Below are 72,089 nucleotides of genomic sequence, written 5' to 3' on the forward strand. Positions count from 1 at the left end.
TTAATCATTTAGTCGGTTGACCAACTTCTATTTTAGTATTGAATAAAAAAATTTCCATGGAATTGGAATTGAAATTGAGAGCTTGAGACACACATGCAATGTTAGATTCATTACTCACTTGAATGCATGATATATACACCAATATAACAATATCATATCTTGATGCACACCAATATGAGTGATACTTGATCTTCTATTCTATATGTGTTTTCCAACTTGTTTTATTGGTAAGATGCAGATTTTGCTAGTATCCTATCTAGCTATCTCATGAGCTAGCTAAAGGCCGATGAAAGATCTTGACCAAACCTTAACCCTTATGATTTTTAGTCCACTACTTGCAGCAGGCTAGTTAGACATGCACTACTTAGGAGTAGGGGGCGGGCGGGGGGAGGTGGAGAAAGGTAAGTCAGCCCAAGCAATCTCACTTGTCAAGATTTCAACTGAACTTATAGAATTTAAGGTAATAAGTCTTACCAAGCGAGTCAAGCCTTACTTGATTTTGACAGTATAACATGCGTCGAGTCAACACGTTTGTTTGTTGACATTAATAATTAATCAATGTATAAATTTAGAAGAAATGTAATTTTAAGTACATGCTCATAGTAATAATAAATTTCTCCAACGCTAGATAATTTAAATTTCGACCAACACAAATATAACACTTTAGGTATTTGGTTATTATTGACGTAAGACTTTGTATACATTTTAGTTGCATTAGTATATATTGACGTAAGACTTAGCATATTATATACTTGATGAATACTTGAGGAGTTGAGGATAAGTTGTATTAATATATAATTTTCCGTACTAACGTATAATAATAAGCAAAGAACTCGATCAATTATTTAATACATGCATTATGCTTGTAAAGTTATAACGTGCAATGTTAATGAAGCAACATCTAAGAGTATCATGACTAATGAAAGAAACAAGATACATGTAAATTAAAAAAACAAATCTCATCACTTTGATGGTTCATTAAAACAACATGGAAATTTACATTTTCTTGTTCTATATAATGATGAAGAAACCCTTAGAACCTGCATAATGTATATATAGCGTAGCTAGCTAGTAAAATAAAGACTAATTAATAGCTTGGATGTCTAGCAATATTTTATTTTCATTCGAAATTTACTCTGCTTTTTGGGTTCGAATTTTACAAAGTGAGTTGAGACTTGAGAGTTCTTGTTCTATATAATGATGAAGAAACCCTTAGAACCTGCATAATGTATATATAGCGTAGCTAGCTAGTAAAATAAAGACTAATTAATAGCTTGGATGTCTAGCAATATTTTATTTTCATTCGAAATTTACTCTGCTTTTTGGGTTCGAATTTTACAAAGTGAGTTGAGACTTGAGAGTGATTAGCTTGGAGATGAGTCCCTTTAAATATAATGATAAAACAAAGCTTAGTGTAGTTGGTGAGAATTCACCATGTAACCTTGAGGTCACAAGTAAAAAATTATGTAAACTTAGGGCCTGTTCACTTCAGCTTAATTTCAGTCCAGTTCAGTTCCAATCAGTTCAGTTCCTAATTTTCCTCTCTCGTAAAGTATTCATTTCAGTTCAGTTCAGCTCCAATTAGTTCAGTTCAGTTCAGCTTCAATCAGTTCAGTTCAGTTCAATTCAGTTCAGTAAATGAGAATAGACCCTTAATGCAAATAAACTTTGTTTTAATTTATATGAAGCATAAACATAAGAAAACTTATTTGAGTTAATTAATTGATAACATTGAAAAAAAAATAATAAGTTCATGTTTGTCAATTATGATCAAAACAATCCAACTATTGTGTTATCTCGAAATAAGCCCGCCTCCCCACTGTATTTGCTTAGAACAATTCCATTTATCCACAACTAATTTAATAGGCTAATTTTTGTGTAATTTGTAAATCACACAAGTAAGAAACAACTCACATATTAGCTCTCTTCATTTATCTATGTATAGAACAACGATCAGTTACAATTGTTACAATTTTAATGAAACGAAGTATATGATGAACTCTCATCTTACTATGTTAGGACAATATAATGAATAAAGTGGATTTTAGGGATATAGTAGAGTGAAAGGGTTGATGCATTGCTTTTGAAAAATGATTAAGTAAACAATAATATCCTGTTCAATGGAAACCAGCTAACCATGCCACAGCCTGAGAAGTGAGAAGAATGTCAAGTCAAGCCATAATAGCTAAAAACGGTCTAAACCAGAATAACTGAACCTCTTTACTTTCACACGGCCAAACTGCACGTGCATGCCACTGCGTCTGCGGCGCCCTTTTTTTGTAACTAACTACTCATCTATTTCACACTTCACTAACGGCTACTACAGTCTACACACTCACTTGCTGTGTTCAGTCCTGTTCTGACTAGCTATAATTACCACCGGTTCTTTTCGATTTATTTGGACTGAATTAAAAAGAATTGTATTGAACTGAACTAAAATATAAAGCCTATGTTTGGTAATTAACTGGTACGGAGTAGATGATTGATATAACTTATTGTATTAGCTGATTTGACTAGCTAGTTAAAATTAATTGATTGTGTAAAAGTGTTTGGTAAATAATAGTTAATTTTTTTGCTGTTTTAGTGTATTTAAGAGCAAAAAAACTAATTGTACAATAAGCTAATTTTAAAAATCTCTTCTAATGGTCGTGGTTTGGGGAAAAGCTGAAAGCTAAAACTGATTGTGTTAGCTGATTTTAATTAGCTAATTGTATTAATCGATTTGACTAACTTATTTTATTAGCTTATTGTAGAAAAATGTTTGATAAACAGCTGATTGTTTAAAGCTGGTTGATTATGTGAAATGGACAATAAGCTAATTGTGGGGTAGGTACTTCATATAGGATTTTTGAAGTGTCATTTCGCCATAAGAATTGAATAAGCTAATTGTAAAACCTCCTAAAAGAAGCTTTTTGCAAAAGAGCTTGTTTAGTGGAATAAGCTCTATAAATAAGCTTCCCACCAAACACCTTGAATTAACTTATTTAATAGTCAATAAGTTAATGGTGGTCAAATAAGCTAATTTTACTCAAATAAGCTAGTTACCAAACACAACCAATGAAATTTTTCTAAAAGAGCTTTTTGAGCGCTCTTTTATGAACCTATTTACCAAACACTCACATTAACTTTTTTGATTGGTTAAACCTTAAATTGGGTAAAATAAGCTATAAGCACTTTACCAAATAAGGTCAAACTTCAAAATAAGATTCTAAATAAAGGTGAACTAAAGTAAATTGAACTGAATCGAATTTAATTGAACTGACAAACTTCAAAACAACGGATTAATGTAAGTAGTAAATTAGACTACACAATTGATTTTGTGGGTTATAAAAAGCTAATAGTAAATTTTATACTTTGTACAATTTATTTTAAATCAGAATTATTAGTGATATTCTAATTAAGATGATTTTATAGTATATGTAATTGTGAGGTGTAATACTATACTTTGTAAATAACTTCACATGTGTAATGTTAGTTTCTATTAGAGGTTAGAGCATATATAAGAACATTCTCCATATATATAGCTGATTTTAGTAGGTCTGCAACTTCTCCTGTAAGTTGTGAGTTTGTGACAATTGGTGTTGTTATTGCAAGGAAATTATAGGGCGAGTCACTCTTTTAATCTTGATAATTTGTCTTCCCTTGACTATTTTGTTGCTTTATTTAATGATATTCTTTTTGTTCCATACCAAGACTCCCATATTATCAAACTAAAGAGGTGATTATGGTCCATTATGTTTAAGTCATTTTCTCACTTATTTTTACATATAGTGAGTTTTTTCCCTAGTTTATTATTAGAAATTACATTGAAAAGAGTGTGACATGTTTAACAAAAGACAATTTGATTAACCAAATTAACATTCACATCTGATAGAAGTTGTAATACATAAAAATTACACCTTTAGGGTTTTAGATGGGATTAGGGGAAGATGCATATTCTACAAACAAAGCTCATTTTCTCACATAATAAAAAGCAAGTTGCCACATCCTCAACTCATTCTAAGAAAATAGATTTGTAATAATTTATGTTGACATTAAAAGCTATTCCAAGAAAACTCAAGTCATTCTAATCTCACAATAAATTATTGTAAGTCCGTCTCATACAAGATGCTACCTGTGTCGCGTTTATCAACATCTATCAAACTAATCAAAATAGTATTTATAATCACATTAAAATGAATATGAATCCACAGAATTCAAGTCACTTCTTATAATACAATAGCCAATCCAATCTTAAGATAAATTATTTTGAATCTAGCAATTCAAAAGTCATCCCGACCTCACAATAAATTATTGTAAGTCCGTCTCATAAAAGACGCAGAAATCACATATTGCTTATAGTCCTTAAAGCGAAAACTTAAGAGAATAGAAAAATGAATATGAATCCCCAAAAATCCCATAAGCAATAAAGTAAAAACATGGGATGAGATAGAGCATAATTAGTTTTAGTACAAAAGCTGTAGCAAATAGGAAAGTCGCATTTGTGTATTTGCATGCTTTTGGCTTTTGGTGTCTTTGTCCAACCATATGTCCCATGAATCCCTAAAAGCAATCTACCCAAATATACCAAAAGCAATTAAAGCACATAAATAGTGACTCCTTCTCTATTCCATATAAGGAGACAAATCACCCCACATTATATCTTCATTCTATTCTATACTCTTAAACCACTTACAAAAAAAAAAACAGAGTTTTTCTCTCTATTTTTCTGCTTCTAACTTCCTTCTAATCTAGACTAATTCTAATCAATTGGGGGGAAAAAAATGGAGCAATGCAGCCCTTTTGGGTGGGTTTACTATAATGAAGAAGAGGTAAAAAAAATTCCCATCTTTTTTTACTTGATTTTCTTGTCAAATCAGCTAATTATGTGCATATTAGAGTGAATCCCATCATTTTTTTTTACTAGTTTTACTTGTCTAATCAGTTAATTAAGTACTTTTTTACTAACAATTGATTTGTTCTGTTACTTGCTCGTCTATAAATGTTGTTCTTACTTTCACAACAATTAGAGACAGAGGGAGTAGTATTACGCATAACTTAACACAGTTTTTTGACTTGAACTTTTATTTCTTGCAGGGAATGATGGGTGAGATGAGACAGTACATATTGCAATCAAGAATGGAGTTAGAGGCAACAGTAATAGCTGCTCAGGAAGAAATTATGAAAAAAGAGGAGGAATTAATTCAGATGAAAGATATCTTAATGATGACAATTAAGGAAAGAGATGAAGCTCAATCTAAATCCCGAGAACTAATGCTGGAAAAGCTGCTGCTCCAACAGCAATTACAGCAGCAGCAGCGACAGCGACAGCCGCAGCAGGACAGCCTGCAGCAACAGCAACAGCAGCAGCAGCAGCAGCAGAAGTCTGCAGCAGCAGCTTCATTGTCTAATACTAACACAACTACTAACTGTTTTTCCACATCATCTTCTGAGTGTGAGGAGAGCAGCATAATCTCTTCTCCACAAGGAGGTGCTAACTCCCCAGCTGCCATACAACAACCAGCATTGCCACCACAAATAGCAGCAACATTGGCGAGCAATCGCCGCCCCTTACCAGAGAAAGGGAAGCTATTAAAGGCGGTAATGGAAGCCGGACCACTTCTACAAACACTCCTATTAGCCGGTCCGCTTCCACAATGGCAACATCCACCTCCTAGACTTGACTCCATTGAAATTCCACCAGTAACCATTACTAGTTCTAATTCCCCCAGGAAAAGGGGGTTAGATAATTTTGATTGCTCAATGATTAATTCACCCAAGTACCAAAGGGTTGTTGAATTTTAGTATTGACTTTACTAGTATTAGTAGTTAGACTAGTACAATATAGTGAGTTTGTCAAAGTTTGATGTTAGTTTTTAGTAACCAAAAAAAATCCATCCTTTTTTTAATTTTTAACACTAATGAACATGTAAAGAAAGATTAGTGTTGAAATTGGATGGTAATTACCTTACCATCCTATCATTTAGTTGGGTTGGTTTAAGGGCTTGTAAAATATAGTTTGTCTTAGGAAAAATTAGGAAAAACATGTCTTAACTTCTCCCTTGAAAGGGAAAGAAAGGGAGAGAAAGAAAAATGATACAAAATATCATCAAAGTCTAACAACCACCTATTATTGTTGTGTGGTGGTAGTGACTTTTACTTTTTTTTTTTTTTTCTTAATTTTTTTTCCTAATTATGGTAATGTAATGTAATTTGCTTGATACTCCCATTCAAAGGAGATTTGGGAGGGGCCCATCTTGGATTTATGAACAAGATTTGGCTTTTGGCTTTTTTTTTTCCTCTCTAATTTTCATTAATTAGTGTGTATTGTTTTTATGTATATGTCATTATGTTAAACACATAGTGATGTATATGATGATTTGGGGGTTGTAATGAAAAGAATCATCCAAAAAAAAAAAGATTTTTATCTGATTATATACTAAGGTTGTTGCTTTATATCTTGGCTATTTGGTCTTTGCTTTTTTGTGCAATGAAATGATGCTTTTTTAAAGTTAAAACTCATAATAATGATTCTCTTTGTAAAAAACTGAGACTGACCAACATCAATGATGAATATGCCTTCCAACATCTTGGTGATCCCCTTTAGCTAGCCATGAAGCATAACTAACATTATGCTTCATGGTTGAGTGTCTGCCATTGAAGCTGCATCTAATTAGACCCGATTGCTCGGCCGGCTGCCCGCCCGCCGGCCCAGCCTTCTTATTATGGATGTAAGGGAATAACAAGCATGCTAAACATACCAATGATTTTACATGTTTACTCATGTCAAGTGTGCAAAATGCTAGATTCTCTTGTCTGGCTTAATAAATATGGGAGAATAATCTTAGTTTTTATGTCTTTTAAACTACAATTTGTATGTTACTATTTCAATTATATTGTCTCCCTTGTTTTTAAGAGCTTGGATTAATTATCATCTTCCCTTACAAGTTACAATTTGTCAACTCATGCACCCATCAAAATGTTTTTTAACCTAACTTATAAATTACGTATCAAAGTGTTATCATAATATTTTTAAAATAAGGTTTTCTTAACAAAAAAATAAAAAATAAAAAATAAAAAAAATAAATAAACTAAGGGAGGCTAGAGAACAACATTTTTTGCTACCACTAGTTTACTAAATGTTGAATTAACAAATTGTAACTCTTGTTAGAAAATGATGATGGGAAATTCATATCTAATAGCTTGAGTCTTCAATGACTCTTGATATCATTGAGAAATGTTCATTGATGAGTATTTACTAAACATGGCCTTGAATTCTCCATTTTTTTTTTTTTTCCAAAAATACTCATCCCATTGCCCCTCTCTTTTCTCCTCCCTTCCCCTTCCAACTCCTTAACCCCACCTATTTTGGCTTTTCCTCACCATCCAACATCCACCACCTCACACTTGGTGCCATTGAGTGTTGCCACCATCACCAAATACATAATTCCTCATTCGACCACCACATAGTTTTAGTAACCTAAAATCGGAGGGCTAGATGAAACTACCTTGCATTTAGGTGTACACCAATTTCGTGCGCCCTCTAATTATTAATAGTTGTCCTATTTTATGAGTATTGGTGTCTATGTCTGTAGTTTCACTAGAAAAAAAGACATGATAACGAAAAAAGAGCTACAATAAGAAGTGACAAATGTGTCATTCAAATTAAGTTCCATTCAAAACAAAATGAAATTGAGTATAATGTTCAACTTGTAGCATCACTAGTCACTACCACAAAAGTATAATTTTTGTATATAATTAAATAAATTGACTCAACTTCACTTAATATTGTATAGTATCTTGGTAGATATGGATGCGTATAAATGTGGCCCTATAATCAACCACTAAAAATCTAGTAGCTTAGTGATCACCAAAAGCAAAGAAAAAAAAAAAAAAAAAAAAGAGGTTGTCAATGTCATACTCAATTACTCACACACAAACCCCACGGATGTGAAATTTTTTCTAAATTAAACCAAACGTGTAATGAGGTAAATTGGCGCCAAATTCTCTAAATTCTTTATATTATGAAAAATTAAAAAATGGCGTATGATGTAAAATAAATAATAATAATAATGTTTTTATAAAAATAATAATAATAATGATTATGAATGGAAAATCTTTTAATAGTTGAGTTGCTTTCGTTGAACGGTGTGGCACATATGTTGCGGTGCACATGCAAAAGAGAAAATAAAAAAACAGTTCCACCTAAAACTTCAAAAAAATGACCCACAAAAACAAAGTGCAGGATTTTTTGACCCCTTTGGCTAGGACTAAGCTAAAATAGGGCCTACATACAAGTGAACTAAAACTATGACAAGTTTAGCTAGGAGAGTGATTATGAAAGCTACCCATTTTAACTAGTACTAGTCTTGTTCTCATCTTAGGACAATATCTTTGTAAAAATATTTCATAACCCACTTAAGGTTTATTTTCTTAATGATGTCTTGTGCTTTAATGATGATTGTTTCTTCTTATTATTCTTGAGTACTATTCTCTCATTTGCTTGCAAAGTTACAATAATTAGTGATTTGAGAGTAGTTTTTAAGACGCCCGTGCTTTTTTTTTTTTTTTTTTTTTTTTTTAAATACAAATGGTAAAAACTGCAAAGTGAATATCAAGATATGGTAAAAACTCAAAAGCCAATTATTCAAAAAAAAAAAAAAAAAAAACTCAAAAGCCAAGACCACAAATTATGTAAGTTAAACTTTTACCTTAAGTATTTGTATTGGTTAATCTAGTTCAGCTTTGCTTGTCAAACTCATTAGGAGTTGGAAGGGGAAAGATAAGAGAATCCTCACCTCTGAAAAGCCCTTAGGGAATTTGATCTTATGAACTTTAAGTCATGAGATCAAACACTTTACCACTAGGTCAAGCCTTGCTTGGTTCCCACGATTCAGTATAGTTAGGCGGTTTTGTTGGAATACAAACTAATTACGGATGGGAATTGCCAAATTCATAATACAAAAGTTGGAGTTTCGTTACTTTTAATAAGCATGTTGGATAGGCATTTATAAAATATAAAGGATCCATAATGTATAGTTGCTAGAAATCCTTTGCAATAAAGAAGTAAATTTAAGCATTAGTTTTTTCCTTTTTGACAGCAGAAGCCTAATTACTATCATTATTAACTGAGATGGGAGGACAAGTTTTCATCTTTTCAGGAAACATAGCCTCTAAATATCTGAACCTTGTAGCTTAACTACAGATTAAGGAGAAAAGGATAATCTTTGCATGTTTTAAGGGTTTGATCCTTGAAAGGTAAAGGCAACTTAGACAAATAAATTATTAATCCTTTATGCAGTTAAGTCAACTTTAGAGGCATATTATAGCATAACAAGGTGATTAATCTGCTAGTATAGCAAGAGCACTTACCTGCAAAAGCTCATGTTGAAAGCTGTATCAAAGCAGATAAGAGCATCTATCTGTTAGTACTACCTCCGTTACGTATTATATGCAACGATTTGACATAAAGTATTGAGGGAAAATGTCTAATCGTTGCAAATAATATGTAACGGAGGTAGTATGATTCTTCACCATTCCGATGTACCGATGACAAGAAAAGTTTCACACAATCTGTTAGATTAGCATTCAGTCTAAGAAAATATTGAAGCATTATAGATTTATAGTTGTTCTATAAAAGCTTGTATAAAAGTGAGGAAGATAACAGTGAGCTTCAAGCTATTCTCACTCGTGAAAGTGAAAGTTGAGGTTACAGTATCAAACATTTTAAAGGAAACACCTCGGGATTATTATTCGAGAGAAGCAGAAGTTTCCACAGTTCTATAAGGACTAAGAATCTGGAGAAGTTGTACAGTGAATATAAAAGCTGATAAAGTTGCAGATGACTTCACTAAGCATGAACTCAACATACAGAATAGCAGATTTACAGCATTACAGGGAAGAACGAAGAGCACAGAAACAGAAGAGCTAACGGCTTTACTTCTTTCACTGGAAGTAAAATCTACGAAAATTGCTTCATCGTATCTCAGTACTCTTGAGGAAATTAAGGATTTCAAAAGTAAACCTTATACTTAATCTGTCTCCTTCAGTCCTCTGCTGCTAAAAAAAAGGTTACCAAAATACACACACACGACACATCCAGAAAAACTAGAGGAAGCCCCTCATAAAAAATTTCGATATCTTTATTACATAAATTTTCCTCAAGAATAATTACAATTAATCACAATAAGGGCACATGATATGAGTATTGAAGATGTCTGAAAAATTGTGACAAAGTGCCTATTACATATTGGAAATTTTGAATTGCCAGATATTTTAGGCAATCTGTATAAAGAGAAACAGGGCACTTTGCACTAACACGGCCTTCACAATATTACAGAGTTTACAGGTTCAAGATTGCTACCGACTGCACTAACGGTTTTATGTTATACAATTAAAAATGACAGTCAATGAAAATGAAGATATATGCAAAATTGTAAGGGCAGTTCCCGTGTCGATGGAATCCGTCATGTATTTTTCTTCATGGATTCTATTGTAAGATTTGTAACTCAACACTGCCTTAGAAGTGAGAATGATAGGTGATGGAAATTTACAAAGCAAATATATATATGGAGGTGGACAAATATTACATTTGACAATGACACGAGGCTTTCTTTCCAAAATCATACTTGTATATAATTTATCATTACCTCCATATAACTACTGGCTACTGGCCTACCAACGGGCTGTAAAAGTCCCACAATTTCCAAATCAATTAGAGCAGGAATCTTTGTCATTGTGACTACCAGAATCATACTTGCATCAGATACGTAGCCAACTGCTGAATACCGGGAACTTTCCAACCTCAGGCAACACTTAAAATGCCTGGTTTTCTTGGGACTCTTTTTTCTATCTTTTTCCAAAACTACCCATGAGGAAGCATCACTCATTCTTCAACTTCAGTGTTGAAAATAAAACTTGGAAAACATGTGGTTACATCCCTGAAAAAAAAAAATCACAAATATTAAACTAATATCAAGTGCATATTGAGAAACCATTAATAGCAACTCCTCTCTCCCCCCCCCCCCCCCCCCCCAAAAAAAAAAAAGAAAAAAGAAAAAAAAAAACCTAAGATAACTTTGATATAATCACAACGTTATTAGTCTTATTACTGCTAAAGAGCATTCAAAAACCTTGTTATACAATAGATGACAGACCCAAAAAAAAAAAAAAAAAAAAAAACAACTTTCTAATAACATCAAAGACGCATCATTGTTGCTTATTATTACACGGATCAATAGAAGTGGTCATCACAAAATCATATTTGGGTCCCTTAGACCCTTATAATGAATTAGTCAGTATACCCTGTATCTCAGCCTCAGAATGTTGATAATGACCATCAAATTCAGTACTCGTAGGATCAAATATTCTACATGAAAAGCATTGACATTGTCTACACAGTAAAATCATTTAAGAGTAACATTACGTTGAGAATAAATTAGTCAATTATTAGTTTTAAAATGAAGCCAACAGTTATCATATGTGATGTTATCTTCAGACGATAAATTCAAAGAAAATGACAGGTCTTTAATATAATAAATTAGTCATTTGTATCACAACCTCAAAATGTTGAAAATATCGACGATCAAATTGAGTAGGATCTAATATTCTACATGGTAAACATTGTCCCCAGAGTAAATCCATTTGATAATAGCATCACACCGAGAATTAAGTAGTCAACTTTTAGATTAAAATTGGAGTCATTAGTTATCATAGGTGATGTTATCTTTACATTCTTCACGATGATAAACCCATAAACAATAATAGGTTCTTGATGAAAAACAACTAGTCCAAAAGAATGGAAGACAGTTCCAGAAAGAGGTAAGAGTTAAGTGGCATACGTGAGATGAGGAAGAGTCATGTTCCTCAAGAGACTAGGATTACGAAGAGCATAAGTCTTCCACTCATCCTTGCAAATTTTACCATCTCTGTCATGATCAGCCTCAGCAAAAGTCTGAATAACAATAATTTTTTAAGAATAATCAGAGTTTGGTCAATAATATGTAGCTAAAAAAGAAGATACATAAAATTTCAGGATGCTCCCAAGTAGATTGAGAGTGTCAAAGCTCAAAACTCAGATACATTAAGATACGTGAGTCACAGAAACAAAAGAAAGCACAATAAATTCTACTTCTAAATAGATTTACCTTGTCAATGATAGACTCTAAAAGATCATCTGATAAATCCAATCCTGATTCAGATAATATGGCTATCACCATTTGCTTAACCTGAAAGCAAACATGTCTAAGAATTTGGAATTGGAATTGTTATATGCGAGCATAAATACAGAATAACACTTACTTCCTCGCGTTCAATAAACCCAGTTTGTCCCAGGTCATACAGTCTAAACGCAACTGAAATACATATACAGATATTAGACGAGGAGATGAGGTGAAAAATATATTCATCTTATCTCAGAAGCTGAAACAGGAGGATGGGCCAGAAACTTACAGCTAATTTTATCTTCAATAGGCGCATGGGGATGAAATACATTCAATGAGTGAATAAATTCCTCAAAGTCAATGACACCATTCCTCTTTTCATCAAAGAGGTCAAAAACCTGCAAAACCAATGAGTTGATTGATCAGAGCTTGAGTCCTTTGCGCAACTATGCATGACTTCTGCAGATCAGATTGCACCAAAAGGGCCACACCTCCCCTCCCCATTAGCCTTTAATAATATTGTAGGTTATTCTGGTTTAGTCCTTTTTCAGTCCAATCATAGAGTTGAGAGATATCTTTATAATGAAATATCTTGATTTAGCTGGAATTTCTAAAAGGTGGGAAAGCCTGCTACCTAATTTCAAATCAACTATTATTATATTTTAAAAGATGAAAAGAAGTTTCAGACAACAATGTCACATAGTCACATACAACAAAACTTTGCTAAATTGACTGGTAAAGTCTGTAGGGAGCCATACCCGGGACACAAAATCAAACCCACGTGCATCTATTGGACTTTGCAAATCCTCCTATGCCAAAGTCAATAACAATCACAGATCCCAAAGTAATGAAAACCATTACAGTACTAGGCAGCATTGTACATCAAGAAAAACAAGCAACCACACACCCTCTCTTTAAGTGATTACTCAGTAGTCAGTACTCGAAGAAGCAATTCCTTATCCAGAGAACTATGTTGAATGTAACATGAAAAAAATCAGAGCTTAGCATTGCTTACCGATGCTAACATGTTACACTCATAATTCAAGGCATTCCATTAGAAGCTCATAGCCCTTTTGCCAAGGCATAACTAAACATATATTGCAGTCAATAAGAAGCAAAATCCTATTATGAATGTGTACATGAGAGAAAAATACATTACCCGGTCCACAAAAAGATTTTTGCCAATTTGGCTTCTGAAAAGTGATAGTTGAAGTTCCTCCTGCATATCAATTGATAAACCAGTTAGAACCAATCAGGAGTATGGCAGAAAAGATAACATTAAGCTTATGTACTGTCTGCAAACAAATATGAAACGGAAGTCAGATATAACTTATAAAACATTTACGAAACACAATGCTTCAATTAAAGCCACCAAAGTAACCCAAAAGAACCTCGATAAAAGGAAAGAGAAACTTTACAAACTGTGAGACAGATCTATCCAAAGCAAAGTCAAGAAAAATAATATTGATAAAATATTGATAAACTTTACAAACTTAATTACATCTGCCTTGCTCTCATTCAAAGAAGGAAAACAGCCACAAGCTCGCAACTCTTAAGACATTAAGGCAATGGCATAAAGTTGTTTCCCAAATGTACTGCTGAGCTCTATCCAACTGCCTTTGAAACTATTCTGTCTGAAACAAACTCAAAAGAAAAGTAAAACAAAGTTTTGTCTCTAGATAACTCCTCTAGTACTATGCTATTATAATTGTTGGCACTTATAATGCCATGAAATGTAGAGAAGGGAAAGATTTGGTACAGGCTCACAGCCTATGAATGAGTAGCCTGATTTTTTGCCAAACCATTAAAAAGGTTTGGGTTTCTAACCAATTGGATGATCTTACTAGGACAGCAGACAGCTTCCCAATTTGTTGCAACTTATGGGTATTTGTTTTAAAAATAGAAAAATGGAAGGCCCCAATCAAGCCTCTTTTGTTATAAACACATCATTGTTTACAGCTTATAATTAATTGCTGACAATATGATGTTTTGAGAAGACAGAAAAAAGGGACCGAAACAGTAGATTTATACTCCCTACCATTAGCCAGCTTGTATACTCATACTCAAGTTACAAATTCTATATTTTTTTTTTTACATCCCAAATGCTTAAAGAGAAAGTAACTAATCTTCTCTAGAGTCTGATTCATGCAAGAGAATTTAAAAAAAGATTCATAATATTGATTTTCAGATACTGCTGAATGCTTCATAGCACAATCCAAGTTCAGATTTTAGAGGGCTCACATCTAAAGTGAGATGAAGGTCAGTGAACCAGTTCAAATCTGAACATACAGCAGACGATTTATTTTGGATGATATAACATACCCTAAAGCCATTCCTGGAATGAGAAAAATTAACAAGGGTGATAAGGTCTAAAACAAAGAGGTGATGATACTTGAAGGAAATAGCACCCATTGCAGAACTAATCCTCATCTAGTGGTAGCTACTTCCCAAAGAAAGGAACGGGTCATTCGAGGGTAACTTTTCATATTCTCTCCCTCCTCTTTGAGCACTCAATAGTCAATACTACGGTATTAACAATCACCACTACTTCCACTTAATTGAATTCCATCATTCCAAAGTTTCAACTTTTCAAGTAAATTCTTACAGGAGAAGTGTAATTGGTAATATAACTACTTAGATCCAAAATGCTTCTAGATATAGTGATCAACTTAATTGAATCTATGTAAACTACGAATCTATAAAAGGTATTGAATACAGTTGGGTATCCATCATCAATAAGAGAGATAACCAAGTTTGGCTGGTTACCTCCGCCCAAAAGGCAAGCAACCCACCCTTCCCTTCTTCCCTCCACAAACTCACACACAAAGAGAACCTAGCTCAATAGACTAACAGAGTATTCTAGTCTTTACCTATCACAATTGATGCTAAATAATTTATTAACATAGACAACTAGAGGCAAAATGGTGAGGAGAGAGATAGAAACACTGACCTAGATGCTTCCTATGCACCCTACTAGACAGGATGATTGTGAGAAAGAGAAAGGAGAAAGCACTTTTGGATCATCTTTATTGTACATAGCCCAAGCTTTGCAACTTCCACACCCTCCACAGCCCAGACACTTATTTACTGATTGTCTCTGCTGTACTCAATCCCTCGAAACCTCCATCAATTTTCTCATATCCACTAGACCCATATCCTCCACCTCTTTATCCAACTACTTAGCATTTTAACCACCCCCCCCCCCCCCCCCCCCCCCCCCCCCGCGGCTAACAAATGGCTCAAATTGATTATCAAATGCTATGACCTATTAAAATATTGAGTGTGTGTACACACATACAAAGCTGAACTTATATGAGTTATATCCAATGTAATCTAGAAACCCATATATATGAAAAGCAAGCAATTTCTAGTAAATGAAGGGAGTGAATATGACCATGTAATTTGGCAAAGATATTGAGGGCTCTATTCTTTTGCAAGGAAGTTTTCCATCTGGCATGGACTGTTACCTTGTTGGATGCATCAGGTATGGAGTTCTTAGCCAGCGTGGTAGCGAGTCTTTTGGTCAGCTTGAGCCACTCTGATGGCAACAGAAATTAGTTGTTCCCAATATTTAGGCAAAAAAATTACAAACAGCTGCCTAGTCTCAAGCAACATCTTGTTACGAGTATATTTTTTTACATATACTATTGTTTACATCTAGGACTTTCCTTAAACTGGTCGTTGTACCTTTTTTTTAAAAAAAAATTATGGTGGGATATAACATATAACTAATATTTTTTGGACCTGTGGATGGATGCCAACTTTTTAAGTTGGTTTATATTTTGAGAGGAGGTACCCAAGGCTTGGATCGAATCCCATTTAGTCATTTACATCACTTCTTTTGTGGCAATCTGTACACCCAAAAAATTGCCTTGGACATGACATAGGTGATAAAATCTTTATCCAAAATATTTTATGGCATTAGAGCCACCACATAGTACCTGTAAACCTTTATCAAGGATTATTGTTGGCCTTGAGAGTAGCATAATCATCTCCTATGATAATATACTTAGTAGTCAAGCTGTCCTAAACATATATCAGAATCCAATCTTTCATGAACATAATAGATATAGAGGTTAACTACCATTTTTTGCAGGATGAAATTCAAACTAGCAACAACACTCTTAGATGTATCTAAGCAGCCAACAAACATCTTTACCTAAGCAATGGGATAATGATAGTTTAAATACTTTCTTGTATTCGTTTAGTATTTTCCTCAAATTGTTTTTAGGTGTGAGTACACCCTTTAGGAAACTATTCTACTAAAACAACAGGCAGATTCTTTTCCTAAACATTTTACTCCCTCCGTTTTTTTTCTTTCTTTTTTTTTTTAAATCATCTTCCTACTTTTGCTTTATTCCATTTATAATACCAAAAAAAAAAAAAAAAAAAAAAAAAAAACACACACACACTTTTGTCCCTCCTAAGTCCCTACCCTACTACATAGGGGTGAGCAAAAATTCAAGGTGCCCTCAATAGGATTCGAAACCTGTTAAGACTTCGGAACCGCATGTTCTGGTTCCAGGTAGTAAAACCTGTTGCAACAGGTTCTCGATTTTTTAGAACCGGAACCTACCCTGTAACCTAATAAAAGTATTACTTGAGCCCAAATCATATAACAACTAAAGCCCAAAGTTAACTAAATATAAATAAAAAAAAATAATTGTTATAACTATATGTATTAAATTTTGTAAACTATTTTTGGTTTGTTGTATTATTTGCAAATTGTAAGAATTGTAAATTTATGACCCTCCAATTTTTTTAAGAAAATTTGCAAAAAAAGTACGAAATAGAAAATTCGTAGGTTCCGGCTCCGGCTCCAATCTTTTAGGAGTCTGTTCAACAAGTTCCTATTCCAGTTCTGATTCTCATTTTGAAGAGTTTGTTGCAACAAGTTTCGATTCCTGGAAATTTAATAGGGTATCCTGTTATGCTCATTCCTAGCCTTTTCACTTCAGCTTAATTTCATTTCAGTTCAGCTCCTAATTTCCTTCTCTCATAAAATATTCATTTAAACTCACTTCACTTCGTCAGCTCCAATCACTTCAGTTCATCTCAGGCCATACATAACTCGTAATAATAACAATGTCTCTACATAATTTTCTCTTTTCTACCCAAAAAGTCAAAAAAAAAAAAAAGGATTAACTTTCCACTGATGCTTCTCCACACCTTATTTTAGGTCTAAATTTAGATAAAATAAGATATAGCATATTCTAATAAGCTAAAATAGTACTTCCTCATTTTTTTTTAGTTGACACATTTCTATTATCACGTGCCAACGCACGTTTAAATGATTAATATCTCTAATTATTAACATTGTAAAATTATAGAAAGTGGATATTAATAAAATATTTTTAAACCATTCAAACAAGATTCCACATGAATATGTTTTATAGTATCTATAAACCACTAAAAAATACAGAGGAAGTATAATATAAAGGCTAACAAGTTCTCATAAAATAAAGGTTAATGAGTTCTAATAAGGTTTACTAACACTTCATATAAGGTTCAATATGGTTTAATAAGATAAGATAGTATACTTAAGATATGATAAGATAGTATAAAATAAGAATAAATAAGTTCGGATACAATATTGCAAGGGCTAAGTTCAAATAAGATAAGTTCAGGTACAAAGTATGATAAGATGATACTTTGGATAAGATAAGGGAAGATACGGAGTAAGAAAATAGTATTTCAAGCACAGTTCACATCCTACATTTAGGCCCTGTTCTTTTAAGCTTCTAGGCACACTAAGCTACTAAGCTAGCAGGGTAAGTGTCGAGCAGAGCCTTAGTGCAGTCTAACTTCAAAAGGTCATAAATGACCAAATTGCGAAATTATATAAACCAAACCACTTTTTCAGCTGAAGTAAAACATGTCAGCCACTCAGCCACCTAATTACATGTGAGCCACTTGTACAATGAAACGCACATGAACAATCCAAAGCAATTTTCCAGATCCAAAAGAAACACGCAAGAACAACAAACGCCAGATAAGTTGACAATAAATATATTTAATAAAATCATTTTCGGTACTAAATTGAGTAATAAATTAATAAATAGTGTAATTAAGAATAAAATACCTTATGAATTAAGCCATCATCAATAATTGTACTACTCAATTTTTTGAATAACTCGAATAATGCCTCAATTTCATTCACCGTAACTGCATTTAAGTGATTTAACCTCAAAATCAAATTCGAAAAATAGGTCAATCAAAAATTAAATTAACGAAAATTCATAGAATTCCGAAAACATACAAAGAGATTCACGAGCAAGGCGAGCAAAATCGGTGTGATTTTGCTTAAATTTCTTCTTCTTTTGATTATCCAAATCATCCAATTCGAAGCAATGAGAAACAGCGAAAGCAAGCGTCTCAATGATTGCGATAATTGGCAGTAAAACAGCGCATAATCTCTCTCCAATTGTCAACGAGCTTGAATACTGCAAAGAAACCGCAACAAAACTTATTAGCTGAATTTTCCAGATTTTTCCAGAATAATAACAATAATTGAAGGTAGAAAACAGCAATTTACTGATGAATTATTGTTGGAAAGAGGCATTGTAAAATGGAGAAATTCATGAGATTTGAAGAGAGAGAATATTGAGGAAGAAGATTTTCTTCTTGTTTGATGTTTTGATGAGATTTTCTCTCCTATACATTAATGTAGTTTGTTGTTTGTTGAAGAAGAGGGAGGGAAGAAAGAAGAAACGTTAAAACTTTAAATGATGATTATTACATTGACTAAATAAAATAGTCTAATTTTGGATAAGCAGAACTGCGGAAGTGTGGTGACGGGCGAGAAGGGGCGCAACGGCTAAGGGGAACTTTGAAGGAGCACTTAATAAAGTAATCCATGAAGGGTTCGTTTGGCATCACTATAGTTTTTAGTTTTTTTGTTTTTTGTTTTTTAAAATCATATAATATATGTCATATAATGAATAAAAATTTAGTCAAACTTATCAAAATCATGATAATTTTGAAAACTGATAACAGAAAAATAAAAACACATTTTTCTTATTTCCTGTTTTTGGTTTTTAAAAAAAAACTGAAAACTGAAAACAAAAAACAATGCCAAACAAACCCGAAATATGTTGTTAAAATGTTAATTTTTTTGAGTTTTTCTAAGTTATACCCCAAACTTCTTCAATTTTTCTAAGTATGAGTTGGCTAGTAAATTGTTGTGTTTTACTATGTCGTGTTCTACGGAAGCCTTTTCTTTGTTTTGATCTTTGGCTTTTGCTTTGCATCTCAATCTTGCAGCTTGTGCTTTGAAACTTCTTGATTATTCTGTTGTTGTTAAGCTTTGTTCCTTCGTATTAGAGTTTGATTCCTGTCATATTAAGGCTCTTTATATGAGAGCCTCTGCGTATCAAGAATTAGGCAAGCTTCGACCCGCTAGAAAGGATCTGGTTAACGCTACTAAAGGAGATCCTAATAATTTAGAGGTGTTAACAAAATTACATTGTGTCGAGGGTTTGCTACAAGATGTGTCTTTGGTCGATCAAAAGCAAAAGGGTATGATGGTCCAGTCTGTTACCCAAGTTGAGTCGACTGTCCAAGTCCCCAATGACGATTGTGTTGTTAGTTCTCAAGTCATAGGGGGTTATTGTGTTGCGGATGTGGCTGTTCCGTTGCTGATCTTCAGTGTAGCGTGTTAGGTTCAACTGTTGTTTCGAAGCCAATATTAGTGCCTAGTTTGTCTGGTGGTGATAGAGATTGTAATCTTCCACCAGAGAGTGTTGATATTAGTTGGTGATGACAGGATTACAAAGAGTGCTGATATGGAATGTGATTTCCAATTAGATTCAGTTGGTATTGACAGGAGTTGCAAGTCTTTACCATCTTTTCATCGGGAAGCTAAAGTCTCTCGTATGCATGAGTTTGTTTCTCGAAATGGTTCGAGTTCATCCCTTCGGCTTTCTTCCTTAAATTTGCAGCAGGTTAAGCAAGGCAATGCCATTCATTTCTACCATTCTCAGTCCATGTCGTTAATGTCTATTCGGGTTTTCCCGAATCAAACTTCTATCCAGATAGAGGTCCCCCAAGATGTAACTTATAGGGAAGCATCTAGAGACCTCTACTACTACATCAGCTAAGTTTTCAGGTGGATTGGAGCAGCACGCGGTGTCCACTTCAGAGTTCCTGTCAACTCCCCTTTCATAGTCCACGTGTTCTTTGGTTTTACACTCATTTTCGGAGAAGGTTATCCCCTCTAATACGACTGAGGTCTCCCACAATGTGAAGTCCAGTGTAGCAATGTCCTCTACCTTTACTTCACTTCAGGTATCATGTGATGAGGAGCTGTAGAAGGTGCCCATAATAGAGTCTCAGCCGGTTCCCATTTTGCAACAGTCCTTAGGTGCTCCAGTGGCGCATAACAGTTTGGAGTGCATGACTGCCCTTTCTAGTTTGCATATGTTGATAGTCATATGGGAGGGATGAAACTTGATTTTGTGGGAAAAACTTGTGATTCTAGGTTTCAATTTTCCACTTTGTATTCAAATGCCAAGGCTTCGGGTCAACCATTTCACATGTCTTTATTTCATCCTTGGTTTAGGAAAATGAGTTCTTCGGTGGATCGACCTCGATCAACAGTAGATTGTCAGGTGGTTCGTGTGGGTACCAATATTAGAATAAAGTAAATGGGCAGCCCCAAATGGCAAGCGGTTATTGAATTTCGCTTCCAAAAACCCCTTTAAAAAAAACTGAAACAAGTAAATGACAAGCGGATTTGGGTGAACTGCTTGCAAAATTGTAAATGGCAAGCGGTTTTAACATTGAACCGCTTGCCATTTGTTAAAAAAAAAACCCTAAAAAATCTTTCTCTCCTCCTTCCCTTCATTTCTCACACCTTCTCTCCTCTTCCCCTCAGTTTTCACATCTCTCTACTCTCACCCCTCCATTATCTCGCCCTCTCCTCTATCTCCATCTTTTTTCTCTTTCTTCTCTCATCTCCGTTCTCTGTCTCCTTCTCTTTCTCTCTCATCTATTTATTTCCTTTCTCAGGCCTTGAAGTACCCTTGAAGTCCGGTGGTGGTGCGTACCCTTGAAGCACGACGACGACCAGTACCCTTGAAGCACGATGACAACCAGTACTCTTGAAGCATCGAGACAATCCAATTTTTTGAGTTTTCGAGTTTCTTTGGCCGGCCTCACCACGACGTACGACGAGTACCCTTGAAGTCCGGTGGTGGTGTGTGTGGGTTTTCGAGTTTCTTAGGCCTCACCTCACCAATTTTTTTTTTTGCTATATAATTGTTTTTAATAAATAATTATAGATATACCTATATGAAAATACTACCTCTTTTAGCATTTAGTTGCACCAAAGGAGAGATTGTTATATACTCCAGGGTGTACCGTACACTCTACTAACTCATGGTTAGTTTTTGCTATTCATTAGATAATTAAATGAAAAACAATCATCAAATGTGAACAAAATGCTTACAGGTGCACCCTGGTGTATATAATAAATTCCAGCAACAAAGGGGTATTATATGTGAGATTAAAAAATTCCTTTGTTGCAACTAAAAGTTAGTGAGGGTAGTATATAATTAAAAATATTAATGATCAAATTTTAGATTAAAATCAAAGTGTGCTAAACATTAAGAATGAATTTTATCAATCTTCTAATTAGATTATTATATTATCAAAAACTGTAACACGCTCCATCGACCATCATTTGCTCATTCATTGTTACAGAATTAAGAAATACGAAGAATTTAATAAGAATCCCAAATCATTGACATCACTAACGTGACCTTTACCTACTTAATGACTCGGATTCCTTCATTGAAATTATTCAGTGCAATGAATATTTCTACAAACTTATACGGAGTACTAGTTAATCCTTTCCAATAATCGTTGCAATAATAATGAATTATAAGTTTGACTAGTGCAATGAATATTCTTATCTCAAACTTATACTTCACTGCAATGAATAATTGCAAGGATTGACTAGTGTTTTGGTGTAAAATCAATTTCCTCGAATGAGGTTCACTTCTATTATGAGCTCCGCTATTTATGTATTCAAGCTTTATATTCACCTTTACTCTTACACCCACTCACTTATCTTCTAAACATTAAAGTCAATTACGGAGTATAACTGAATAGAATAAAAATAAACAAAACAAAACAAATACGAAGAGTACACATAAACTAATAAATTAACACGATTACTTCATATTTGATTAATTTGAATATCCCCCTAAGATGTATTCTCATCCAAACAACCTACATGTCCATTAATTTTTGTAATAATAGCGCACATATTGATTATTTTGCTTAAAAAAATGTTCATTACTCTCAAACATGTGGAATATGGTTGATAAGTTGATAACTTGATAACTAATGACTTAGTTAACTAAAGTCTTGAAAGGAGGTATTAAAAACGTAAAATTATTTTATGTTTACATCATTACCTTTCATGGTTATTGGCTCACATTACATGAAAAAAATTTAGCTCGTAATACCTTCCGCTCTATCAAATTAATATTACCTCTATATTCCCTATACACAGGAAAACCACATGTTCATTAATCAGTAACATTGGAACAAAACATTCTCCAAGTTATTTAGCATTATTCCCATGTATCCTCAAAGTATCAAGTGTTCTTCAATTATTTATACAACAAATTTTCAATACCATTATAACTTTATAATTGACTAGCACAAAGGTTATTAATTAATCAAAATCATTACCATCGTTGTTTCAAAAAAAAAAAAATCATTACCATCCAATACTAAGACTTCTAGTTTCCACATCTCTCTACCACCTCCTCATCAGTATTTTTCAAAGAAAAGCCCAAAATTAAACGGCCCAAAACATAGTATCCTTGGCCCAATCTCTTGCTTAAAAGTTCAGGAAATATACACGTGTAATCTCAACCGTCAAATGTAAATAATAAAAATATACGCTGATAAATTCTCCGTTTGCCGGCGGTTGAAGTAAGTCGTTCACCATTACAGAGTGGCTCAGACAATACAACTTCCACTTCATATCTCCTCAATTTTCTCTCTCTTCCGTACAAAAATGGCGACTTCTTCTTCACCTGAAAATCTTCGCCGAACTCGAATTCTTTTTAGTAAGCTCTACTTCGATGTTCCTTCTTCTAAGGTAATTTGAATTACTTTTGAATTTTAATTTCCTTTTTCATGTTAATTTTCTTCCGAATTTGAATGTGAATTTTGATTTTGATGACATTGTTGTGTAAAACTTTTGATTTGGATTTTTTAGGTGCCAGTGATTTATTCACCGGTTTATAATATTGCTTTCTTTGGAATTGAAAAATTGTAAGTGCTTTCTCTTTAGAAAATATTACGAATTACTATAAGAGTGTAAGTTGATAAGCATATTGTATTGTTATTATTTGATGATTTTGGTTTGAGTTTAGAATGTGTTGTCTGTTGTGTGTTTTAGTATTTAAACCGTGATAGAATGATTGCTGGCTGATTTTGTTATTGTTTCGAGCTCATTAAAAACTTTTATTCTCAACTATTCTATTTAGTTACATCCGGTTTGGTAGGCGGTAATAAATGGTGATAACGACGATAATTTACATATCTGTTTTACTCCATTGTGAACTGAATTTGAGTAGAAAATATTGTCAAATAACAATAGTAAAAAAATTAAAGTTGTATTATGAAAATAATGTAAAGGGTTTACTTAGCTGCAATTATTAATACTAGTGCTAGATTATCCAGAGGTCCAGAAAAATGATGGATGCATAAATCCATGATGACAAATGTTGAAGCTGTTTTGGACTCTAGATTGTCTGATCAATTGTTGACGTCGATGCCTTATAAGTCTGATGCACATCTCTGTAATTACTTATCATTTGATAAACAATAGGCATCCGTTTGATTCTTCAAAATGGGGACGCATATGCCAGTTCCTTGTTTCAGAAGGTGTACTGGACAAAAAATGTATCACTGAGCCTGAAGAAGCTTCTAAAGAGGACCTGTTAGTGGTAGTTGCACTCATTTCCCAGTTGTTGTGTATAATTTTTATTATCTTTCTCTCATCGCCTGCAATTAAGATATCAAAAATGGGGATTTTATTTCTTCTTATACTGGTTGAATATCGGCCTACCAAGAGATGAAACTTCCATTCTTGACTCTTGATTTTCATGTCAATATCAAGAATTGGAGTTTCCTTCTCTTCTTGATATATCTAGCAGTTGTTGGTTCATTGCGTCTTGCTTATTTTTTTATTTTTATTTTTTATTGGGGACTTTGTGTGTTTGCAGGTGCATTCAGAGAAATATCTGGATAGTCTTCAAAACAGCTTGACTGTTGCTAAAATTATTGAGGTATATCAATATATGAGTCACATTATTTGGGTTTTAGGAAAAAGAGCCATATTAATAACGGAGTAGGTTGTTTCCTAGTTCCGAGACCCTTGTTTTATCAATTGCTTTTAAATGTCCTTTGCCTTTCTTTGACAAATCCATTGCCCTTACTTTCTACATACATTGTGGTAATTGATGGAAAGCTGTTTTTTTTTTTTTTTTTTTTTTTGCTTGGTATTCTATTGAAGCCTATTTATGGGATCTGGAAGGATTTCTTGTTCATTTGTTGCTGACTTCCTGAAAGCTTACTCCTTATTTCTCTACACAAGTTACTCAAACTATCCTTTTATCTTAAGGCATAGGAATTTATTGTAATGTGCATGTTTCTAAGAATAAGCAAGTAAGGTAGATAGCTGAAGTTATGTTACCTATGTATGGCCTAACTCTCTCTTCACTATAATTTTATTTACAGGTTCCACCAGTTGCAATGTTGCCCAACTGTATCGTACAGCGGAAAGCTCTATATCCATTTCGGAAACAGGCATATAATCACGTTACAACTAATTTTCTTTCTTATACTCCATCATCAAGTTTAATTATTTAATAATCATGGTTGTAGGTAGGGGGATCTGTTCTGGCTGCAAAGCTTGCAAAAGAGCGAGGGTGGGCCATTAATGTTGGTGGAGGTTTCCATCATTGTTCTGCAGATAAGGGAGGTGGTTTTTGTGCTTATGCTGACATCTCCATCTGCATTCACTTTGCTTTTGTTCAGTTAAAAGTATCAAGGTATTGGTGATAGGGTTTTCAAACATCTTGATCTGAATTTATTTTTTCATGATTTTTATATTATAATTTCTGGTGGTTTGGAATTGGCAGGGTTATGATTATTGATCTTGATGCACATCAAGGGAATGGTCATGAAATAGATTTTGCTAAAGATAGTACGATCTCTTGTCTTCCTTGATTGTCTGATTGCTCAGAATTTAATGCAAATCCTTATATTTTCTTTCTCTGCAGAAAGAGTATATATACTTGATGTGTACAATTCTGAGATATATCCTGGTGTAAGTTACCCTGCTGCTACCAGAACTTTTGGATTTTTTCGCTTGTTAGAATTATGAAGTTGAATCTTTTGAGTTCTGTTCAACTTTGTTTGGAAATTGAACTTTGATCATCATACTTGGGCATTGTTGCTTATAGAAGGGGGTAAAAGGAAGACTCTTTATTGAATTAAGTAATAAATTAATGATAAAGCCCTAAAGAGACCATGGCCCTATTTTCTTTGCGGAAGATCCTTCAAGACTTTTTATGTGAACTGTTTGATGTACTCTTGTCTATTAAAGTAGTAGATAGCAAACACGCTCAATGACTAGTACATTGCCTGTAGAACACTTCTCAACGGGTATTCAATGTGCCTTAAGAAACAATGGAAGTTAGACTAGATACCCATCACAATTGTTGTAGTGACAACTCTGACAAGTGACAAGCCCCATTGGCACACAAAGATGCAAGGCACATCAAAATTAGTTAGTGACTTGTACTTGGGTAACGTGTACGCAGTGTAGTCAATAGAAATTGCAAGGAACACAACAGCCTTGTATCTTTCAACTTTTTTTAAAAAAAAATAATTCCATGTCAACTAAGCTTAGAAGCGGACTAATGGTTCAATTGGCAATTAGAAATAAGTGCAGGTGAGTTAAGATCATGTAAGTTTGGGTCAGATTAGTTCAGGGGTGTTAAGATAAAAGAACATAATCGAAATGGAAAATGGTTTGCCTGGGAGAGAGGTGAATATGGAAGAACGGAGCAGGGATAATGAACAATATCCATAGTGTATATAATTTGAAATTTATATTGATGTGCATGTGCTTGTTAAGGACTTTAAATTTGCAGTCAAGCTTCTTTGGTGGTTTCATATCTGTAGCAAACAGGTTGGTTTGCAAATGCTTAGTGGCTACATGCTAATTCCTTGGTTACATAATTCTCTTTGAGGCGTGCAAGTGAAAGTTTATTTTGTTGATGCTAAAATCAAATACATGAATGAATCGAGAAAATATAGGAATTATAGAGTGAACCTTATTGTGTTTCTTGCCTGAGTCATTTCTATTCTCCATTTCCTTAGGTTTGTGATGATGTTTCTGTGGTATATGCTGCAGGATTATAATGCCAGGAGGTTTATCAATCAGAAAGTTGAAGTTTTAGTAAGCCATCAGTTAAAAAGATAGAAAGCTTGATCATTTTAAGCTGTCTCTGTTTAACAGAATAAGCAATTGTTTTATTTGTTTTACAGAGTGGGACCACAACAGATGTATACTTGAAGACAGTGGATGATGCACTCGAGGTATGCAACATTTTAGATGTGCCACTATCTACTGCATGAGCTACCTTTCTGGTCTTTTTTCTTTTGATTGTACATATTTGCAGAACAATCTACATATTTCAATGTAATATATACAGAAATGTTTTATAGAAACTTCAAAAGCCTTTTGCCATTCACTCTTTGTTAGAGATCTTTACAATTATGTTCTGGAGTACAAACCTGATCCCTTTGTACATTTATGACAGGTTGCTAGACGAAGTTTTGATCCTGAGTTGGTGGTATACAATGCTGGAACCGACATCCTGGATGGAGATCCACTGGGCCGTTTAAGGGTAAGATTAAAACATTTAAATTATTTCCTGTTCTCAACTTGTATACTTAATTAGTACGTTGCCTCTTCTGCACCTGGTATTTGTAACTTTTTCCTTTATCGCTTTCATTGTTGTTATAGTTCTTGGCGCTTGTCACTAAAATTGGATGGCTGGAGATGAATTCTGACTTAGACTGTTTTGAGTGGATTCAGCTTCATTTGAACATAGAAGAATGCTAACCCTGAATGTTAGCAAGTATAGTAAATATTGCATACCTCGACTTAAAATGGTAATAAGGTTACATCACTTACATGTAGGGCTAGCAATGACAAGCCAGAAGAACTATACTGTGTATAATAATGCTCTACAATTCTAATTGGGGTCCGTTCCCTTCTTCGGAATTAAGGCTTCGAATTTCCGATTGTTGTTACAAGTCTAACTGGGTATACTGTGGTGGACTGTGCTCAATAGAAAAGTAAATTATCCATTGCTTTAAGGTTTTATTTTCAGAAATGAGAGTCATCATATGTTTCCATGTTTATCCAGCATTCTAAATATGTATAGCAAGGATGGCCAAGTAATTGACTTTGCCACAGATGTCTTAGCTGAATGCTAGCTTAATTATATGAATAATTGTAAGTTTCTTGTTGTCTGACAGTAGAATGGTTTATGGATTATAAGCAATAACTAAACTCTAGCTTAATTATATGAATAAATCAATAACTTGACTCATATTACTCACAACTTCACAAGATATAAGCAATGAAATTTCTTTAGTCATAATGTCATACCCATATTCTCTATTGGAGTTTATTCCCCCATAATAACTAAAATCTAGAGAATCCTACTAGCAACAGCCAGCTTTTTTGAAAATACAATGATCATAGAGATAATTAATCCAAATACAGAGAGGTGAAGGGGGCTTGAAAAGAATTAAAGACCAAGTGTCTCTTTCGACGGGATAGTTTGCACATTAGTCACTGTGGACCTGCTACTCTTGGGTTTTTTTGGGTTTATGTTTGGTATTTATTTCTGGCTTCTGAGTTTACTTATTGGTGGTTTAAATGCCGAACTGGGCTGTTGATTTAATAAAAATCTCGTGTGTTGGGGCATTTAGGCGCAAATGCATTTAGTTTTGCAGTGCTATTAGTGTTGAAGTGGATCTGTTTGATGTTGTAAGTTGATAAAGCTTACTCATGGAATTCTATTTCTTGTTTCCAGATTAGCCCTGATGGTGTAATCGAGAGGGATGAGAAGGTGTTTACATTCGCTCGTGAGAAGGGCATCCCTATATTAATGCTTACATCAGGTTCTATTCTGTCATTACCTTAACTGAGCCATCAATTCTGTAAAAAATTTCAATGCTCTCTGCAACAAATTGGCTGTGTTTCACAAATATAGTTATCGAATTAAGCTGAATAACTGCAAGTTCATATCAAGGACCTTTAACAAAGTTGATTCCATAAGTTGATTTTCTTTTGCTTCTCTATATGGCTTGATTATGCGTTGGTGGTATACTTGACCTAATCCTAACAACTAGTTTTCCCCTTTCCCATACGCACACGCACACGCACTCACACCCAACAACCAACACCACCTCTGGCTGGGATTTTTACTACAACATGTCAGTTGGCCTGGCTCAAAAGGGGATCATTGTTCCCCTGGACCCAAATTTAGATCTATTATGGTACATCGCTGCACAATCATGAATTTTGATTGGTATCCCATCTTTTGTTTCAGGCGGTTATATGAAGTCAAGTGCTAGAGTGATTGCAGATTCGATTATCAATCTCTCCAGGAAACAATTGATAGATATGTCAGGCACCCAAGGCACTGCAGGAACTGGAGGTCAAATATGAACCTCTGTGAACAAAATACGGAAAGATTATAGTGTGTTATAGCAAAAGAAACCCCTTTTGTATGGAAAGAAAATAGTGTGATTTACTCCGTACCATATTGTTGTATCCTATACGAAGTACAAGGTATTATGTAAATTCAGAAATTTAACCTGTTGTTATTCAAATACTGATATAGGTCAAATTTCGTGATTTCATGGGTTAATTCATCATATATCTATATATCGATACAAATTTGTTTTTTTTTTTTTTTACTTCGTATATGTGCTAGTAGAACTTCCTTAATTGCGATTAGCTCAGCTCGAGCGTGTGTATTTCTAATAAGCCTAGCTTGAACAAGTTAATACTTGGCTCGTTGACACCCCTATCGCCATCTATTACTAACTGCATTAATTACAGGAGGTTGTCAGTGTTGTCACCTTCGACGCACAGATTTCTAATATTGTGCTGAAGAGCAACCTACATTAAATAAGTTAGTTTTGGAACGACACGTATAAACTCAACCGTCAACTAAAAAATCTGTTGCTTATAAATTCTCGTTTACCGGCGGTAAAATATAGTCGTCCACCATAACAGAGTGGCTCAGACACTGCAACTTTCATTTTCTCTCTCCTCAATTTTCTCTGTCTTCTGTACAAAAATGGCAGCTTCTTCTTCACCTGAAGATCTTCGCCGAAGTCGAATTCTCTCTAGTAAGCTCTACTTTGATGTTCCTCCTTCCAAGGTATCTTATATTATTTGTGTAAAATTTTAGTTTTCATGATCAATTTCTTTTAATTTAGAGTTGAATATTATTATAATTTGATTTTAGTTCTGAATTTTGATTTTGATGGGTTTATTTATAGGTTCCGCTGATTTATTCATCTGATTATAATATTTCTTTCCTTGGAATGGAAAAATTGTAAGTGCTTTACTAAAAAATTTAGCTGCTTCAATTTTTTATAGTGATGATATTGCTTTAGTGTATAGTATATTAGTATGTGCTTCAAATTTATAATTAAAAATTTAAAATTAATTGTATGCTTTTGAAATCGTGGTGCTCTTAGTCCCCAATATTATACAGGTTGAGGTTTATTTATAAATTACACTTGCTGAAGTTTGATTTAGTGATACGCCAAATTTCCCTCAAACAGTCCTTGGACCACTGGCTTATTTTTTGTAGATTCGCCCTCGATATCATGTTAGGATTCTTCTGTGCTCATATATGCTCCAGACCACTTTTAGTTGATGGGTGCATACATCTGTGAAGTTTCTCAATTCATTAAGATACATGTTGAGATTGTTAATGACCGATGAGTTGGCTGATCAATCGTGGGCATATAAGTTTTTTGTATCTCTATATAACGAGAAAATTGTTCAAGTTTATAAGTCTGATTTACAAAAATTTGTATAACTACTTCTTGTATGATTAAAAATAGGCATCCGTTTGATTCTTCAAAATGGGGTCGTATATGCCAATTCCTTGCTTCAGAAGGTGTGCTGGACAAAAGTTGTATCATTGAGCCAGAAGAAGCTTCGAAAGAGGACCTCTTAGTGGTAGTTTGAAACTTGTTTCCTAGCTGTTCTCTATAAGTTTTAATTCTCTCTCTCTTTCATTGCTCAATTTTGCAATGTTCTGATCCAGCAGGCAGCTGTTGGTCCATTGCCTCTTGCATAATTTCTAATCGGGGACTTAATGTGTTTACAGGTACATCCAGAGAAGTACCTGGATAGTCTTAAAGCAGTTCAACTGTTGCTAAAATTCTAGTGGTATATATACAAGTCACTGTAATTGGATTTTGGATATTAGGACATTTAGGAGAAAGAGCTATATGAATTTACTTTTGTTCAAAAGGCGAGAACTCTGCTTTTTGAATTGTTGTTAAACATTCTCATATTCAATTATACATCATGGGAATTTGGATGATAATGTCTTGGTTTGGTACAGAAGCTGATTTAGCTGGATGGGTGTTTTTGTTCTTTTGTAGATGATTTGCTGATAGTTTAATCTTTTTTTCTCTAAGCTAGTTACATAATCATCTATTCATCTCTATTTTAGCTAGGCAGCATGTGTTTTGCTATGATAACCCAAGGTAGGTATGCAATGGCCAGATGAATGTCATTTATGTTGTTGTGGAAGTAGATTGCTGAGTGCAATACTTTGGTTTTGTGGTTCTGTTCCGTTTATTGCCCTGAATGAGTATAATTCTATTTCAAAGACCGAGGTTATGTATAATTTAACTTTCTTTTTACATCATTATTTTATTTACAGGTTCCACCGGTTGCAATGTTGCCCAACTGTATCATACAGCGTAAAATTCTTTATCCATTCCGGAAACAGGCATGACAACCATAAGTACGATTAGTTTTCTTTTTGTACTCCATCATCAAGTTGAGCCTTTTATAATCATGCTTGTAGGTAGGGGGATCTGTTCTGGCTGCAAAGCTTGCAAAGGAACGAGGATGGGCCATTAATGTTGGTGGAGGTTTCCATCATTGTTCTGCAGATGAAGGAGGTGGATTTTGTGCTTATGCTGACATCTCTCTGTGCATTCACTTTGCTTTTGTTCGGTTAAATATTTCAAGGTATTGGCCGTTATAAAAATGAGTACTTTTGCTGATAACACCTTCAAACTACTTGTTTCGAGTTTAATCTCTTTTGTAACATTCGTCAGGGTTATGATTATTGATCTCGATGCACATCAAGGAAATGGTCACGAAGTAGATTTTTCTAATGACAGTATGATTCTTGTCTTCCTGACTATCATGTTATGAACTTATTACTTTTAGATAATTTCTTATATGTAGTACTTTCTTTTATTTGCAGAAAGAGTATACATACTTGATATGTACAATTCTGAAGTATATCCATTAGTAAGTTACACTGCTGGTACCAGATCTTTGATGTTTTCTTTTAACAAAATAAACTGTGTAGTCTTCCATCCCACCGTGCTTATATTTTTAACCTTGGTTGTCATATATAGGCATTATTGGTGATAAAATTGGGCAGTCCCTTGCTAGCCCTGTATACAATGAATTCAAGAGAGAATATAAGGGATTATAACTTTTATTTTTTCCATATGAGGAAGATTCAAGATTGAAGACTTGACCAGTGAACTATTTGCAATTTTGCAAAAAAATAACTTGTCTATCAAAGATATAAATTTCGTTGAGGGCTTATAGATTCAGATATGGTCTAATAATTCATATCAATAAAAGTACAGATATAGTCCAATAAGTCCAGCTGAGTGAGCTGACAATTAAATATACGTGCAGATAAGGTCTAATGTGATTATATAAGTTCGGTTCAAATAAGTTCAGGGATTCTAACCAAAATGATAAGACTTATCAGGGAGAGAAGAGGGTGAAATTGGGTGAGAAAGCAGTTGGGACTTGGGATAATGAACAAAACTCGTTTTTTGAGTAAAGTGTAGTTTTAAATTGATGCGCTTTCTGTGGATTAGAAATCAAGATTCTTGTGTGGTTCACCAATGTCTTTAGACATCTTATTTGTAAATGGCGTTAGATCACATGTGCATTAGTGTCTACCAGCTGAATCCTAGCTTCAGCAATTATCTCTGAGGCATGCAAATGAAGGTTAAATTTGTTCATGCTAAGATTTAATCAGCAGGCTATTTTTCTGTTCACTTGATTATGATTTATTTCTGACATTTTTGCTGAATTTTGCTTCAGGATTTAGTTTCCAGGAGGTACATCAATCAGAATATTGAAATTCCAGTAAGCCATCAGTTTAATAGGCCGAAAGCTTCTTGTTATAAGCTATCCTTACGATTACAAAGCTTCGATTATTTTTGTTTGCTTTACAGAGTGGGACCATAACAGATGTTTACTTGAAGAAATTGGATGAGGCACTTGAGGTATGTAATGTCTCATCCATGCCAACATCCACTGCCTACCCCTATGTTTTTTGTTTTGTTTTGTTTTTTTTTTCCCCCGCCTGTTTAAGCTGATTCATTTGAAAGGTTGCACATGTTTGCAGGATAATCCACATGTTAATGTATTAAATTTTGCAAATTTCAAGTTTGTTACCATTCTATCTAATTTAGTGATCCTCATAAGGATGTGCTAGAGTAGTGGAGATCTAACATGATCCCTAAAGTTTTGTACATTAATCTGTGACAGGTTGCTAAACAAGAATTCGATCCTGAGTTGGTGGTATACAATGCTGGAACCGACATTCTGGATAGAGATCCGCTGGGATGTCTAAAGGTGAGAACCTTGCCTTTTGCTGTACCTGATCATTTGTTGTTGTTGGTCATTCTATACTAATTACTCGTCTAAAAGTCTATATCTGCAAAAGTTGGACGACCGGAGATGATATATTGTTAGATTGTTTAGAGTGGATTTTGCTAAACCCTACATCTTCGGTTAGAATCAAGAAAAATGCTAACCATTATACAGATACAATCAACATTATTTACTTGGACTTAATACGCTAACCTGATGAATCATGGTGTGCTGGGGTGGAACATGCAAAACACAAAAGGATTTTGAATCATCAGTGCAAGGTTCATATGTCTAAAATTACAGTCAACATCTCTTTCTATCCAACCTAGCTTCTTAATATTTGTATTAAGGATGGACTTTAAACACTGTACTTTACCACAGATTTCCCTTCCTAACTTTAACCCTCTAAATTGGTGTACACAGTCAACATCTCAAACAAACCCTAGGTGTTAGCAGTTAGCTTATCTTAAATTGGTGTACACAGATTAATGTATGGGTTTCTTGTTTTCTGTCAGTTGAGAGGGTTGATGGATCATCTATCAGCAACCCTCTCAAATTACTCAAGCTACCTCATATCGTGTAGTTTGTGCATTAGTCACAGTAAAGGATTTGCAGCTTGGTTCTTCTTGGTGTATGTCTAGTATTCCTGGCATGTCAGTTGATTTGTGTACTGTTATTCCAATCAATTCTGCAATGTACTTAATTTGTTGTAAACATTGTACATTGGGGCAAGTTCAATGCGTTTATATTTTACAAAACATTTGTTGCGTAGTTGGATTAGTTTGAGGTTGTTAATTATTAAGTCTTGTGGATTCCATCTCTTGTTTCCAGATCAGTCCCGAAGGTATAATTAAGAGAGATGAGAAGGTGTTTGCTTTTGCTCGTGAGAAAGGCATTCCTATACTAATGCTTACATCAGGTTCTATTCTGTCTTTTTGCAATTTGTTTAAATCTGCATATATCCTTGGCAACCCTAGGTTATTCCAGTATATGTAACTATATTTGAAGGAATAACTGAAATTTCATGTCATGAACTTGAACCAAAGTCTAGACTTCAAAAGGTTTATTTCTTTTGCCTCTCTATGTGACTGAAACTGTGCGTGGATGGTGTACGTGATTGACCTTATCACTCAATCCATTACAAGCTATCCCGGCCCTTTGCCACTTTAGCTTGCACACGTACACGCATACATACTCAACAGTCAACACCATCCGTGGTCGGGAATTTAATCACATCTAGTCAATTGGACTGGCTCAACAGGGCAATATCTTCCCTTGGAGGACCTGAACCCAATGTAGGTTTCCACTAAGGGACACAGCTCACAACTGTGATCTTTATTCAGTTCACATCTTTTGTTTCAGGTGGTTATATGAAATCCAGTGCAAGGGTGATTGCGGATTCAATTATCAATCTATCCAGGAAACAATTGATACATATGTCAGGCACCCAAGGCACTGCAGAAACTGGAAGTTAAATCTACCTTTATGGAAGAAAAAAATTCGTGTGCTGTTGCAAAAGAAACCTCTCATCACTCATGTATATAACTATACTATATAGTAGTAGTAATAAATAAGTAGCCGGAATCTGATAGAATCTCCGGCACCAAATTCATTTATGTCATTTACCTACGACGCCCAACCTCCAATGTTTGTGCTATTTATTGCTCCACTTATAAATTTGTTCAATAAGCACACCCAAGCAATAGCTTGGGTTATTTAATATAAAATCCTTCTTTCGTTTAAAAAAAAGGGAATTTGACAATTGAAAGCATAGTTTAGGTGAGATCATTCAATAGAACTACAAAAAGATTATTAATTGCAAGAAAGTTGACAACTTTTGGGGGAAAAAAATATATAAAGTTAACAATATATTGTCCAAATTTAAAAAGAATATTAAAACTTGAAAATTAAGTTGACACATTTAATCTTGAATGAGCTGAATTCTCAAAGTGGATTGCTAAATACCGCCAACGTTTTTTATCAAACCGCCAACAAAAATAATGAAGGGACAAAAGTACCCTTACTCATCCCCATTTGACTTTCTCTTTCCTTAGTCCATCAATACTCACCCAAACGTCAACCACACCACAAATTAAAGCAACCACCACAAATTAAAGCAACCCATTTGGCTTTCTCTCTCCACGATCACCACCACCACCACGAGTCCACGACCACCACCACCCACACCACCACAAGTCCACAACCACCAATAGACTGTTGCCCACAGAGGCAGTCAACATCCGTCATTTAAACGCCGACCCACCACCTTCCCTCGTCGCCAGGAAGGTGTTGTTGTTTATTTCTGGCGATCAGCACAACCGGGTTCATAACCGGTCAACCGAGACGGTAACCGGCGTTCAAAACCGGTTACCGTGCCGGTAGACTAGTTTGGGACGCCAGTATTCGTGGTCAAACAGAGGCCAAAACCGGTCAACCTGCACGGCAATCGGTTTTAGACGCCGGTTACCAGCGACGTTCACCGATTTCGAATGTCGATTGATGACGCCGGAATTAATAATAAAAAAAAGTATCCCTTTCCTCGTTGTATTCGCTGATTGTTGCTACCTTTTACTCGCCGACCCCTTCACTGTCACAAAGCTTTAACCACCGTCGCCGCCGCTTCCTTACATTGTTGTGCTGCCCTTTACCACCACCCAATGTGGTTGTATGGTGGTTGGTGAAAATTGACAGCAATGGTGATTGTGGAGGTCAAAGAGAGAAAAAAAAAAGAAAGAAAGAAAGAGTAAGGGTATTATTGTCTCTTCACATCAAATGTTGGCGATTTGGATAAATATTGTTGGCGGTGTTTAACACCCCCCTTGTCAAAATGATACAATACATGTAAGTAATCATCTTAAAATCATACTTAAAACAATGTCTTAATATAATAAGGAAAAAAATAAATCAAAGGAAAAATTGTTGGGAATAATCCCACCTTTGGGGCATTCGCAAAAAAAAAATCCCATACTTGGGATATTTTTAAATAATCCGACCTTTATACTCAATCCGCTCAAAATAGTCCCAACCGGTCATGTAATATGTTATAACAAGTTAAATGATACGTGGCGCCTCTGATTGGTCAAAAAAATAAAAATAAAAATAAAATATTTTTAAAAATAAGATTTTTTTTTTTAAAGAAAAAACAAAAAAAAAAAAAATTTAAAACCACCCACCAGTCCACCACCCACCACTTGCCGCCTGAGCCCATCCCCTGACTTGCAGCTCCGGCTACCCAGCCCCAAACCACAGTGCCGGACCCCCGACCCTCCCCCGAACTACCAACCCCCTCCCTCACGAACACATAGGCGATTTTTTTTGACCAATAATTAAAACATATTTTTTGACGAATTACGTGGTGACACATGTAAATTAAACTTAATAAAAAAACAGATCACCTACTCAATTAAACATATTTTTTGACCAATCACGTTGGTGGTCGTGGTTTTCGCGGGATTGGTGGTGGTGTTGGTGGTCGTGGTTTTAATTTCGTGGGTTGTTGGTGGTGGTCGTAGTCGTGGGTTTGCCGAGTTGGTGGTGGTAGTATTGGTGGGTTTGCCAATTGATGAGGGTGGTATTGGTGGGTTTTGTGAGTTTTAATTTCAAATTTCATGTCCTATTTACATGAGTTAATTTTTTTTTTAATTGTTCCAGATACGGGTGGCATCAGTTGTGGTGGTGGGCTGGTGGCGTCGATTGTGATGGTGGCGTCAGATAAAGAGGTTGCGGTGGTGGGTTGGTGGCGTCGATTGTGGTGGAGGTGATGGCAGTGCGTGGTGGTTGATTGTGGTGGCGTCAATTGTGGTGACAGTGGTGGCAGTGCGTGAAGGATAGGGAATGAGCAGTAGAAGGACTGAATTTATTACTTTTTTTTTTTTTTGATATGTATTTTTTAATGAAAATGTAATATTACAACAATTAATTAATGATAATATTAATGTTTTTACATATGTTTTGTTTGTGTATCAATTGAAGTGAAAAAGACAATATATATATAAATTTATTTTTATCGCCATAATGGGCAGCGATTTGGCGCCAAAATCGCTGCCCTTTCACTACAAATGGCAAGCGGTTTTGAACCGCTTGCCATTTAAAAGGTCAATGGCAAACCCCATAAGCGCATGCGGTTGAAAACCGCTTTCCATTAGGGGGTTTGAACCGCTTGCCATTTAGTATTTTCTACATAGTGACTTTTCCATTCACATACATTCCTTGGCCACCACTACACCACCATACCACCACCCTTCTACCTACCCAAAATCACCGGAAACCCGCACGACCACACCACGGCCAGCCACGTCACCACTCGCCTCCTCTCCCCCACCCCTCGCCGCCCATCTGCACTCCTAAAACCCTATCCCATCCCCGTATAAACCATAAAAAAAAAAAAAAAAACCCTTCTCCCTCACTGTAAAATGGCCAGCTAACCCTCCCCCACCCTCATACGACCCCTTAGAACCTCGTGCCTTGGTGGTCAGTGCACATGCAAAAACTTCCATTCTCGCAAGCATTTTGTAGTTGGTACGTGGGGCTTGAACTCGTGACTTCAAAATCACAAGATGAATTCCCCACCAACTCCACCAAACTTCTGTTTGGTATCTAGAAATATCAATTGGTATTAATAAACTATATAAGTATATTTTTCAACGTATTTATACCTCTAAGGTATTAATTTACTTAACATCCATCAATTGTATTAAAAAAATTTCAAACCCACAAATCTAACATCCTGTATACACCAGGCCACATGTTATTCCACAATATAGAAGAGGGCGAGAGGAAGCTATATATATATATATATATATATATATATATATATATATATATATATATATGCACGGTTCGTGCAGGCAGATGCACGATCCACATGGTGCTTCTCTTTAAAAAAAAAAAGCGCATAGAAATATAAAGAACATTTAGTTTAAGTGAAAAGAACATATTATAGAAATGTAAAGAACATTGTATAGAAATGTAAAGAACATTCAGTTAAAGTGCAAAGAACATGTTATAAAATTGTAATGAACATAATGTGCAGCTAAATAATGTTCTTTATCTTCATGTTCTTTGATTGTCATAATAATGTACTTTTATTTGTGACATATGTGAATAGTTTATTTTGAAATATTCTTTGAATTTTGTCTTTAGATTATGGTGGTTGAATAAAAATAATGTTCATTACAATACATTATCATTAGAGGTGATAAAAAATTCGGGTCGGGCTGGGCCTTAACATAATATCTCGTGTCAAATCGGGAAATTGTAGTGGGCTTTTCGGGTTTTTTTCGGGCCGAGTTTGGATTTTTTTTTAACTAAAAATGCATTTTTAGGCTTGTCTAAACCCGCCCTATTTTCGGGCTGGATCGGGCCGGGCCGGGCCGGGTTGGGTAGGGCCAAAGTTGATCACCTTTAATTATCATGTTTTTAATTAATATTTCGGATGTTCTTTAGATATACATATAAAGAACATGAAGTTGGATTTTTTTTTACAAAATAGGTATATGTTCTTTATAAAAACAACTATATCACTACTAGAAAACAGTCAAATTCCAACGGAATGGTTCCGACGGACATGAAAATCCGTCGGAAAGTGCAAAATTTCCGACGGATTTTATTTCCATCGAACATCCGTCGGAATTTTCCGATGGAGTTTTAATCCGTCGGAAAATTCTTTATTTACGACGGAAATTCCGTCGAAAATGTTACATTTTCCAACAGAAATTAATTCCCTCGAAAATTTCCGACGGAATTTAAACCCTTTCCGACGGATTTATGATTTTTTTTAAAAAAAAAAAAAACACACACACACAAAACCCTAATTAAATCAGATTCCCTCTCCCTTTCATTTCTCTCTCCTCTCTCCTCTCTCCTCTCTCCTCTCTCCTCTCTCATCTCTCATCTTCCTTCTTCTCTTCTCAGTTCTCAGACTTCTCACGCCCTTCTCTTCTCATCTCACGCCTTCTCTTTCTCTCTCCTCTCCTTTCTCTCCTCACGCTCTCTTCTCACACCCCCTAGTCTTCTTCTCCTCTCTGATTTTTTCTATGGTGGGTAAAAGCTGAAAATGGTGAGTTCTTATATAACTTTAATGGTTTTAAGGTCAAATTCGACCATGAAAATGCTAGATCTAGAATTTTCATGGTCGAATTTGGCCTTTGTAAACCAAGTTCGAGGTTAAATTTGAAGCTAATTTGATTTTTAAGGTACGTTTTAATATTTTGACTTTTTTATTAAATTTTTGTGTTGTGGTGTTTGGTTTAGTCGTTCATGATGATGGTTTTAGGTGGGTCGGATTGGGTGTGGGTTCGGTTAGGGTGTGGGTTAGGATTTTGGTGGATCTGGGTTTGGGTTTAGCGGGTTTGGGTTAGGTGAGTTTAGGGTTTGGGAAGATCTGGGTTAGGGTGCGGTGGTGGTGGTTGGTAAATCTGGGTTAGGGTGCGGTGGTGGTGGTTGATGAATCTGGGTTAGGGTTTGATGATGATAAGTGGGTGATTTGGGTGGGTCTGGGTTAGGGTTTGGTGGTGGTGGTGGATGGATCTTGGTTAGTTTAGGGAGTGGCGGTTTGGGCTTAGGGTTGGTGGTGTTCTGAGGTGGTGATGCGCCGCGCCCCTGGTGGCGTGGCGTGTTTTTTTAATTTCTTTAAATCAGTTTCCGACGGAAATTCCGTCGGAATTTTTCGACGGATTTGTGTTCGTCGGAACTTTCCGACGGACTTTTCTAGTGCCCAAAAATACCTTCCGACGGAAAAGGCTAATTTTCCTACGAAGGGTTCTCCGACACAGTTTCCGACGGAATTCGGTCGGAAACAGGTTTTCCGACGGAAAACAACGTGTTTTCGAGGGATTTTTTCCGTCGGAAAACAGCAGTTTTCTAGTAGTGTATGTTCATTACAATACAACTATATGTAATGTTCTTTATGAAATAGCTATATGTTCTTTACAAAACAAATGTATGTTCTTTACTGAACAACGAAATGTTCATTCCGCGTTTTTAAAGAGAAAACGGATGCACGGAGCATCGTGCATCCGCCTCCATAGAAAAAAATTTCATATATATATATATATATATATATATATATATATATATATATATATATATATATATATATATATATATATATATATATATATATCGTAGTTAATTAGTTATGGTAGTACATATATCTTTTAGGAAGACAATTTACTATCTTATATTCGTAGGCTTTATTACTTTTGTATAAATACTTTACCTATTGATGAATAATAATTAAATAATACAAAATCACTCCAATATAATAGCTCTTTCCATTAATTTGTTATGGTATCAACTATCAAGAGCAGATACAATTCACATCTAGCACAATTAGGAGAGATAATAGCATATATTCTGCAACAGGAAGTATTGAGTTAGAACTATTCCAAGCTAGCATTTTCTATGTAAACGGAGCTGATTGCATGAACTATGCGCAGACACTTTGATATTTTTTTATTCGGTCAAGCTAGACTTAGTAATTTTTAAAACATATACTCAGTATGTAGTAGATTTCGTCAAAAAAAAAAATAAAATAAATAAATAAATAAATAATATATACGAAAGTATAAAACATAGAGTATACATTGATAAGTATATACCTGTCCTATTCCAAAAAAATTAAAAAATTGTATCTGTCTACTGATGGGGCGGTTCGAGGACATGAGTTTTAGCTACCAGTAGGTAATATATGTGCGTAGATAGGCGTCAAAATTTCATTTAAAAGGACATTATTGTAAAAAAAAATAAAAATAAAAATAAAAATAAAAATAAATTAAAAATAAACATTATTATAGGTTATAATGTCAGGAATAACATTACTTCTCGAGAATATGTCATCTGGAAACAAAAATTTAGATAAATAAATATATGGGTAATGTTATATGTAGCCCTAAGGGCTATATATAAACATTAAATATACTCTTGAAAATTGTATAAAATTAGGAATTCATGACAAAAACACGTGTAAATCAGTGTTATTAGTGTTTATATTTTGATGATTTCTTAACTTTTTACGATTTTCAAGTGTAAATTTAATGCTTATATGTAGCCCTAAGGGCTATGTATAACATTTTCCTAAATATATTGATGATAAAATTGACTTTAACACCTTAAGCGTTAACTTGAGTAACAACATCAATTATGAATTGGAATAAAATGCATGCGTGTTATTAATTGATACTCCCTCCATCCCTTAATACAATGTTTTTTCTTCTTTATTATATATGCGAGAAATAAATGCTCAAAAGAGGCATTGTATTAAGGGACGGAGGGAGTCCCTTTTTTTTGTTATGGATAATTAATGACACTCATTGCACCCTAATTACGTAATTAATAGTTGGTGGTAGTTCAACGCCAGTCAAAGTTCAAAATATGAATTAACTTAAAAAAAAAAAAAAAAAAAAGTGATTAATGTGAATTTGATAGTAAAATATTTTTAGCTATGCAATTGCATGTTCCTTAAAAAAAAAAAAAATATATGCAATTGCATGGATGCTATACTATTACTCGTAATAATCACCCACTTACTTCAAGTTAACTATTTCTTTAATTCCAATTTAGTTAACACATTTTTACTTTTGCCACTATTCAAATAATGTACTTTTATTTCATTTTGTGAATTATCCTTAAGAAAACATAATCGAATAGGGTCTTGTTTAAACTGCCTAAATAAAATTATTCATTTAACTAATTACGGAGAAAGTATTTTTAACAAAATAAAACTAATACAAAGTAGTTACCTTCTCCAACAACAACAACAACCAAAAAAAAACAAAAAAACCATGGGAAGTAGATCACAAAGATGATAAAATTTCTTATTAAATTTTAATCTTGTTGGTTCCAAGTTCTAAGTCTTGAATTCTTGATGATGTATGCATGATTGTATCTTTGTATGAAAATATGAAATGATAATGACTCACTTTTTAAAAATACATATAAATATATGCTTAAAGGCCTTTAGTCAGATTTAGTTTGAGTAAGACAGATAAACATTTATACTACGTATTTTCTTTCGAAAATGGTACACACGTCCGATAATTCCATTATTAGCATTATATATTTATTTAATAGATTCAGATTTCACAAGTTCTAAACAATTCACAAGCTCCTGGCCTAAAAGCATAACACAAGCCCAACACACGCATCATATTAGTTTAATCCATTTTCATAAACTCCCCCTTTTTTTTTTTTTTTTTTTATCATTAATTATAGTTTAATACTAGATGAAACCCGCGCTATTGAATTTTTTAAAATATTTTTTTTATATTTATATGTTAAAATTTGTTACACATTTATACAAAATTTCTAATATCAAAAGATAATATTTTATATATAATTAATTTAAACTTAAAAATATCATTCGTCAATTTTACTTGCATGGTATTTTAAGGAAATCTCTTATTTAATTGGCTACAACTAAAATGTATAATCTTACACGGTGAAAAATGATTGTGGCAATGGCGGAGTCGCATACTTTTGATCTCTCCTCTTGCTAAATGAACATGTTGGCTCCTAAATTATGATTACGGTTAATCGCTTGTTTTTTTGTTGTAAAAGTTGTACGTAGATACTTGAAATAATATTTTGGGATTGACGCTAGATGGGTTTATATGGGTTTGAAAAATATATTGAATTTAAAATGGTGATAAACTTTTATGATAAACTTTGTAATGTAATACTTAACCTTTTAGTCGAATAAATGATAAATGATTTTTAAGAAGAGGAAGACGATGATGGGTTCGTTCTTGAAGTTTCGTAGAGCTATTGCAATACCATTGATGACGACGACGATTCAAATAATGTTTAGCTCATTTAATCAAGAAATGAGCAAATAATTATGGCTCATTTAACAAATGAGCATGAGCTATAACTATTTGGTCATTTGATGATTAAATGAGCAAATGACCTGATTATACGATGCACCCCAAGTACATAACACAATTTTCACCTTTACGTTAACTATTTTTTCTCTCTAACTTTTTTTCATTCTCCAAAGTATATAAAATTCTAAATGCCTTTTTTTTCCCATTTTGCTTTAATTACTTCTCTAAACTCCCAATATCCCAAATACTCATTCAAAGACTTAAAACATCAAGCCCTTTTATCCTAACTATTTTTTTCCTTAACTTTTTTTTCCAATATGTTGGAAAAAATATATGTAGTCGAGTGGGATTTTGTTATATTCGTTTCGGAAATTTTTTTTATGATAACAACTATTTATTTTTTACCAAATTGATATAGCTTAAGATATTTAGCTTATGGAATGTGTACTGGCCAGCATGGAATTCACACTTCTGAATTCCTGAATTGCCACTGGATAAAAGGGGCAGAACTATCAAATAATCCAATGTTATGCCAATTGGTTGTTGGTGTAGTGGTGATTGGGACTACACTTGGTAGGGAAGACTCATGTTCGATCCCCCGCAACAATAATCGGGAGGGGACTGGAACGACCTAACCACCTAGAACTGATCCCCGAAACCGGATTAGCCCAAAGGGTGAACCGGGTAGAACACACAAAAAAATTAAAAAAAAATAAAAAAAATCCAATGTTATTGTTTCAACTGACCTATTCAAAAAAATCAAAAGCTCTATAATTGTTTGTTAAATTGTAAGTTGCCGATAAAATATTGTAAATGGTATTTGGCGTTTTTTTATTGCCGTAATTACAACCAACTAAGGTTTTGTCGTAATTATATTACTCCATGTAAACTAACAGAAATTAGGAGCAAATCAGAAAAATAAAACAGGCCTCATACATGACAAGTATTTGTTCAGTGTGGGGCCACAAAGTTATCGATATAGTCAATGATTTTTATCGTCCACTGCAATCAGTATATATAACCCCCACTTCGGAAAGTTTGTATGAGCTTGTTTGTTTCGATAGAAGTCAAGAGTAAGATACCCAAACTTTATTTGTTTCTTAGACTGAGTCGACAAACCTGAGTGGCCATGGCAAAAGAAGTGAAGATGGCATGTATACTCCTTCTGCTTCTCCTACCTTTTATTTCGGATGGAAGGCAGATGCCTATATACGCCTTCACCACCTCAATATCTCTGGGTCAGCTCGCTTCTTTTTTATTCTCATTATTATGCTTTCTTTGTTTCACTCTTCTTCTTTCATTCTAGCCTCTTTGATTTCTGTTGTACTACCTCCGTTACAGGTTATGTGCAACGATTAGACATTTTCTCTATCTGTTTTATGTCAAATCGTTGCACATAACTTGTAACGGAAGTAATATATATTTTGTTATTAATGCAATAAGCGTACGAGTCAAACCCAAACAACAAACCAATTACAGTCCATAGCGTTGCACCAAACCAAGACAAGCTTCATGTGGGGACTGCTATAGGCCAATGCAATCCAATACTTGAACTATTAACTTAAGTTTTTGGTTGAATTAGTCCTTTAACATGTTTGTTAATGAAAGTATTTTCTTTGCTCTCCAAACAGGCCAAGTTATGTTCGGGGAACACAATAATCCTAAAGTGTCCTTGAATGAAAAGGAAAAACAAACATCAGCTGATGAGATTAATCCATTGTTACGTGCTGATGCCGCCGCCCCTGCCGGAAGTAGCAAAAATAGTTCTACAACTGGCTTCAAGGACTGGGGACTGTGGGTGCTGTTAGTGCTTTTCTCGATGGGTGGCTTGGGTTTTGCCTGCAATTGCTATTTCAAGGCTTCTACCGATCCAGCACCGTCTTCGGCTCCTCCACGCACCACCAATCTCAATATTCAACTTGGTAATAATGTTATTGCTTACAACCCACCGGTCCACCCCGTAAACTGATGATGATTGAAGGTCACCTAATAAACTTTAAATTACACGTAATTTTGTATACTTGTATTTTTGTAAAATGAATAAGTAATTCATTGTTTATGGTCGGTAAGTAAAAGATAAATATCAGGATGAACACTAATTCTGGGATTGTTACTATACAGTTTTCTTGATATGGGTAATCCACTATTCGTATGGAGTATTTGTTTTGAGTTGGTGTTACTATATATATCAATATATGAGTTTTTGACTTTTTTATTAGCATGTCGCTTAATTTTTTGTTCTACAATGGTAAGCATGTAACTAGAAACTTTAATTATATATATTGCAATTAAGTTCTTATAATTGAATCATTTGAGACGCTCTTAACTGATCTCTGGTTTGAAATTTGGATATTCAATCAAATACAAAAAGATTGGATACCAACTATCAATTCGGAAATCAATTATTAGATTTTAGATAAATGTTAATTTATATCTTATCCAAATATCCAACATTTTGGCTATTTCAACATTCTCATAAAACAAAAGTAACAACAATGATTAAAAAATAAATAAATTATTTTATGAATATGTTGAAATAGCCAAAAAAAATTTTAAAAAAATAGTAATAAAAATAACAAAAACATTACAACCATTTTTAATTTATGAAAAACTAGCCTGAGGAATAGCCATAGCCACTTTTGCAAAGTTATTACTTGTATTATCTTGCAAATTTTAAGATGAAGGTGCACCTATAAAAAATTAAAAATAGGTGCACCATGCCTATACTCTTGAATAATTAGTAAAAAAATCTAAACAACTGCAAATTTTGATCTGTACATTGCAAATTTCGAACAATTAGTAAAAAAAAATCTGAACATTGTAAATTTTGAACATTTAGTAAAAAAAAAATCTGAACATTCACAATGAACCACGCAAATACTTTTGAACATTTAGTAAAAAAATATGAACAATAACAAATTTTGAACATTTAGTATAAAAAAATTTGAACAATCGCTAGTTTTTTGAATTATTACGAGTCAGACAAATTTTGAAAAAAGTTTGTTTAACTCGTAACAATTCAATATTTTTTCATATAAACTGAACATTTACCGTATACAAAATGAACATAAAAATTGCATGTTTTTGTTCAGTTTTTGTGACGTGTCAATATTTTTTTTTACTGACTGTTAATTTTTTTTTTTTGTAAAATGTTCAATTTTTTTACTAAATGTTCAAAAGTATAGACGAGTGCACCATGATGCACATACGGAGTAATACTAATTGGTATTATCTATCCTGACTAAAATTCTACCTACGACTGTACCAGTAATGAAAATCTGGAATCTGCCATAGCCCATAATAGAATAAGACCAAGCATATACTCCGTAGCTGACCAACAAATTTTAACTGACCTACAAAAGCCCAAAAGCTTTAGATCATCTAGCTTAACCCAAAAATTTTTGAGTATCTCGCAGCTTTCCAAAGCCCAGCAACATTGCATGATCATCTACCCCGCACGGCCCGCAGCACCATGCAACTTTCAAGATTAGGGTTTGAGAAAATTCTCATTGGCTAGCAACACGTCCACCTGCAATTTTGTTAACGGATATAGTATTTATAAATACATAACAATGATTAAAATATTCTAAAAACATATGATAGAGAGAGAAAAGTGGAGAGAGATAGGAAGAGAGAGGTTTGTAGGTAGAGCCCACTAATTTTTTGATCAGATTGTCTTACGTGATAGGGGACCACATGTTGATGGTTCCACAGTAAGTTTATACACAAAGTTTCATATGTGGCTGGCCACACCGTGCGGCCAGCCACAATATTATTTTTTTAAAAAAAATTTCTCTCTCCTCTTCATTTTCTCGAGAAAAAATGTGCAGCAAATTCCAATTTCCTCAAAAAAATGAAAAATCAAGCAAATTTCAATCGTTACTTGGTCGTTGACGATAATCAAACAAATTCCAATCATCATTGTTGGAGATAATCAATGCTTTAATTACCATTTTCAATTGAAGGCATCATTATGGGTTGGTGCCTTGGTGGGCGTGGTATTGTTGGAGATAATCAAAGCTTTGATTACCATTTTCAATTGAAGGCATCATTGTTTGAGATAATCGCCGATCTGCGTCTTCATCGTCTTCGTGGGTGGTTCATTCGTCGTCTGTGGTGTTGGTTTTTGGTGGATTCGAGGGTGGTGTGGGTTGTTGGGCTAAGTGTGAGTTGCTGGGCTTGGTTGGTGTGGGTGGTTTTGGGAACGGAGTTGCTGGTGGTTATGGTGGGTTTTGGGATCAGATCGAGTTGGTGTGGGTTGGTGGGCGTGGTTTGGTGGGGGTTGCTGGTAGTGGTGTGGGGCAGTGGGTACCACAGTTGGTACGAAAATTGGTGGTCAGGTGGTGGCGTGGTTGTTGGCGGCGTGGGGCAGTTGGTATGGGAGTGAATGTGCAACTGGTGGTGTCGGTTGGTCGGGGGTTACTTGGTCGGTCAGGGGTTACTAGGTCGGGGTTACTTGGTCGGTCAAGGGTTACTAGGTCGTGGGTTACTAGGTCGATTAGGGGTTACTTGGGAATACTATGGTGTAATCCCCCGTATTTTTAAATATTTTATAAGTGAAAATTTATTTTATTTATAATATTTATTTGTTATTTTTCATAATTTAATTTCAAAAGTTTCAAATTATTAATCTGGGTCGAAAATTATTTGAACAAATTATTTTATGCACCTTTATTCTACAATTTATGTCCAATCACACAAGCCTAACCCATTTGTTTACTTAATCGACCCATTATTTTTATGAGACCCAATCTTTCTTTTTACCCTACAATAATTCTCTCCTATAAACACCCCATGAATCTCCAAAAATTTCCCACACAAAAAGGTTAGTCTTATTTTCATCCTCCTTTGTTTCATTATTTTGCTTAATGTTAATTTAATTGTTTTGGGTTTTGATTTTAGTATAAAGATTATATTTTTAGTATCAAATTATATTTTAATGGTATAAAGATTATAAATTTCAGATTATATTTATATTATAAATTTCATATTTTATGAATTATAAACCTAGGGTTTCAATTTATTGAAAATCATGATTTTAGGGTTTTTATGAACAATTGATTTAGGGCTTTTATAGTAATGATGTTTTGAAATTTTGGTGATTATAACTACTGATTAGTTTAACTTAATTCCAGATTATTTTGAACACATAGATTCGTGTTTTAATTTTTAGATTTTTGTTCGTTAATATTAATCCCGTTTTAATCCCGAACAGATTCTGAACTCATCCGATTTTGATGAAAAAATAGTGTTTTCCATGTAGAAACAACGTATTAAGAAAGCCTCACTACCTATGGTAGTGAATACCACCCTCTCGTGGCCAAATTCAGCCTCTAAGTATGATTTTCGGGCAGTTTTTTATTTTAACGAAGTTTTTTATACTTAAAATATTATCCTTGAGTTTGATTAATAAAATTAATTATGTTTAAAGTTAATTAAGCATAAATATATGTTTTCATTGAAGTTTTAAGTGTTGGAAATAGTTTCTAAGTACTACTTTTGATGTTTTATAAAGAGGGTTTAATCACCCATTAAAAAGGGAGATTTTTAAGGGTTTTTATATAATTTTCAGATTTTTATTAGACTTTGAACTTGCTGTAATTTCATGTATAAGAGTGTATTTTAAGGTTTTTATGAAGAAAATTTAAAGAACTATATATAATCCTTTAATTTTAACTAAAGGGAAGGTTTTAAAGTGTTGTTTGATTTGGATTTTGAAGGTTTTAAAGTAAGTTAGTATTGCTGTAAATTTGATTGATTGGGTATTGATTGAGATGTTATTATTTGGCTTAGGAGAGAAGTTTATTGAAGGTGATTTCTAGTTAGTAAAGTGGCATACCAATTCATTTGCTCAAGGTACGTACAAGTTACGAAACCTTTCTTTTAGGTGCATGTTTAAGGACGACGGATCGAGAACTTAGTATCATGTATAGGGATGACTAAGTTAAATTGTTTGGTTATACATTGTGAATTTCGTATGACGTGCACTATTTTATATTGCAAGTATTATTTGTGCTCTAATTATGCAAGGTGCGCTTAGAGGCAAAGGTATATGATTGGTGTAATGATTAATTTATTACCCATTCATGATTATGCAAGCAGGATGAGTAAAGGAAGAATTTAAGTCTTCTAAGACGAGGTTAAGGTTTTGGGGTGCCTTATGCACTCAAGGTGTTTATACACCGAGGTAGTAAAGGAATAAATAATAAATGTTGCTTGCCACTAATAAATCAAGAATTGAAATTGAAAAGTTGTTTTACTTGATTGAATTGATATTGGATTGATTGTATTGTTATGCATATGAGTCATCACCAAGTCTAAACCTGTAAATCACGTAAAGTGCAAGATGGATGAGCAATAAAACTCTGGATTGGTGCACTTCTGGAGTAATGACAATCAGGGGTTGGGGTACATGGGGTATTAGCCGTGTACTTTTCTCGACGCCGCCTGATCTACGAGTCTCTTATTTCAAATATTTTTCAAAACTAGGAGTTAGGTGAGATCTCATACTAACTACGGTCACGGAGTCGCGCCCGTGGTCGTTGGATGTTTATTGATGTTTCCGAAAGGAGGCATGGGATTTTTCTTTTATTGATGTTCCAAATGGAGCATGGGTTGGACAACCTTGTCTATTGCGTAATCCAATGAATAAAAATAATGATTTGCCTATTATTAATTAATGGAGTCTTAGTAATATAAATAGTTGAGTCGTGTGTTGAGTCTATAATTTAATGATGCATGATGATTGATTATTAGTAGCATGTTATGGATTTCTTAATTTATTTCGCAGCTTGTATGTACTCAGCTTTGCTGATTGCGTGCTTTGTGTGTCTTTCTTTGGTCATGGCCTTCGCCTTTCAATGACCCTGTGACGATCCAATTTTTACACTTGTAATATTGGGGAGCAGAATTACCACAGGTTCTTACACATGCAGCATTCATTAGGGTTGTGGGATCTTGAGTAAAGAGTTGGTTGTTTGCATTTTATTTCTTTTTCAAGTTTGAATTTATTTTAATTCAATTTTATTCGACACTATTTCTTTTGGGTTTGAATTTATTTGAACACTGAATTTAATCACTTACTACTTTTATTGGGTTTTGAATAAGGGTCTTAATGGTTCCAATTTGTATGACTTAATTTGGTTTCATTCGTTGGTTTTGAAACTTATTTATAACTGATTTAGTTTTTCCGCTGCTATTTTCTGATAAAGCCTTAATGTTTGAACACGTGGCAGTAGCACGCCAGTAATTCTCTTGAATATTGTTCAGGGTCCTCACAGGTTTAAAGAGAGAATTATTGGGGTGTTACAATGGGTTACTAGGTCGGGGGTTACTAGGTCGGTTAGGGGTTACTTGGGGTTACTAGGTCGGGGGTTACTAGGTCGGTTAGGGGTTACTTGGGGTTACTAGGTCGGTTAGGGGTTACTAGGTCGGGGGTTACTAGGTCGGTTAGGGGTTACTTGGGGTTACTAGGTCGGTTAGGGGTTACTAGGTCGGGGGTTACTAGGTCGGTTAAGGGTTACTTGGGGTTACTATGGGTTACTAGGACAGGGGTTACTTGGTCAGCCAGGGGTTACTTGGTTAAGGGTTACTAAGTCAGTCAGGGGTTACTTTTGTCTGGGGGTTACTTTATCATTTGCTGATTTGGCACCCTGCCGCATGGTGCGGCCAGCCGCACCAAAAACGCGCTGAAGTTTATATAATACCATTAAATCTTCAGTGGTACTATTTGTACATAAATTTGGTACAATTGAATGCATGTATAATACCATTATATGCATATATAGTATCACTATATGTTCAGTGGTATTATATGATCATCCAATGATACAACTCTTGTACATATATGTAATTACATGAATGCCCCTTGTTATGCATTTCTACATGTATAACCTCCATTTCTACTCCCTCTAGTTCCTTGCTACAACTTTCAGATAAGGGTTCGAGAAAAGAGGGGTTCCAAAGTCCGGATACGTCGTGGGTGGTTGGAGGTGGTGATACGTCGTGCCGGTGGTGGCACGGCGTATTTTTTTTTTAATTTCCTGAAATTATTTTCCGACGGAATTTCCGTCGGCAATTTCCGACAAATTTTAAATTCCGTCGGAAATTTCCGACGGATTATGCCGGTATCGGAAAATCACTAACGACGGAAAATTCCGTCGGAAAAGTGTTTCCGACGGAATTTCCGTCGAAAAAGGTCATTTTTCCTACAAACACTTTTCCGACGACGACTTCCGACGGAATTCCGTCGGAAACAAGTTTTCCGACGGAATTAAGGGTGTTTGTGACAGATTTTTTCCGTCGAAAATGGACGAAATTCTAGTAGTGGCCGGGAGGTTAGTGAGATATGAGTAAATGCATAACGAAGGACATATGGGTCATTTCACGTAAATGTATATTCTGAATTTAGAGTATACCACTGGCCCACTGGGTAATTAATAGTATCACTGGATGATCTAATAGTACTATTGAATATTCAGTGGTACTACGTATATATACAGTGATACTATGTAGTCATTCAATGGTACTAACTACGTGTAGAAATAGTATCACTACATAGTTAATGGTATTATATAAGCTCTCAGTGCTACATTTAAAAGTGGTTCCACTTGTCCATCTCTCTCCTCCTTTCTTTCACTCCCATGTGATTTTTAATACTTTTATATTTGTTACACATTTGCAAATACATATCAAACCTACATTAAATTAGTTTTTCATTTCGAGAAAATTAATTCACCCAATTAACCAATGATTAGTTTTTGGTCCAAGGTATAATATCTGGTCAATCCCATGGGAAATCGAGCACATTATCTTCAATATTAGATATGTTCTTTCCCAATTTCACAGTTGGAGCATTCACCAAATCAACCGAGTGGTGAATAGAGCAGCAGATTAGATAGCAAATGTGGATCATTATTTAGTTAGTAATCCGATAATATGGATATTATTGCTTGTAATAACATTAGTTTAATTCTCATTCTTTCCTCGGATGCATTAGGAATTTCCCTTGTGAGGAAGGTTTCCTAATGTTTTTCCTTTTTTTTTTTTACCTTTAAAAAAATTGATTAGTTTTTGCTCTTAATTTGATGATTAAATAAGAATAATCATCAAAATGAAAACAAAATACTCATTGGTGCACTGTTCACTTGGGTGTATATATCAATCTCTCTTTAGGACCATTGTACGTACAAGTATGTCTCTTGAGATTGAAGAAAAAGATAAGGGAATCTCACCCCAGGTTGCTTTTAATTTAATGATTTACAAATATCATTTTGAGGATATGCATTAGAACAACAACAATTGCGAATATACTAAACAGAAACTTAACCAAAGCACTAGAAAAAGATGTCATAAATGTTATGGATTGGAAATGTTCCAAAGTTATCTTTTCTAAACAGGATTGAGGGAGTATGAAATCTATGTAAAATGTTTACAAAGATGACATAATAAACCCTAAATCAAAGGTGTTATTCCTACAATCGCGTAGAAACAAAATGTTTGTTGCTCGCGATAGTGTCTTTATAGAAATAAATGTCTTCCTACAAAGCCAAGTGGGAGTAAAGTTAGATCTCGATGAGATTCGAGACGAGCAACAAAAGGATGTGGATAACACTACATCAGAGACGAAGGCGCATGAAATCAGCTAATTTGATAAAACATGTGTCGAAGCAAGCTAATTCAAGTAGCGAGACTTCTATCGTCCTACTAGAATGAAAGGCTTCAAAGAGTTGAAGAGAATAATTCTATTGTCGCTCATACCTATCGTAGGTTACTTAGGATCGAAATAAACAGTTTGTTGGAATTCTATTAAAAGGTGGATTCTAAAATTTTCCTATTGGAATGGTTGGAATCCATACCTACAAGCAAGCTTTGGACAAGTGCCAACTCAGGAAGTGGCTTAAAGCCAAGAAATCCAGAATGGACTCCATGTCTGTAAAGATGTGCTAGTCCATGATAGTCTTACAAATAGGGTCAAACCGATTAGTCATGTAAGCCTATTCGGATTATTTCCAGTTATGGAAATCAAAATCACCTTCTTGAAATGTTCTTGATGGATGGCAATGTATATGATACAACCTTAGAGTTTTGAAATCCAGAAATTCTAGAGAGTTTTGCAAACTTCAGAAATTCGTTTATGGATTGAAGTAAGCATCAGGGAGTTGGAACATTCATTAGGAAATCAAACAGTTTGATTACCTTGGAAGAATGAAAAGGAATCTTGTAGAAACAAGAAGTTTAGTGGGAGCAATTGGTCTTCTTAGTCTAGTGTGTAGTTGACATACAGTTCATATGAAATGATATATCAATGCTTGAATGAGTCAAGCAATGGTTAGAAAGATTGTTTCTATATGGGAGACTTAGGAGATGTTGAGTACATATTGGGAATCAAAATCCACAAAGTGAATCTTGAAGGATGAATGGACCTAATCAAGAGACTTATGTTGATAAGGTTCTTGACAAATTCAAGATGCAAGACTCTAAGAGAGGATCTCTTCCCATGCCTCATGGTTTTACACTCAGTAAAACTCATTGCCTTAAAAGCTAGTAGAGTTGAGTTGAAAAGGTAGTGTACCTTATGCTTCTGCAAAAGGGTCCATTACATGTGCCATGAAATGTACAAAGTAAGTTGTTACATATGACTTGTGCATGTGTAGCAAGTTTCAAGCAAATACAAAATAAGCATACGGAAAGTTACCAAGAACAAATCCTTGAGTACTTGAGAAGCACTAAAGGAATTTTTCTAGTTTATGGTGTTAGAGGTAAACAAGTTGTCAAAAGGTTTTATGGATGCAAGTTTTTCCAAACAGGCAAGATGATTCTAGAAGTTGATCTAGATGCATATTTTGTCAGTATGGAGAAGTACAGTGAGCTTGAAGAGTTCAAAGCAGAGCACTATTGCATGCTCAATGTCAGAATATGTGTATTAAGCTATAGTCGGATAGTTTTAGAGGAAGTTCGGATTAAAATGTCATATGACTAAAGAGTCACCTTTGCCCAAGAACAAAGGAGCCAGGGTCACATCACAAATCCAAACAAATGGATATGAGATATCGCCTCAGTCATGAGATCATTGACCAGCGGGAGGTCACGTTCTGCAAAGTTTTATTATGAGTGAGAAATCACTAAACCCCTTCCATAGACTAAGGTATGAAAGTCATATTAAAGTCTTTGATTGAAGCAAATTATGTAATTTAAGTTGTGTATGTTTGAGAAAACATATTACATAAGAAATACATCAATTTGCAGAATTATGTTTAAAACATAAATTATTATTTCTCTTATTTAATTATGGTTTTGGAAATTAAATAAAATGTCCAAAATAATTATGAATTGATGGGCTCACTAGGTTGATGACCTTTTGAATGAAACCCCACAGGTGAACAAAATTCATATATTATTTAAGTTCCTAGTTTGAAATCATTAAAGTGGGCATAAATGGTTTCAATAAATGGACTAGCATGTAAGATTGATTGGATAGCGCAGTTTCATGGGCTATAGGGGCATGGTGATGCTCGGTCAATCACTTGGATATGCATGAATGATGCATGATCGAACTATTGACCTACTTTGAAGTTCAAGTATAGAGCTTCCGTATATATTAGTGGATTCCTTTGACATGAGTGGAACATGATTTCATTCAATGGATGTTATGGTTGTGGTACACTCAAACGTCTGCCCGTAACTGGAGATTATAAAGGGTGTTTCCCGGTCATTTCAGAAGTTGAGTGGGAGGATTGTTACCACAAGATTGGATAGACTCTACCTATTAAATTAGGAAATGTGTCATGGCCGCTTGAAGAGGGAGAATTCAGAAAATACGTGGCCACGTTCAAATGCATTACTCAGTAATCATTTGGTTTTGTATAGTAATTCTAACTCAGATGTCAAGAAACGATTTGTAGATTAATATGATCTCGACATATTATCAAATCGACATATTATCAAATCGACATATACATTGACTTAAGGAATTTGAATATTGCACCCTTGTCTCAGACAAGTGGAAGATTGAAGGAGTTATGTCTTCATCGTGTGCAATTACTAGATATATAATTGGATCAAATTATGGAGATAATTAAGTCCGGACATTTGGGTCGTCGTTTTGCCATAGCTAGAGGTACTTACGATCTTTGGACTAGTAAAATAGGCCAAAGCCCAATTGGACGGATCCTATAAGGTCACACAAAAGGGCTAGATCGAGCATTAGAGGACGAGGCCCATCTTGAGCCTCATCACTCTAGGTGGCCGGCCATGTAGGGGAATTAAGAGGCTTTTGGGCTTCGTGCACTAGTCTAATTATAATGAGATTATAAATAGACTAGGTGCTTAGGTTTGCAAGTAAGTAGTTTACTGATCTTTTGATCAAACCCGAATTAGCAAACACGAAACCCAACCCCTCTCATATTCCTCTCTCTCACGGCTCTCTCCTCCTCCCCGACGCACGGTGGTGTCTCGTGGTGGTGGTGGTTCGTGCGGTGGTCGGTTGTCCGAAAAGGTGGTGATCGCAGTTTTCCTCAATCACTCGACCAATCTAGTATTGGTGGACGGCTCGTTCGAATCTCGTGGACTATGTAGAGGAGCAACACTTGGGGCTCTATTCTCTCCCTGATTTGCCTGTCGAATAGCTTCGTGGAATTCACAATTCAAAGGTATGATTATGTGTCTTGTGTGTTATGCATGTGATTCTTGGGATTAGGTACTTTATTGAATATGATTCATGTTATTTCCGCTGCGTAGTACCTATAAACTCCTACAGTGGTATCAGTTAGCCTCTTGCATGAACGCGCTAGATCATAATAATACGATTATTTGATGTCCACGTTAATAATACGATTATTTGATGTCCACGTTAATTTTTTTTAATTTTTTGGCCAATAATAAAACGACACATGGCTTTATGGGCCCACTTAACGGATTCCTAAACGGAATCAGTTAATAGGTGGTAATATCCAATTTTTGGAAATTTGTGTGGTGTTAAAATAATTTTTTTTTTTTTTTATGGAGGTGTTAAAAACCATTTTCGGGTTTTTGTGAGGTGTTAAAATCTAAAAAATCCTTTTTTTTTATTATGTAGTTTCTCGCAAATTCTAGACTTTAATAGGTAGTTTTTCAAAAAAATTCCTTGTTAATATAAATATATAGAATATACATACTATACTAAATACAACATATTCTTTATAATTACTAATTCAAAAAATGTGTGTACCAAAAAATAACTCAAAAAATGTTAGGGGGGGAAACCCACAACCTCCATAAAGGTATATCCATCCAAAATTAACAAAATGATAATTTTCATCACAGCAATAGACTCATTCATGTATTATGGACTTCTGGTGAGCTATTGACTGTGAACAATTGGTGGGTTGGTTGAGAAAGGATAACGACATTAGAAGTGAAGTCTTTGTATATTTTAAAGGGGTTTATATTGTAAAGATTTTATTAGATTGAATCATTAATAAGTCAATAAGTCTTGTAAGCAAGAATTGTCAAAGTATTAAAGTAGATACCAAGAAGGGAATTGTAATCTTAATTTTCTTTTTCTTCTAGTCTTTAGTTCTTTAGCCTTGCATTTACGTACCTTTAGGTTAGTGAAACATTAACATTCTCAATTCTTTCAAGGTATTGATTGTTTTAGTTGAGGTAGGATTTGGTTTTGATTTGGATTGGGAGTTATTGAATTTGATATATCAAGGTTTTTATAATCAGTCAGCTTTTTCTTAATTATTGCTCAATGCACAATAGGATTAGAATTCGATTAGTTATCACCGGATGAAATTATTTCAATGGCAAGTAGTTGATTGGGTGTGAGGATTTCTTATATATTTCCCCTTCATTTCTAATCAGTCACCTTATTTCTTAATAATTGCTCAATGCACATTAGGATTAGAATTCAATTAGTTATCACCTGATGGAATTATCTCAATTGCAATTTACAAGTAGTTGTTTTCTGTTAAACACGGGTCTAGGCCGCACCCTCAAACCAAGAGAGAGAGAGTCCACTTCACAAGTCCAAAGGAGGTTCCATCCCAAAACCGTATGTGCTATAGGAGGAGTAGCCCCTTTGCCTAATAAAGTAATTAATTCTCTCTTATTCAACCAATGTAAGACACTTACATGGTGATACACTTCAACATTTTCGATCCTTTTCTTATTAAGTGCACACCCATAAAATTCAGACTTAACATTTGTGAGAGTTGAAATTCAACTTCTTATCTGAAAAAAGACATATACTGGTGATGTTGGTACGTGGCAAAATGACACTAGTTCAAATGTGTGTCATCAACTCATCATCGTTTGTTCATGCATGATCTTCATATTCATTTTTCATTTACACCTCATACTTCGTATATTCGTTGGCTGTTGACAAAACGGGTAAGTCTTGGTTAATTTGACGTGTCAAAGCAACTCACATTAATTATTTAATACTTATTTATTCATGGTTTATTAGTGAAAAGTGTTACTTCTGTTATAAAGAGCGCACGATTAAGATTTCAACTTGACGTTTTGATGCAAATGTGGATGTCTCTTAGTGATTTTTTCATAATTGTATTAAACTACTTAATGATGGTTGGTTCTAAGTTTAGCCGACTGTTTGAAATTTTCCAACTTTGATACGATTTCATATAAAATAATTCAATTTCCATATCCCTGGTAAAAAAGCAACTTGGCTTGCCGGATATGAAAACTACATCTCATGGAAAAGCGAAATATCTTGAAAGTATCCCAAACGCCGACCTAACTTTTATTAGTATGAATACAATCTAATAAAGTAATATATATAGACAATTATACATATTACTACGTAATAACGTAACGAGACTAAAATTTTCAGTTTAGACACTACTATAACGTACAGTATTTACAAACTATACTACTACTCCTTATTAGTTAGTTTATGAATATTATGAATTATACATGCATGTAATGATGTGAATTCAAAGGAGAATATATACTTTAAAAAAAGCCATACTTTGGGGTTTGCATTGTCATAGTGTTCTATTAGGAGTATTAGCTTAGAGATCTTAATAACTACATATATAAAACGTTAGGGTTTTTGTGGCTTTTAGGGACAATACATAATAAGAGTAATATAATCATCAATAAAAATAACTATGAAGTACTACATGACCTACATTAGCAATTTAATGCAATATGGACTATATTATATGGTAATTATTCCAACTTTATAATAAAAAAGGAGAGACCCCTATTCAATAAATACAAAAATAAAATAAAAATTAAAAAAAGAATGATAAGGAGAGACCTAGATGAGCTTGGTGAACTGAAAAAAAATGAAAATTCTACGTACCATTTCTACAATACAATACTGTACTAATCTTCGATATACTTTTATGTTCTATAAAACCCCCCTTTTACCCTCATTTCAATTCCCCTCTCTCTTGTTTTTTTTTTCCTGCTAAAATCTTCTGATTTCTACGTACAAGATTAAACAAGGCTATATATGGAGACATCAAAGACGATTTCGATGCGTTCCTTTCGACTCCTCCTCCTACTAATCATCTTCGGGGGACTGCCTTTCGCTTTCGGAAGGCAGATCATGACCCCTGAAGACAGCAGAATGACCTCAAATTCTTCTACCTATAGTACTTTAGGTCACCTTGGTAAATCCCATTTTATTATGCATCTCTTAATCCTAATTTTTTTTTTGTGCACGTGTGCGTGTTTGTACGTAGTGTGTTTGTGCTATGCTTTTATTGTGATTTTTTGCATAATCAATTTATGAATCTGATCAACGTGTGTAACTCCTATAACACTAAACGAGTAACTCATATCACACTAACTAAAAACGAGTCAACCCCTATAGCACTCACTGAGTAAAACTCCTTACTACAGAGTACTAACAAAATAAAACCAATAATGATTGGCCACATGCTCACTCGGTTTAACCAGTCACATATAGAAGTATGTGTAAGTACTGTAATATTTTATGTAATATTTTACGTATATAGTTTTGTAACTTTTTTTTTCCTCTCATCTCCTGAAATAGGCAAACAGGTTATGAAGGCAAAGATAGACTATATGATGTTAATAAATGGAAAAGAAGATATACATTCGGCTAATAATGTAGGCAGCACACCATCGTCGCCCCCAGAAGCTGTTGCGGGCAGTCAAGAAACTACAGCTAGTACAAGTACTAAAAATAGCAAGGATAACTTGGTTAAGAATTGGGGACCATGGGTGCTCCTGATTCTACTCGTATCGACTGGCATTAGCGTTCACTGCTATTGTTACAGGGGTTTTCCTCAAACACCTGCAGCTCTCAGGGTTTCGCCGTCGATTTCAGTTACCCTTACCACTGCACCTATCTGTTGCTGCTGTAATATATCTTCTTAACAGTGAGCAAGCTCAAATTTTTTTTAAATTATGAAGATGATGTTGAAGTAAAATATGTAATATTATAATATAAGACGGGATTAATATATATTATATGCTCATATATAGTACATATTAAGGATACTCCAAAATAATCTCGTGGAAATTATTGCTTGTGGAATAATATCAAGCATAGTATTAGTGATTGATATTATTTTGGAATATCCTTAATAGATATGCATGTTTATCTATAGGAATATGAAGTATTGAATAAAAGCTAGATGATTTTTTTTCCGTATAGTGTATGGTCATTGCGCTGCCTCCTTTTTGGTCAGTTGATTTGTGTGTTTGTTAATTGATCGAATCTATTTATAACAGTTCCAAAAGTCTCAATGCTTTTTTCGTCTTGCTTATTTTAAGCTTTTTTTGGGCATCACTAGTCTTCCTTTTAGACCTGAAATGTGGATGTAACTTAGATCTCATACTTAGTGGGAAATAAATTCTTGTTTAAAAAGAAGGGTGGATGAAATTTGATCATGTCACGTTGGTTTCGATGCCATGTTAAAGGACAATCTCAACCAAAAGATTAAACTGATGTTTGATGCAGAGAATTAGTTTATACTTCCTCCGTTCTTTTTTACTTGACCCGCTTTGACTTTTACACAATTCACCACTCCTCCTTTGAACGTCTTTTGTGAATAATTTGTAAGGAAAAACATGTTCATGTTGGATATTTTGAATTCGTCTCAAGAAGTACTATCATAATATATAACTTTTATAATTTTTACTTATGGAGAATTAAAGTTATTAATCGTTGAAGTTTTGCATTGACAAGCGTGATAAAAGAAACAGGTCAAGTAAAAAAAAACAGAGGAAGTATACTCTTATAAAAAATCTAATCTATGCTCACCCTATTCGATCTGTTTGAACACAATACACTTACCATCACATAAACCATAACTAGCCGATATGACACCAATCGATTAGACTCAATTCATAATCAACCATCGACCCGATTTGATAGCTCCATGTTGAGATGATGGTCCATGTGGCCCATATTTTCTTTTGCAAAACAGTTCCATATGTTGTTATCTAGCCTGACAAAAATCTACCAAATGAAAATACAATAGAATAAGCCAAGCATATATACCTACAAAAGCCCAGAAGCTTTAGATCATCTAGTTTAGCCCAACAATTCCGATCGCAGCTTTCCAAGGCCCAGTAACATTATAATAGAGATTTGGATCTAAGTCATCTAACAATGTTACAGTTGAGAGATAAACAAATTTTTTTTTACTACCTCTGTTTCATATTATTTGTAACGATTAGACATTTTTTCTTTTTACTTTATGTCAAATCGTTGCAAATAATGTGAAACGAAGTTAGTACATTGGACCAAGTTTTACTAGTTTGTATATAAATATATACTACCTCCGTTTTTAAATACTTGCACCATTTCTCCATGCGCGAAGTTTTACAAGAAATTGGAGAAAGTAATAAAATATGGAGGCAGTGGGATAGGTAGAAGAAATACAAATTTATAAAAAGCAAAAGTAATTGAGAATATTAGAGGAGAGAATATGAAAATAAAATATAATTTATATTGGGTCCACGAGCTGAGAGAATTGAATTAAATATTATAAAAGTGTTTCAAATAAGAAAATAAAACAAGTATTTAAAAACGACCGAAAATGAAAAGTGGAGCAACTATTTAAAAGCGAAGGGAGTAAAATACATTATGAAATGTATATAACATACGAAGTATTCTATATTTCTATCAATTATGAAATGTTACGAGTCAACTAGTCAAGCCCTTACAAGATTTAACAAAGATAGATCCTCCCCTACTTGGTGCTCAACAAGAAACCGCAACAACCTCCATAAAGGTATATCCATCCAAAGAGAACAAAATGATAAAATCCATTACAGCAAAAGATTATTAAATCAATCATTCAAGTATTCAACCTTATTCGTAATGTTTAGTTGAACTCACTCGTTCAGTAATTTGTATAGGTCATTTATATTTTAAAATTTAATAGGTAGCAGAAAAAACTAACAAAAATGATAAATGTTAGAAATTAATTTGATTCGTATTTCGCTAATACGTAATACTCCGTATTAATTTTGGACAAAGGAAGTATTTCAAGGCCTTATATGGAAGACAAGACAAACCGCCGCAAGAATTGGAAAGGCATGTTAGGTTAATAACCTACAATATTCGCAATACATGGATGCGACATGCTGGAAGGATAAGAGGCCGCACCAACTTTTCTTGTTTTTTCATTTTCTTCTCTATTTCCCCACTATTTTGATTAGTGCCAACATTATTTATTCATCTAATTGACCAATCCATAGATTCGAAAGAATAAATTACTAATATATCAATGCAAAAAATATTAATAGCGGCTTATGATAAAAAGACTATATACTCCTTAATGTTATTGCCAACTCTACAAGATTTCTACTAATAAATTAAGATAATTAAGTAAAGAAAATTTCAGTTCAAAAAAAGTAAGTTTAGTTTAGGGGAATTAAGTTCTGATAAGAGTTATATCCAAGTTTAAATTACAACTAAAATAAGTTTTAATAAGTTTAAATATATATGTTAAGTTAAGTGTTCAGATTAGTCCAGTTTAATTTAGATAAGTGAAAATTGGGTTAATAAAATGTAGCGGAAATTCGTTTTATTTTTTCAAGTGTGAAACAAGTAAGAAATCGGATTATTAGTGTAAGAAATATTTATACACACCCCGCTGTTTCATGTATCCAATTACTCAATGTTAGTTTTTGGTCTTTATTTGATGATTAAATGAAAATCAATTATCAAATGAGAACAAATTGTTCATGGGTGTACCATACACCCTGGTCTATGTGACAATTTCTCTAATTTGTTAGAAAAAACCTTTTTTTTGTGTGTTCCCACCCAATTTATCCTTGGACTAATCCAGATTCGAGACTCGATTCTTAGAGGAAACTATTTTTGTTTGGCATGCAAGAAAAAAAACTTCAATAATATTTTTGTTTAAGCCAACCTATACAACTTTCGAACATTGACTTCCTTATTTCCGATAACATTATTGACTCCTTGTGTGAGTGCAGGTCACCTGCTTTAATTTTTTGAGTATATGGTGTCAAGCTAAGGGTGCAATATGCCTAGCTAGTGAGATGTATTGTCTTCACTATATTATTAAAACGCGTTTCTAATAAAGTATGCATATGGTGCAATATGCCCAGGTCCAAGTAATCAACATAGGTAAGATATAATGTCTCTACATCATACAATAACAAATTCAGAACCAGCTAACTATCATAGGTTTTAAAAGGTGGTTTTAAATGTCACCTTTAAAACAGGTTGTTTTCTTATAATCTTGTAAAACACAAAAATGCTACTCAATACTCATCAAACCGAGTCCAATAACTGTGTATGATCATATAAACTTGAATTACTCCGTATAATACAGACGTACAGTAGTATACATACATAAATAACATGATAAAATACATCACATTATAGTCATACTAATAAGCAAGGAGAGGGGCGAACGACACAAGGGGTGGTGGGGAGGTATGGGAGAAATAAACTAAAATAAAGTTAAGTTTGTTAAGATTTTCACAAGATCTACGTAACTTTGCAGCTAGCATGCAGCTCCTTTTTTCTCCCCTTTCCTTTTCAATATAGGAGCTTTCTCTGCTTGTATTATGCTACATTTTTTTTTTTTTTTTTTTTTTTGGTCTTACTTTTTAGTGATGCAATTAACTTGAGTATTTTGTTTTTTTGGCTGTCATTTTTGTTCTAGAAGAAATCGTACTTATAAATAATACTACCTCCGCTAAATATTATGTGTAACTTTGGGGTATTATTTGTGAAATATAAAATATTCCAAAGTTGCATATAACATTTAACGGAGGTAGTACATCCGTAGGGTTTGGTGTAGTATGATTGAAAATTCATCTTATAATTTTAAGGTCATAAAATTGATTACTCCCAATTATGGGTTTTTGGAACTAGGAATTTCTTTCTTTTTCTTGTAATTTTAAGGTGTTTTTGATATTTTCCCAGTAATAAAAAGGTATCAACATTTGTATCTTTTCTTGTTGAAATCATAGAAGTTTTAGTTATTGAATCACTCACTCCGTCCCTATAATAGAGAGAATAGGTATCTAATTAAGGGACAGAGAGATTACATAATAATTAGACGGTTCCTTTCAAAAATTATACAAGTATATAGATATATAAGTAGCTTTCGTACCATTAGAGAGGAAGATTTGCTAGATTATTTTTTTGGATAAAAAAAAGAGGGGCCTTCATGGCTTTACGTTAAGATAGTCAACAATTCTCAAAGTTATCCATACGATTGGGCCATAACATATGATCTGATCTCACTAATTGCTTCAATTCAACGGTTAGTGAGCTAAGAGCCTAGAAGCTTGTGTTTTTTCATTTTATATAATCTTAAGACATGACCAAATGTAAAAGCATATGCTACTACAATGTTCGATTCTTATTTTAATTAGCATGCGAATTTATAGCATATATTATACTCCATGTATGCTCGAGTATTTGAGTCATGGAGGTTAGAAAACCAATTGCATTGATGAACGGTTTTATTAGCTTCCAAAATAATGTAACATGACTAATAATGAAACCAACTACTTTACAAATAATCTTAGGTCATCTTTAATGGCAAACTAACCTACAAGCTAAGGTATATTAGGGCTTGGCTTATCTCTACATTAGATTTCAAATGCTTTCAAAAAGCTGCAAAGTCTTCCAATAATATACTATAACTAACACCTTAGCTTGTAGTTTGTATGCAATTCTCAATTCAATTTTATTTTTTTTTAGTTTTGTTGAGTCACCTAATTACTAGATGGTAAGTTTATAGCTTCACTTTTCATATAAACTAACCATTCGAGAAAATCTAAGCAATTACTTAGATGATGTACTACCTCCGTTAACTATTATATGCAACAAAGGGGTATTATTTGTGAGATATAAAATATTTTTTTGTTGCAAATAATAGTTAACAGATGCATGTAGTATATATTTGCTTGTTGTCATCATCTTGCTCATCCCACAAAAAGTAAATCAAATTGAGGATGTCTCCATCAATATAATATCATCCTCCAACAATTAATTAGGAATTATATATATACGGACTTACGGAGTATGTAGATTGGATAAAACATGTACTACCCACATTAATTATATTGCTTGAGAGTAATTATTCGATGTTATGATAGATGCTACATACGACCATTTAAAAAGGTACTATCGTTTTTGTCAAAAAAAAAAAAATGAAAAAGAAAAAAGGTATTGTTATCACATATTCACATACATCATTTCATCAATATTGAATTAATTAACCTAGTTATCACGTATTAACATATATCATTTCATCAATATTGAATTAATTAATCTAGAGTTGTTTATAAAAAAACAAAAACAAAATAACAACAACAACAAAAGGCATTATTATTACGTAGTATTATTATTTAAAAAAAGATGACAGCTTTTATATATACTCTGTCTATCGAGGATTTTAAAGTAAAACAGATCGAGTATATATATGACATCTATACGAATATCATCAATAATTGTGAACAAAACTAGTTTATTTAAACAATTCAATCCAGGGTACTATTTCTAGTAGGATCTTAAGTTAGTATATTCTTTCATCTTTTGAATCATGTAAAGAGCTAAGCTAGTTACTTTTACTTTGACCTAATTAAAACAGCCAGTAATTAGCATTTTAGCAAAGCATCACGTACTTTTGATTATGATACATGGTTTTTAAAATAAAATTAAGGCCCATAGAACAAGCAAACATTAATAAAAGCCTTTTCTCGTGGCTTAGATTAAGAATGACGAAGATACTAATATTTAATTATGAATGATAATTCATCATTATCAAGCTGGATTGACACTTTCCTCATTGGTAACGATGTGGTCCACTATAAGCTCACTAATCAAGCCACATATTCCTAATTTAGCCATATTAGAATATTAATATGGTCTAAACACTTAGGCTCCTACTTTTAGGCATATAATTAACTCCAAAATGAACCCTAATTAGACTTACTTCTATATATATATTTAGTGTTCAAGTATTGTATTTGTCTTTTGTTATTTTGAAGGAAGTATTGTATTTGTCTTTTGTAATAAAACTCGATTCATGTTGAGATTGTTGACCATTAATTAGTCTTAGGCCCTGTTCTTTTGAGCTTCTGGGCAGAGCAGGGATCAGCAGAGCAGAGCAGATTAAATTTCAGCAGAGCAAAGCCGATACTACTACTACTGCTGCTACTGCTACTGCTACTGCTGCTGCTGCTGCTGCTACTGCTACTTGATGTGTCTATTTTATATAGTATTTTACCCCCGTCCCTTGGTCATAATTAGTAGTGTTTTTGGCTCTTTAGAGCCACTTTTATTACTAATTGGTGTTTTCTAGTGTTTTCGTAGATTTGGTTGACTTTTGTAGGGATTTATACTTTTTGAGTATTTTTCCGAGATATTTTGGAGCAATCACGAACATTGGAGAAGCACGACCAGATTTTATAGCCCAGGGCCGGTTAGAGCCATCAAACCGGTGATTAAGGGCTTGGTATGTGTGATACCGGGGCATTTGGACCGAGTATTCAGACCCAAAGAGGAAACCCAGATTGGCCCGAAGAATTGGAGCCCAATCGTAGTCCAAATAGTGGCCCAAGAGAGCCGCCCGGCCAAAAAGGCTGGCGCCCGGAGGCGCGCCCGGCCGGGCGGGAGAAGCAAAGGTCGGCGCCCGGCCAAAAGGCTGGCGCCCGGAGGCGCGCCCGGCCGGGCGAGAGAAGCAAAGGCTGGCGCCCGATCGGGCGCGTGTATTTCTTAGGAGATGTTTAACGTAGTTTTAATTTGTTTTAATTTAGGATTTTGTACGGAGTATAAATACTCCTCCGTAATACGATTTTAGGATCTCTTCTTCTTCTCCTCTTTACTCTTTCTCTACTCTCTTAATTATTCTCTTAGAATTCTCTCTCTAAACCTTTGTTCTTAATCTACTCTTAATTCCAGATTACTTTTTGGTAACGATTCCTCTTCTCTTAATCTTAGTTATTTATTCTATTCCTTTCATCATGTCTTATTTTATCGCTTTGATTTGTTTAGTTTTTAATATGTGTGAGTAGTTTAATTTCTAGGGTTTATGGGGATCTAATAAATAATATGAAGGGGTAAATTATTGTTGTTGATTATCAATGCTAGATTAATTTCCTATTGATTGATTTAATGCTCTGTGACTAGATTAGGCCTATCTTTTATGCATGAGTTTGACAATATTGATTCAAGATTCGAGAGATGAGAATTGATGTTTAGGTCTAGTTTCAATAGGCAGGTTAATTTATAAATGGTTAAGTCGAGATTCGAGAGATGAGATTTAATACCGGTAGATTAATTCTGTGATTGTAATACGTAGCGAAAGCCCTTTACAATCTGGTTAATTGATGCATTGATGATTGACTATTATTGATTATTGATATTGCATGATAATTTCCTATTGAATTGTTTTAATGTTTTACAATTGCGGCTTGTAAAAATATAGCAATATTAAATTGATGAATCGAGCAGATGTTAATTTGATATTAAAGGCTATTTTCAATAAGAACTTAGATCTAGTAAATTGCGAGAGCCTGTTAGATCTATGTTGATTAATAAATTGCGAGAGCCTGTTAATCGTGTTATTTATGCAATGTCAATGATTGATTACTATGTTTTACCCTGGAGTATTATTTATTGGTGAACCTATGCCCTAGATCCTTTTATATATTGTTTTCTCCCTATTCATATTCTTTGTAGTTTAGTTTCATACTCAATTATAAATATTGGTTACTTAGATAATTTAGATTATAATGATTAATTAGGAGTAAAAAGACTTGTTTCCCTGTGGAGATCGACCCTACTTCCCTATCTACTTTATTTAGAGGACTTAGGTATTTACTTTTGATTAGGGGATACGACTTTACCGGTCTTCGGTCTTATCCGGGTTGGTCCGGTCCGGTCCGGTCTTGGACCGATGAACAACCCTAGCTGCTACTACTGCTACTACTACTACTACTACTGCTACTGCTACTGCTACTGCTACTGCTACTGCTACTGCTACTGCTGCTGCTGCTACTGCTGCTGCTGCTGCTGCTACTGCGCTACTACTGCTGCTACTGCGCTACTACTGCTGCTACTACTGCTACTGCTGCTGCTACTACTGCTGCTGCTACTGCTGCTGTTGCTGCTGCTACTGCTACTGCTACTGCTACTGCTACTGCTACTCCTACTACTACTACTACTACTACTACTACTACTACTACTACTACGCTCTGCTACTTGCTGCTGCTGCTGCTGCTACTACTGTTGTTGTTGCTGCTGCTACTGATCTGAGTAATAAAGACAACGGTTTACTTATATTTATTTCACCAAAATTTAAAAATAAAATAATTTAATGAGTAATAATGATTTTACTTATAAATTTGTCTTAATAATATATTTTTAACCATAAAAATAATAATGATATACAAAGTACTACTTGAAAATAACCTCTCTTTTTTTAATTCTTAAATTGTATGGAAAGATTTGAAAATTAATTCAACTCAATGAACTAACAATCAATACCCACATACATATAATGTTTCTACACATTGTGAATCTAATATCAAATGTTTATAAAAGAAATTGTTATTAATTGTTATTATTATTATTTATTTTTTTGAAAGAATTGTTATAATTATTAGAAATTATTAATTAATAATATTATTAAATATTAATTCTTAATAGTTTGAATTATTAAATATTAATAATGATAACTATAATTATTAATTATTATGATTAATAAATATTAATTATTATTAATATTAATAATTATTAAAATTATTTTTAATATTAATAATTATTATAATTATTCAAAATAATAAATTATTATCATCAATAAAATATTAATTATTATTATTATTATTATTGAATATTAATTATTATTATTTTTATTATTATTTATTATTTATTATTAGTAGAGTAGTGCAGAGTAAAGCAGATTTCTTTTGAGCAGAGCAGATTTGATTTGAGCAGAGCAGAGCAGGGCTCAGCAGAGCAGAGCAAAGCAGAGCAGAGCAACTCTAAAGAACGGGGCCTTATTAAGTTATAAAATCAAAATTTAATATTATGAAGAAAAAAAATTGAATGATAATGACCTATCAGCCTTTAGGTAAAGTTTTTGAGTTTATGACAAAAATATGAGTTGATCGACTATAGGGCTGTTCAGATTGTGGTCTAGACGCACCATACCACAAAAATTGTGGTTTGAAAATTGCGGTGCGGTTTTCAAAAATGACCATACTGCACTTTTGCGATTTGGTGTAGTTTTCAAAACATTTTAGACCAAACTGCACCGCAAACCACACTTTATGGTTGTGGTTTGCGTTTGCGGTTTAGATCGTCAAACTGTTATACCAATTTTATATATACTATAACTATTAAAAATATATAAAATAGCTTTAATTTAAAATATGATGCAATTTTTTTACTATTTGCTAATTAAAAGTTAAAAAAGATTTTAATATTTAAATTATAAATTAATCCTTTTTAAAAAAATATATATATATATGGCTAAACCTCAAACTGTAGTGCACAAAACCGCATTTTGCGGTGCAGTTTGGTGCGATTTGGTTATAAGTGCGGTTTGAAAAAATACAACCGCAATTTTGTGGTTTGGGATCCAAATCGCACAGTGAACACCCCTAAACCGATGTAAGTACGCTAGTTTTTCATAATTCGTTCTTTCAAAGTTTTATTCCTTTTATCTACAGCTTTGCTTTTAATATTTTTCATTATAGAAATTAAATTTGCGCATCACGTTATGAGTGCTTCTCTTATACTCCGTAGTATATATGGAAGTAATTACTTTCTCCATTTTTATTTGCGCGCGGCACATAATTTTAGATAATTTAATTTAATTGAGTTTAATAAGTATAATTAGTTGCACTTTGGAGTATTACATCACATATTCGATCATCAATCGCCTTAATAAAAATACCGTTAACTAATACAACGGTTACACATAAATAATTACTTAACGAATCAACAACATTAATTGTGAGATTTTTAATGACCTTTTTTTACTTTCATTTTATTAAAACCAACCAATAATAATGATGTACATTATTATACATAACATACATCATTCTTAGAGTGTAAATCATGATTACATACAACCAATAATGTACATCATTCTTAGAATGTAAATCATGATTACATACAACCAATAATGTACATTATTTACATTGACTCATTATGTATAATTACAGTCAATTAATTACCGGTCAATATAAAAATGAGTTTATCTTTCGATTAACTAGAATCACACTCCATATAGTAAATTGAATCAACCAGTTTACACACCGTACTTCTGATATACAATAAAATACCTCGATATAAAAACTCTTTGTCTTTGTTATAAGATAACAACTTTAATTTACAAGTAGCAACCAAGATGTAGACTTATATAAGTCAAACATCTTAAGAACCATTCATTCCAAACAACATAAAAACCCTTTTTAAAAACTCACAACTTCTTCTCCTTCCATTATTTCTCCTTCTCACTTCCATTTTTTTCAAACTCCAACATTTTTTTCTCCCTTTATTTTCCTCCCTCCTCCAACCCCACGTGTGCTCTCAACCACTATTTCTCATGAGCACCCAAGCACCACCCTCACCACCCCAAGGGCTAACCCAAGAAGAATACACCACCCTTCAACCCCTCATCCAAACCTACCACACCTTCCACCCTACACCCCCCAACACCACCACCTCCCTCATCACTCAACGCATCGACGCCCCCGCCGACATTATCTGGCCTTATGTCCGTCGTTTCGACAACCCCGAACGATACAAACACTTCATCAAAAGCTGCCGTTTAACCTCAGGAGACGGCTCCTCCGTTGGTAGTGTACGTGAAGTTAGCGTAGTATCCGGTCTTCCTGCTTCCACCAGCACCGAACGCCTCGAGCTTCTTGATGATCAACACCGCGTGCTTAGCTTTCGTGTGGTGGGTGGACAACACCGCCTTCGTAACTACAAATCTGTTACCTCAGTGAATGAGTTTTTCGAGGATGATAATAACAAAAAAGTTTATACAATTGTTTTGGAATCGTATATTGTTGATATTCCAGAAGGTAATACTGCTGAAGATACCAAGATGTTTGTTGATACTGTTGTTAAGCTTAATCTTCAAAAACTTGGGGTTATTGCTATGTCTGATTTGCAAGGTAATAATAATGATGAATAATTAATTATTTGGGATTTTTTTTTATTATTCAAGAAAAAAAAAATTAATTTTATTGGAATGAATGGATAGTTTCTCAAAAATTGAGGCTACCCTCTTCATAGTTAATTATTATTATTATTATTGTTATAATTATTTTTTATTCATGTATTAATTTAGCATGGATTTGGAGATTATCTTGGTCAATGATCGATTAGTTTGTTTTTTAATTGTTGTTGAAAAGAAAAGTACTAATTACTAGTTGTTATTAGTTGGAGTTATTTCTTGTACTCTTGCATTGACATATTCTATGATTTTTTTTATGGTTAGATTACTTGGATACTACCTTCGTCGTTAGTTATTTCAACAACGGCCTTAGTAATTTTCTTAAATGCAAGCTTTCTTTTAAGTTACACATTTTGTATATGTATGTTTATAGTCTTTATACTATTCATTTTTTATATATATATAATTTTATTAATGTTTGGATGTTTGGTGATTTTTACCTAATAAGAGAAACCGTCATTTTGAATTTTTAGCGGTTGATTTCATATTTTTAACGTTTTTATAATAAAATTACTCTGTAATAATTATGTGAGTACGTATAATTACATTGTGAAATTCAAAGTATGTATGTAAACGAAAAAAGAATACATATAGGTAATATTATTAGATAGATTACTCCTCTTATATCTCTAAAATAAATACTTATTAATATAAAATACTTTAATACGAGTAACTTGTAAATGTCACTATTTTTTTTTTTTTTTTTTCATTTTTTATATCTATGGGAATAGAGAGTCAATTTCTAATTTTATGAGTAATTTTTTATGTCTATTGCTCACTTGGTGAGTTGGTAACTACCATGACTTATTGGGTCTAATTCTGGGTTTAAATTCTTGTTTTCTCTTAGATTTATGATAGAGCATAGTAAACAAAAAATGTTATTTGCCTTTAATTTTTTTGGTAAATTTACTAATGAATAGATACGAGTGACATGTGAAGTTCGTTGTGAACTTTACCCACTGCAGATACATTTGTCTTGTTTAATGAGGTTGTAGTGAGCCTACACATTATAAATACTGATATACGTGTCTTACACAGGAAATCGCTCTAAATGTATCTAAACTTAGATACATCTTACAATCATAATATTCTTAGTTCTACTAGCAAAATTTAGATCGGACATTTGGGCATCTTTGATAATATTGTTATTTTGAGAGTTAGAAATTAGTGATGTTTCATAATCATGCTAAATGGAAGTATGACATATTCAGATACATTTCTATATTCTTGTTCAATTATTATAGTTTTTGTACAGTAGTATTTTTTTATTAAAAAAAAATGAACAAATTTTGTACTGACAGATCTTCGTAATGAAGCAAAAACACAATCATATTTATCGGTAAACGCAATTTGTTCGCATTGGTCCGAATATTGGTGGTTAGATACTTGGATTGGTCATACACTCATACACAAACTTGGAGAATAATTGCAGATTTTGCTG

General features: G+C 33.9%; 3 protein-coding genes and 2 pseudogenes across 5 annotated transcripts; 4 read left to right on the forward strand and 1 right to left on the reverse strand.

Moving 5' to 3' along the window:
• The first annotated feature begins 4,637 nt into the window (after nucleotides 1-4,637).
• On the forward strand, nucleotides 4,638-6,435 carry LOC145556353 (uncharacterized). Its single transcript, XM_081618004.1, has 2 exons — nucleotides 4,638-4,811; nucleotides 5,077-6,435. The coding sequence occupies exons 1-2, from the start codon at nucleotides 4,764-4,766 to the stop codon at nucleotides 5,782-5,784; spliced, it is 756 nt and encodes a 251-aa protein (XP_081474130.1). The 5' UTR covers nucleotides 4,638-4,763; the 3' UTR covers nucleotides 5,785-6,435.
• Nucleotides 6,436-10,092: 3,657 nt separating this feature from the next.
• Nucleotides 10,093-18,938, reverse strand: LOC145556355 (calcineurin B-like protein 10). The gene is made up of 9 exons (XM_081618005.1): nucleotides 18,676-18,938; nucleotides 18,400-18,583; nucleotides 18,223-18,305; nucleotides 13,300-13,359; nucleotides 12,430-12,538; nucleotides 12,280-12,332; nucleotides 12,126-12,206; nucleotides 11,820-11,932; nucleotides 10,093-10,919 (listed from the first exon to the last, which is right to left on the reverse strand). The coding sequence occupies exons 1-9, from the start codon at nucleotides 18,700-18,702 to the stop codon at nucleotides 10,865-10,867; spliced, it is 765 nt and encodes a 254-aa protein (XP_081474131.1). The 5' UTR covers nucleotides 18,703-18,938; the 3' UTR covers nucleotides 10,093-10,864.
• A 4,087-nt stretch (nucleotides 18,939-23,025) lies between these two features.
• LOC145642069 (histone deacetylase 2-like) lies at nucleotides 23,026-49,967 on the forward strand. 2 transcript variants are annotated; one of them, XM_081693154.1, is made up of 13 exons: nucleotides 23,026-23,256; nucleotides 23,377-23,432; nucleotides 23,992-24,109; nucleotides 24,389-24,451; nucleotides 24,903-24,971; nucleotides 25,050-25,216; nucleotides 25,307-25,371; nucleotides 25,448-25,494; nucleotides 26,587-26,631; nucleotides 26,721-26,771; nucleotides 26,996-27,082; nucleotides 48,762-48,824; nucleotides 49,877-49,967. In XM_081693154.1, exons 1-12 carry the CDS (start codon nucleotides 23,173-23,175, stop codon nucleotides 48,792-48,794), a joined length of 885 nt encoding a protein of 294 aa, XP_081549280.1. In that variant the 5' UTR covers nucleotides 23,026-23,172; the 3' UTR covers nucleotides 48,795-48,824; nucleotides 49,877-49,967. The 2 variants fall into 2 exon arrangements, with proteins under 2 accessions (XP_081549280.1, XP_081549279.1); XM_081693153.1 differs by lacking the exons at nucleotides 48,762-48,824; nucleotides 49,877-49,967 and adding exons at nucleotides 28,283-28,370; nucleotides 28,802-29,171 and having other exon boundaries at nucleotides 23,027-23,256.
• Nucleotides 29,341-34,650, forward strand: LOC145642071 (histone deacetylase 2-like; annotated as a pseudogene). Its single transcript, XR_014115621.1, has 13 exons — nucleotides 29,341-29,641; nucleotides 29,763-29,818; nucleotides 30,336-30,453; nucleotides 30,605-30,666; nucleotides 31,169-31,237; nucleotides 31,316-31,482; nucleotides 31,572-31,636; nucleotides 31,724-31,770; nucleotides 32,590-32,634; nucleotides 32,724-32,774; nucleotides 33,040-33,126; nucleotides 33,976-34,063; nucleotides 34,507-34,650. The product of XR_014115621.1 is annotated as a histone deacetylase 2-like (transcript).
• Nucleotides 49,968-69,870: 19,903 nt separating the features above from the next.
• LOC145556356 (abscisic acid receptor PYL2 pseudogene) lies at nucleotides 69,871-70,927 on the forward strand (annotated as a pseudogene).
• Nucleotides 70,928-72,089: the final 1,162 nt, after the last annotated feature.

Source organism: Chenopodium album, chromosome 8 (genome assembly GCF_948465745.1).
Source record: "Chenopodium album chromosome 8, dcCheAlbu1.1, whole genome shotgun sequence".
Taxonomy (NCBI): domain Eukaryota; kingdom Viridiplantae; phylum Streptophyta; class Magnoliopsida; order Caryophyllales; family Amaranthaceae; genus Chenopodium; species Chenopodium album.

Bases quoted from the DNA above. Each gene is read 5' to 3' on its own strand.
- LOC145642069 (XM_081693153.1), top strand. From the start codon at position 23,173: ATGGCGACTTCTTCTTCACCTGAAAATCTTCGCCGAACTCGAATTCTT. The intron at 25,217-25,306 runs GTATTGGTGATA...TGGAATTGGCAG, and splicing joins GTTCAGTTAAAAGTATCAAG to GGTTATGATTATTGATCTTG. The intron at 28,371-28,801 runs GTTCTATTCTGT...CTTTTGTTTCAG, and splicing joins TATATTAATGCTTACATCAG to GCGGTTATATGAAGTCAAGT.
- LOC145556353 (XM_081618004.1), top strand. From the start codon at position 4,764: ATGGAGCAATGCAGCCCTTTTGGGTGGGTTTACTATAATGAAGAAGAG. The intron at 4,812-5,076 runs GTAAAAAAAATT...TATTTCTTGCAG, and splicing joins TTTACTATAATGAAGAAGAG to GGAATGATGGGTGAGATGAG.
- LOC145556355 (XM_081618005.1), bottom strand. From the start codon at position 18,702: ATGCCTCTTTCCAACAATAATTCATCA. The intron at 18,306-18,399 runs GTATGTTTTCGG...ACTTAAATGCAG, and splicing joins CCTTGCTCGTGAATCTCTTT to TTACGGTGAATGAAATTGAG. The intron at 10,920-11,819 runs GTATGCCACTTA...TTTTTTTTTCAG, and splicing joins ATGACTCTTCCTCATCTCAC to GGATGTAACCACATGTTTTC.